The sequence below is a fragment of the Odontesthes bonariensis genome, chromosome 24, assembly GCF_027942865.1.
Source record: "Odontesthes bonariensis isolate fOdoBon6 chromosome 24, fOdoBon6.hap1, whole genome shotgun sequence".
Classification (NCBI taxonomy): domain Eukaryota; kingdom Metazoa; phylum Chordata; class Actinopteri; order Atheriniformes; family Atherinopsidae; genus Odontesthes; species Odontesthes bonariensis.
In genome coordinates this window covers 20,372,634-20,443,158 of record NC_134529.1, presented here as the reverse complement: position 1 = coordinate 20,443,158, position 70,525 = coordinate 20,372,634, and the positions used below count along the sequence as shown (strand labels likewise).

General features: G+C 43.9%; 4 protein-coding genes across 6 annotated transcripts; 1 reads left to right on the top strand and 3 right to left on the bottom strand.

Annotated features, from left to right (window-relative positions):
* Positions 1-11,823: 11,823 nt before the first annotated feature.
* On the bottom strand, positions 11,824-17,189 carry LOC142375391 (uncharacterized). The gene is made up of 7 exons (XM_075459397.1): positions 17,027-17,189; positions 16,607-16,740; positions 16,293-16,382; positions 16,040-16,134; positions 15,045-15,205; positions 14,788-14,904; positions 11,824-14,717 (listed from the first exon to the last, which is right to left on the bottom strand). The coding sequence occupies exons 2-7, from the start codon at positions 16,729-16,731 to the stop codon at positions 14,613-14,615; spliced, it is 693 nt and encodes a 230-aa protein (XP_075315512.1). The 5' UTR covers positions 16,732-16,740; positions 17,027-17,189; the 3' UTR covers positions 11,824-14,612.
* Positions 12,186-16,293, top strand: irak1bp1 (interleukin-1 receptor-associated kinase 1 binding protein 1). The gene is made up of 4 exons (XM_075459396.1): positions 12,186-12,476; positions 13,535-13,616; positions 13,704-13,834; positions 13,914-16,293. The coding sequence occupies exons 1-4, from the start codon at positions 12,202-12,204 to the stop codon at positions 14,173-14,175; spliced, it is 750 nt and encodes a 249-aa protein (XP_075315511.1). The 5' UTR covers positions 12,186-12,201; the 3' UTR covers positions 14,176-16,293.
* Positions 17,190-17,470: 281 nt separating the features above from the next.
* Positions 17,471-52,378, bottom strand: phip (PHIP subunit of CUL4-Ring ligase complex). Of its 2 annotated transcripts, none has more exons than XM_075459394.1 (40): positions 52,071-52,378; positions 51,899-51,957; positions 51,784-51,813; positions 51,573-51,632; positions 47,736-47,886; positions 47,533-47,631; positions 47,251-47,411; positions 43,844-44,065; positions 43,061-43,161; positions 42,782-42,852; positions 42,486-42,586; positions 42,032-42,072; positions 41,483-41,581; positions 39,547-39,703; positions 39,130-39,264; positions 35,864-35,992; positions 35,550-35,775; positions 34,876-35,022; positions 32,333-32,519; positions 32,101-32,203; positions 31,822-31,959; positions 30,831-30,928; positions 30,524-30,728; positions 30,288-30,398; positions 29,989-30,096; positions 28,650-28,774; positions 28,342-28,424; positions 28,058-28,169; positions 26,438-26,499; positions 26,201-26,356; positions 24,784-24,904; positions 24,568-24,693; positions 24,400-24,475; positions 23,585-23,644; positions 23,341-23,493; positions 22,183-22,335; positions 21,847-22,058; positions 21,519-21,751; positions 21,266-21,409; positions 17,471-21,142 (listed from the first exon to the last, which is right to left on the bottom strand). In XM_075459394.1, the coding sequence occupies exons 1-40, from the start codon at positions 52,108-52,110 to the stop codon at positions 20,433-20,435; spliced, it is 5,505 nt and encodes a 1,834-aa protein (XP_075315509.1). In that variant the 5' UTR covers positions 52,111-52,378; the 3' UTR covers positions 17,471-20,432. The 2 variants fall into 2 exon arrangements, with proteins under 2 accessions (XP_075315509.1, XP_075315510.1); XM_075459395.1 differs by having other exon boundaries at positions 32,333-32,516.
* A 5,056-nt stretch (positions 52,379-57,434) lies between these two features.
* Positions 57,435-69,769, bottom strand: hmgn3 (high mobility group nucleosomal binding domain 3). 2 transcript variants are annotated; one of them, XM_075459751.1, is made up of 6 exons: positions 69,577-69,768; positions 67,222-67,272; positions 66,914-66,943; positions 63,253-63,303; positions 62,829-62,927; positions 57,435-60,513 (listed from the first exon to the last, which is right to left on the bottom strand). In XM_075459751.1, the coding sequence occupies exons 1-6, from the start codon at positions 69,589-69,591 to the stop codon at positions 60,472-60,474; spliced, it is 288 nt and encodes a 95-aa protein (XP_075315866.1). In that variant the 5' UTR covers positions 69,592-69,768; the 3' UTR covers positions 57,435-60,471. The 2 variants fall into 2 exon arrangements, with proteins under 2 accessions (XP_075315866.1, XP_075315867.1); XM_075459752.1 differs by lacking the exon at positions 66,914-66,943 and having other exon boundaries at positions 69,577-69,769.
* Between the last annotated feature and the right edge of the window lie 756 nt (positions 69,770-70,525).

Genomic DNA, 70,525 nt, shown 5'->3' with positions numbered 1-70,525 from the left:
ACTTGGTCTTGTTTGTAAGTTTATGGTCATTTGCTGAAACATGTCAAAGAGCCATTTTGCCTCTGGCAATATTATGTCTTATATTTGGATTATCTTACATATTGTATATGAAAGTACATTACTTTGACTGCTTTACAATCTGGAGACTTTCCATGCTTACCACTGTAAAAAACATCCAGTCATATTTAAGTATGTTCTCTCGTAAAACAGGGATCAAGAAGCCACTTTCATTATTTGTGTGTTCCACAGAGATGCACTCTGTGGCTATTAAATGCACAGAAATGAGTCCAAACAAAAAAACACAGTACTTCTGCTTGCTTTATCCTCCTCTTCGTCTTCCTCTCTGGAATTCTACTCTGTCTCCCTATTCTAATAAATCTGAAGGGGCCTTTTTCACTTTTTACAGGAACAGCAACTCATTAAATGGTTGATTTCAGATGGCAGAGTGTGAATGTTTTGAGTTAACTTTATTGAACTGTGAGTGGGTCTGCGGCCCAAAGAGAAACGGACATCCCCCTGCAGCACATGGCCAGTGGATTTACACCTCTGCATTTAAAGACACCTCTAAACCCAGATGGCCACTGGCCTGCTCTCTCCCCTGGCTGGGACACTGTGATTGTCTCACATACATGCATAAAAACTGTATAAGAAAGACCTTATAAAAGGTTATTTTATTAACTCACTGTACCTGCATGAATATATCCTCCAGCTCTTGATGCCTATACAGCCTGTAAGTTCACGCCTGGTTTATTTCAACCTGCTTAGAACTTCAGCTGAACTTCTGGCTGTTCGTGGCACATAAAGAGGTTGCGTGGCGGTCATACAAAACAAAGTCAAATAAATAAAAGATTCAAACCTTGAATGATTATTTGAGGGGGAGTTTGGGGTTTATTAGACATTTTATTGACATGAAACCCAGTTCAACCACAAGAATCAAGCCAAATGACTTTATTTCTCTATTGTATGATATTGAAATATGGCATTGCTTTCTCTAAGCTCTCCGAGTATGAACTAACAACAATCTGGGGATTAGACAGGGCCTGAAAGACAACTCAGCTTAATTAAGAAGTGTTTAGCGTTTCCGATCCTGCAACTCATACTTGTCCTCCCTTCATCGTATCAGCCAGGGAGAGCTTGGTCCGTCTCCGACACATGACATCACTCCATGAGTATGAGCCATTTCCCATAAACCTCAATGGTCCCCAGGGTTTCCCACCCATGAGATCAGGGAATAGGCATGGCGATTACAACGAAGCAAGACTGCATTTTATCAGCTAAGTTCAGTTTTATCTTTTTTATTTCTGTCTAACCAACAAACAGGTTTCTGTGAGAGCCAACCACGAAGGGCGTCATTTATTTTGCAACCGTTTTGTGCTCATTTCGTGCAGTCTCCATCTCTGTGTATGATATTAATCTGTTTAGACTGTCTCTTCCCCCTCTCTCCGTCTTTGTCTCTCCGTCCCCCTCAGGGCTGAAAGCAGTGAGGCTGTAAGGTCCCTCTCTTCCCACAACTGCTCTCAATCACCCCTGTGACTGCTCGGCTGTCAATCACCCAAACGTCAGACCCACACTGAGCAGATCAAGCCTGCTGGCACACAAACACACTCAGAAAGAAAATGGGGTACGGAGGGGGGGGGGCTGGAGAGATGAAGAGGGGGGTCCTGTCAGCACCTGCTGGGCCTCATTGGAGAATATGTGGAGACACAGATACATCCACACACAGAGATATACACACCGCAGGCCACTGGTGTGTGTAGGTACCACTTTAATTTTGGTCATATTTACCCAGCCTCCCTGGATGTCGCCTCCAGCCATGCTGCCTCGTAGTGTCAGCATGAGCTGCTCTGCCCTTTAACTGAAGACAAACCGCTGGGCGGCTGAGAACCATGTTGCAAAACACACATGTAAGAAATTACATGGAGGCACAAACAAGCAAGCATGTTTGATGAGTAATGAGAAATCTGAGGTCACACGGTTTGACATGTCAGCATGCACCTAAAGTCAGGTATTTTCTATGAAAGACACAATCTCAGAAGTCAACTTAGTTTTTGAAGTCTCTTCATATGAATGCAAAGCCTTCCATTTTTTTTTTATCTGTCTTTCCAAAACCACACACACACACACACACACGCACACACACACACACACACACACACACACGCATACAACCACACACGTAACACATGCAGACATGACGCACGCACGCAAACATACACACAGAGTCCATTAGGATCATGTGTTGGGCCCAAACCACGACCCAGAGTTCTCTTTCATGGCTCCATCATTACATCAATAAGTCTTCACATTAATCTCAGCACAGCAAAGCACACAGGCTATTACCAGACCAGCCCCGCACCACAGAGGCTCACTCAGACGCAGAAGTGAGCAAAATGGTCGTCAGATATTTTCTGGATGCCTAAAAAACACACAAAGCGTGCTTGGTTCATCTCGATTTGCAAGAGATGCGCCCGGCTCTGAGGCCAGTCAAACTGCAGTGGATAAATTACGTATGTTTGAAGGCATGAAACCTTCAACTTTCAATTTTCAATTTTTTTATTTTTTCATGCAGATGCTGATTTAATACACCGCTCAAAATTATGTCTGAAGAGCTGTTTTCAATAATGACTAACTAGAATATTTTGCCAAATTCTTTTCACATCAGTGTAACACAAGATCATACCCTTTTAATGAAGCTCTTGAGAGCAGTTTGAATTAGAAAAAAATAAATAAATCAAGGGAAATTTTCAAGGATTAGCGTATTCCACATTGCTTGTTACTGAGTCAGCCTTTGGTCTGCCTTAAAGGGCACCTGTGAGGAAAAATGTTGGGTTAATAATCGCTAGGACGAGCCGGGGCAACTAAGTTGAGGCTGCCATCACAAACACATCTTCAATCACATTCAAAGCTTTGTTTTTATGCAGTCCAGAGAACGCCGAGCTCTGGCAGAGAGAGAAAGGAGGGGGGCGAGAAGGAGAGAACAAGAAAGAAACTGAGTGGAACTGAGTGGAGGGCTCGTCTGTCTGGACAGGAAACGGGGTACTTTAACCCCTGACCCGGGTCCACTGTTTATCCTCCTGCATATGCCTTAGAACAGGTCCTTTCAGACATGGGTCTGATGGACAGATGGTCTTCGTTGTCATGGCAGCCCATGCAGGTGCGTATGTGTGGGGTTTCCTGCCCCGAGGTGAAGGGTGTAGATGTGGTGGGGTGTTTATTATCCGCAGTGCCAACGGGCAGCAGATTCCTGTTGCTCCCCACGGTCAGGAGGAATGATAGAGGGGGAGGAAGAGAGGGGGAGACTGAGGGAATGTAGGACGAATGGAGAGAGGGAAGGAAAGAGAGTGGTAAGCTGTAAAACTTTAGAGGAGCGTCCACTTTTATCACCCTGGATCTGTTCTTGGACGAAAAAAGCTGTGAAGTATGTTTTTCACTCGTCTCTCGTTCTCTGCCATAATAAAAGAAGAAAAGAATATTGCCTCAGAAAACTCCACTGTTCCCAGAATGGCGGCGTCAGCGCAGATGACCTCAAATATTGTTCCACTGCATTGTTTTATTCTCCTTTCAACATTTCGGACCGCAAACGTGAGAGACGGGAGGAAGACCGGGGGGGTAGCAAAGAGGGGGGTTAAGCAGAAGGGTCAAGGGTCACCCCTGTCAAGTTTCCTCTGAAGGCAAGCTCGCTGCAGACGCGGGTAACAACAAACGTTTGCTCCAACACTCCGTCCGTCTGTCCCTGAAAATTCCGACTTTAGCTCCAGTACAAAGCAAACTCAGAGTAGAAAAACTGTTTTTCGAAACAACAGATTTGGGTCATAATAATATTTCTCAGCCACGGGTGGTATCAGTCTTTGTGTGCCAGAAAAGGCCTGGTGGTTGTTCTATCGTGCCACATAAAGTAAGTTTGCTTTTCAAGGAAATGATGTAAATAATTTACACCAAACCATAACCCCGTTATTCTAACCAGGTAGTTCTGCTGCCTAAACCACACAAAGACATTTCAGTGCCTAAACCTGACTCCAACAGTGAGTTTTCATGCAAAACTGTCTCACACTGCACTTCAAACCGTGGCGTTCAAGGCTAATCTTCAATTCATGTAATTTAACCCAAAATGGAACATCTTTAAACACTGGTTTGTCACTGGTTAAAAACGTCATGTTTATAATGACAACACACTGTATCCTGAAGGCTGTGTTGGAACTCACGAATTTCGGAAATACTAGTTTATTATCTGTGACTGGATCGCAAACATCAGCCCCAGACAGCAGGACTGACAGTGAGCTGCCAGTCGTCTTGCCCGTCAGGTAAAAATCGATCTCATCTTCATTTGTCCACAAGTTGTTCCTGTCAGGTTCAGAGCATCCAGCCCTCTCCAAACAAGCACTTGCTATCGCCACTACACTGTTCACAAAGCTTCTTTCAACAATATGTTTTAAGCTTCATATCAAGAAACATTTGGAACTCCATTTGGAGGCCGAATCTATAGCGAAATCTATATTTTTCAACTGATGCCGCTTTAAACCAAAGAATCACAAAGAATCTGCGGACTAGCTAAGAATGTACTTAAGATATGAGTCTCGTCAAATTTAGTTTTTATTTTATTTCAAATATAATTTTAGTACATATAGTATAAGGTGTTCAAAGAGAGCAAACCCCCACCTTAACAAGAATCCAAAATGAGAATGAAAATAAAACTGAAGGATAAAAATACACACATACTAGAAATATGTCAGTACCAGCCATCTGATCCCAGGCCTCGCCGTTTGGCTTGTTTGTTTTCGTGTTTACTCTGGAATGTCTGACATCCGAGGACACAGCAGAGAGGAAGGTCAAAACCGCAAAGCTCTGCAGGCTCAACAAACATTATTAAATTCTAATTTGTTGTAAAAGGTTTGTGGAAAGTACTGTAGCGAAACCATTAGCGATTTCTCTGGTTATTTGAGTATCCTTAGGGTCTTTATGCACTCTGGGAGCACGTCCTCTCTAAATCTAAAATACACATCCACTTGACAGCTTTATATGCTCAGAAAAACAACAGGTTTGCATATTACATAGGATCTCGAACCCATGGTATGGCGATGACTACAAAGCAGCTGAACTTGACACAAAGACGGGACTAAACCAGTATATTCTCATGACACCTTAGAATCATAATGAAAGAAGCTTAAAATTACGGAAGGTTATTCTACAAGCAATGTCGAGTCATAACTTAGGTGTTTTAGAATTTGCATATTTCAAAATAAATGTGTTTTCTAAAAAGGTGCATTGGTGGAATTACTCACGACACACTCGCTAATCTCTGCAAACAGACAATCTAACGAGAAAACCGAGCTCTGGCTTTTTGACTGAGAGATTTGATAAAGTAGAAATGCAGAAATCATAAGATCACACTTTCCAGTTTGTCCGTTAAATTGCAGCCTGAAGTATAATTTGGAAGACAACAGAGGGAGAGAAAAAAAAACACTGAGGTATCTTGGTGCTGATAGCTTTATTAAGTCAGTTAGGTTCCTGATAGATCATGTGGCTCTGAGAAAGACACAATCACTGTAATAATGTCGGATCAATGATGAGGGATATGCGGCCCTCCACGAGTGCAGCATGTGTTGTCTGATTCTAAATCTCCGTGTGTGTTTCGTCCTGCAAGTGTGCGTGTGGTGTACGCTGCTCACTCATTAGTGAAAAGCCTCGGCGCAGACTAGCTCCAGTTACAGTAGTAAACGCTGCCTTTGAACTTTTAATAGAGCCCTGAAACCCAACTAGGCCTTAAAAAACACAGATCTGCAGATGACAAAAATGGAGAGAAAAAGGGTCGAGATGGCAACCCGTAGAACTTTTTTTTTTTCAACAAAATGGAAGCAAGCAAACTGAAAGCCTGCGTGACGAGGTGAGTGATGAGAATATTCATCTTTACTGAAAAGTCTGTGACTGTCGTGCTGTTCAGTTCTGACACGGCGAACTAAGCTACCTGAACACACACCTGTTCACACAAAAGGGGGGGGGGGGGGGCTTTGATGTCGGCACATGTCTCTCCAAAATTCCATTTACACTTCTGCATCAATGGTACTGTCACATATATGCAAGTCATCCAGGCTGTGGATGGATGCACCCCCAATAGCATAGGGGAAGCTGTTTTTTGCAATTTTCTCCGACAGCCTGGATGGTAGAACCAGACATTTTTTTCTTCCACCAAAAGCAGCCGAAACGTGGATTCATTTGACCTTAGAGCTCTGCAGTGTTTCAATGCAGAGTTGAGATGCGGCCTCCACCTCGTGTAATACAGTTTCAGACAACATTTCCGGGTCATGATTAGGACAGTGGAGAGAGACAGGAAGCAGAGAGAGAGGGAACAACATGCAGCAAAGGGCCGTCCAATGCAGGACTCGAACCGGGGCCAGCGAGGACTATAGCCTCTTGTACTGTACATGAGGCACCTGCTCAACCCACTACGCCACTCCTGGACCACCCCTCCACCAACATTTCTCCAGACTTCCCGAGTCGTTTCACAATGTTAATCTAGATGCTGAAAGTCCAAAGTTCTTTGTGATCTTACTGATGATTTTCTGACTGAGTTTAGCTCAAAAGGGGTTAGCCACCACGACCCATCCTTGTTTTGAAAGTCTAAGACCTTTGTCAGATGCTCCTTTTATAGCCAATCCTGACACCCTTGCCCGTCCTGCTTAATCACATTATTCTAGAATCTTCCAGAATGCTGTTACTACACACAGTGAACTTGATCAGTGAATACTGAAAATAATTTCCTTAGACTTTTGTCTGTTCTATGAAAAATCAAAGGATTGAACAAATGACAAATTAAAGCACTTGTTGCATTTAAAACAAAACAAAAAAAAAATCTAAACTTTACTGAATGAGGTCTACTTAGCAAAATCCTCAGTTTCTTTAACACACATCATTCGGGGCACTATTTAGCTCCTGCACCTGTGTCTATCTATGCCTGGACACACTAATTAAAACATGCAGGCCTTTCTGTGGGGGTGTTTAAGTTGGTGGGTATTTACCACGCTGGGTGTTTCTGTTGCAAAATCTCCTGGCATGCATTGCAATAAACAGATGTTGAGTCTTTATGAGGTCTTTACAACAGGTTCAACATGTGTATGTGTGTGTGTGAGAGAGAGAGAGAGAGAGAGAGAGAGAGAGAGAGAGAGAGAGAGAGAGAGAGAGAGAGAGCATATATAGGTTTCCATGATAGGCCTAACATGGAAACCTCTCATCAGCGAGCCATAAAAGAGACCAAAAATGGAAATGAACAGGAAGTGTAAATGTGGAGAGAAATTCAGTCGTCGCAGTAATATTATGATGTTGCTGTAGTTACAAACAAGATCTTCTCATCGACCAACACAAGGAGAGTTTAAACCCATCACGGAAAATTCTCCGGCAGCCTTCTCAGGAGCAAAATCTACATTTACATTTAGCAAAGAGAGCGTCTTTTTTTTTTTTTTTTTCTAGAGTCACCCCAGTGAGTCAGCATGAGGAGAGCCACCGCATGGGCATCCATAAACAGAGTGTATTATTATTACAGTTATTAATGTATACAAATGAGTTGAGTGTGCGTTTTCCATGCTATCACGTGTCAAACTCTCCACTGACACGAGGGCCTCATCAGTGATGGGAGAGGAAAAGAGTTGAGAGCTAAAGTGTTTATGTGACTATGAGCTGTTTACAGAGATGGGCGCTGTGGAGCCGAGTGACAGCATGAGGAAATTCCTCTGATAATATACTGACATGCAGAGAACTCAGCAGTAAAACTGACTCCTTGCTCATCTCTCAGGACCTGCGGGCACCACTTAACCAACTTCTAAAGGGCCGTAATGTGCTTGGCAAAGTTCTGGGGTACAGCAAACTTTCGAATTTGAGTTTATTCACAGTATTTTCCGGCCCAAGGTGTTGCATTTTTCCCTGTTAAAACACGTTACTTAGAGTGAATCAGATTGAACTGGATCACAATTGGATTGAATGGGCCTATATTTAATTGGACTAGATTCTTTTTCTCCCTTTGAAGTTTCTTCGGATGACTTTTGTTATGGATCAGTGCTATATAAATAATATCTGTTCTGGTGTACTCATAGCTCCTTTAAATGAAGTACCATTTTGACTAAGCCAGCCACAGTGTTAAGACTTTCACCTAAGTTTTAAACATTTTTCTTCTTTTGGTATATTGATTAGTCAAAATAAGAGGGACAGAGCTGTGAAAATTGTACCCAAATGTGCAATAAATAACATTTTGACTTTATCAACCGACAAGAAATACAATATCATTGTAAGTTATAGTTATATGATAATGATATTTCATTCTTTTATTTCACAACATCGTGACACCCCGCATTTAGTCCTTTAAGGTGAGAGAGACTTCAGATTCTGAGGAGTACCCATAAATCTATCCATATGGGTATTTTCCATACATTTTCTATACCCACTTAGTCCAGTTCAGGGTTGTGGGGAGGCTGGAGCCCATTCTAGCTGACACGGGGCGAGAGGCAGGGTGTTCTCTGGATGGGTCAACAAACCATGCACACTCCTTTCTTGGACAATTTAGAGTAGCGTTCCAAATATATCTATGCAGTACCAGCCAAAAGTTTGAACGCACCTACCTTTCATTTTGAATACATAAGTTTGTTCAGACTTTAGAAACCTATCACCTACAAAATATTAGAAACATTTTCTGTTCCACAGCTCCTGGAACCTTTATGCAGTCCCACTCACTTCCTGGCCAAAGCGAGGGACAGACACAGTTTAGACGTCGTCTTTTTGTGCTCCTTTTGCTTTTTTTCCACACTCTATGATGGCGGTCACGCTGTATAAATTTTAAGAACCTCTCGATGCTATCATTACAAAGCTTTAAACCTCTCCCTTTCCTTCAAATTATGACATAACGACAGCGAAACAAAGAAACGGTTGAAATCGTTAATGTAATGAGCCTGTTTACAGTTGGGATTGACTATGAGCCTACAGGTACTGAGCACCTCCTGCTGATGAAGCAATGATCACCACCTGAACCTAATGTTCAACTGAGCTGAATGCTGCTGGCTTTACAACCAATAAAAGTGTTCATCGGAAGAGTCTGGAGAAGTAAACAATGAAAACCTCCATTTATTGTGTTTTCTCATTCTATCAGCATCTGTTTTTTAACAGGGAAGGAGATTTGTGAAGGGAAATAAAAAGTGAAATTTCACTTCTTTTTTTTTTTTCTTTCCCCCCTCTCACAATAAAGCCCTCGACAGATGACAGCTGTGGACACACAGAGTGCAAGCTGCATGTTTTATCGCCTTTACCCATAAAATTTGAAGAAAAAAAAAATAATAATAATAAATGCAGAAGAGAAGAAATACAGTCAAAATGTAGGATTTATGGCAACGGGCACAGAAGGGAGTCTGGAGGTTTTTTGGACAATATGAAAATAAAACTGCTATAAAACTGCACGGGCCTTGATTGTGGTCAATGGAGAGACGTGGAGGGACTCCAGCACGGCAAAAGTTTATTGCTTCATCTGAGAGAGCAGGAGAGAAGGAGACACACGTCAACAGATTCAGAGACCATTACAGTGAAATCCCTTTCCCCAAAATGGCCACAGTCTCCTACGGTCCTCAGCCCCTTTTCACCCTGCGAGCGGGGGGCACAGAGGAGGGCAAAGCCTCCGAGACTCAGTTCACCAAGCTCTTTATTTACATAAATCTTTACAACCCAATTTCATGCTAGGCATCACAGCAAGTACTATTAAAGTGATGGTCGTTTTCTGAACATGGGGAAAGAAAAATTTTATGCTTGATAGTAAAATGGTTTGTTGTTTATGTAAGCGACTGGCAATCTTATGATGGTGGCCAACTGAAGAAATCATTTGCCGCCTTTTCCGTTTACCAGCAACATCACAGTACCCACGTATGCCGCCTCAGGCATTTCAAAATCTCTTTTAAGTGAGTCATGGCTCTGCTCCGGGAGGTGGAGGCGGGGGAGGGAGTCCGTAAGGCGGTACATTTTTGAGGTGATTAGAGCCACAGATAACTGGGAGATATGTAAAAACAGCACAGGCCCCTGCGCTTCCACAGAGATTTGACAGCAAGGTTCTCCTTCTCTTCCTCGTTCTCTCCCACATGAAAATATCCATATCGTGCTGGGCTGCATCTCTTTTTTGGCCAGAGCTGTGAATCAGATGTGGGGTTTCACAGAGCATACCAGGGGGACCAGCGAAACCAGAGACAACAGCAACAAATACGGCCTTGTATTTTTAGGTTGTGATCATAATGCTCATTTCACAGTTTAATGGCCTAGGGAAACAAAATAAACGTTGTTGTATAAAGAAACCAGCATACAGAGATCACCACTGCTTCTACATGTCTTGAAAAATAGGGCACAGTGCATGCTGTACGTGGAAGATTTGCAGGACATGCACCAAAATAAAAGATCCTCAACTCATGCAAAGTAATAATTCCTGTGCATGTAATGATAAATGAAACACAAACACTAGAAGCATTTGTTCAACATCGTCATGTCACTTAACTGCTATCATAATTTGTTACTCCATAATTTCAGAAATTTAGCAATCGCTTTCAGATTATAAACAAATAGAAGTGCTGAATTGAATGTTTTACATACTCGTTTATGTTATTCGTGAGTAATACTATATCAGAATTTAGTAGGAAACTGGCAATGTTGCAACATTTCAACTGCGATAATCCTCTTTCATCTGCATAAATGTGTAAATCTTTGTTTTGGATAAAGGAAATGGTTTCAGAAAAATATTCATTTAATAATGATATCTAAAGGAAATGAAAAAGCGGCTTCAAAAGTAAGGAGGCTGGGATTGAGGGCCTCAGGTAAAAGCCAGTCCTCCAGTCTTTTTTTTCTTCTTGCCCCCAATAGATCACCGTTATACTATGCTGCCCCCTGTTGACCAAACTGAGGTACTGACTACTTTGGATTAATCTCGGCAATGCCCAATCTCTAGCACTTCGACCAGAGCGACAAAATTCTGTGTACAGAACACACAGCTAGAAATATGATTATTTCAACTGCTACCATGTAATAAACTATAAGATATCGGCTCATTATACACCTAAAAGGCAAAACATTGAAAAATGATAGCCCACCACATGAACGCCAATGTACAATTCCACCGTTTTAAACTTGTGTTAAATCTCTTACAACCCAAATGTATTCTCCCGAGCCACCAGCCTACGTGTTAGCTGGCAGCTAAGAAATGCAGTTGAAATTTAATTTAGTAACATTTCATTGTTATTTGAAAAAGATCTGAATAAACCTGAAACTAAAGAAGTTGGAGAGTTTTTATTTGTTTGTCAGCGTTTGACTTTATCATGAAAGCTCTCAACAAATTATCTTAACATGTCATATCCTAATAAAAAACCCCACCATCTTAAATTTATGGCCCCACTCAAAGCAACAAAAAAAAATAGCCTTTTAGGACCTTTTTTTTTTTTTTATCTAAAGCCACAACGTTAGATGAAATAAGAGACAGAATCCACACTGATGGTGATTAATGAGATGCTGATTAACTAACGCATTATTTGACATGCCAATGTTGCCAGTATTCTTTATCTGTTTGAACTGCTCGAGTTGAGTTGATTTAGAGCTCCAGAAGATATATAACCCCTATCCTATAAACGTTTTAAAAATGGGAAACAATCTTCTCGCTACGTCGCCGTTGTGTTGGTGATGCTTGACTCTAACCCTTAAAAAAAAAGCTCTGGACTGCTTTCATCTTTTTAAACCAACAATGGAGCAAGATATCTTAAAAACAATCAACAAAAGTCTTCTGTATATATCTTGTGGACACACAAAGTCCATCTGACCAAATCCTTTCAGACGTAAAGTTAATCTTTATTTTTTGAATATTTGCCCCATGATATACTATATTTACATAATTTTACACTTATGCTTGAGTTATTGTGCAGTTTAAAAAACCTTTGAGATGTAATTTAACTGAAAAACATAAATAAAAAGACAATGATTTACGTCTTATTCCCACGCTGTGCTTAACAGAACACAGTACAAAATATCAATAATGTTCTGTTCATCTATGCATTCCTCGTCTCGATTTTATTTTTTTTCCCAAAAGGCACTCCATTTTTAAAACACTCCATTTGTAGTTCATTGGCGGAAACTGCCTACAAATCCCGGGGAGCATATCGTCCATCGCTATAGCAGCGGGAAAGCTGATTTCTGCCAGCCTCCATTATGAACAACCCGAGTCGCGTCTTCGCCGCGATACCACCGGCTGTCGGACGGGAATTTTCCGGAAATGAAAAGGAGCAGGGAATGGAAGTGAGAACAGTTAATAGAGAAAGCTCCCGTAACCGTCTCAGGGAGGTCCAGGTCACCGGGGCAGCGGAGGTTTCTTGCCCGGCGGACCGAGTGTCGGTGCGGGTCGTTGTCGGCAACAGCAAGGAGTCCGTCAACGACGTGACCAACAGCGTCTCTCGGAGACTCGAATACATTTCACAGACTCTCAGGTGAGAACGGCGGAGTTTTAACTTCGTAGAAGAGCAGAGGTACAGTTACTGCGGTGACAGCAAGCTAAGCTACATGTGTTATCTGTTCATGAAGGCAGCGAGCAGCGATGCTGGTGTTACAGACCCCAAATCCAGCCTGTAGAGGAGGGATTTAGAACCTGCACTTGAGTAAAAAAGTAGTAATGGTGCCTCAGTGTAAATAGGTCCACTGTAGTCTGTCCAGCCTTCCATCTGTCATCCTAACTTTGCTTAAGTATCACAAAGAGTGTGCTTAGGATGATATATATATAAAAAAGTGTGGAAATATAATTCCCCCTGGAAACAGCCCGTTTAATGAATGTGGACAATATTTACTCTTGGGTGGTTGATGCACATCTTTACTTTTCATGACAACATTGTATGTAAAATCGGTAACTGCAAGTACCTCAGATTTATATGTTCTTAGTTGCTTTTTAAAGTTCTGATGCTGCTCTATAATTTATAGAGCAGCATCAGAACTTGATTAAAGCTCTAGGACCAAAATACATCAGTGACCTCCTGACCCAGTATGAACCTTCCAGACCCCTCAGGTCATCTGGATCCGGTCTTCTATCAGTTCCCAGAGTCAGAACCAGACATGGAGAAGCTGCATTCAGCTTCTGTGCTCCACATGTCTGGAACAAACTCCCAGAAAGCCTCAGATCAGCTGAAACACTCAGTGTATTTAAGTCCAGGTTGAAGACACACCTATTTTCAGCTGCGTTTGAATAACGCTCAAAATCTGAAGCTTGAGTCTCAAAACTTATACACATTTTAACTACTGATTTTATTTATTGTTCTTATTTCTTTTTTGTTTAAAATTTAAATCATGATTTTTATTTCTGTTTTAATGTATCTGTAAAGCACTTTGAATCACCTTGTTGTTGAATTGTGCTATACAAACAAACTTGCCTTGCAACTACTGGAGGCCTTTACTCTGCATTTGAATGCCTCTAATTTGCTGCTTTTGTTGAGGAAAGTCAAAGCAAAGTTTGTTCACAATATCAGTGTATGACGAACCCTCCTCTTATTCTGCTCAGACAACATGGCGTCGGGGATGAAGACACCTCAGTGAGGAGGTTCCTCCACCGGGACGCCGACATGTATCGCATGGACGCAGAGGTCGGGTATTCGGACCGTCGCCTGTGAGGACTGACGGCACGCCTGTGTCGAGCTGCTGGTGACGGTGTAACAAAAATGTCCCCGCAGGTCGTGGTGGCTTTCTCGGATTTTGAGAAGATGGAGCAAATGCGCAGCGTCCTGCTGGAGAAGCTGGACAAGAGCGTTGGCGTGGGGACGCCTCGGTTCTACCACAGTCCCGAATGCCTGAGTCGACTAAGGTGTGGAAAGACTCGACAGATGTCGTGCTCTCTTGTGTAAACGTAGCAGTTCTAACTGGTATGCGTTTTGGTTTTCTAGGCAGCGTGCCTGTGTGCTAGCCGTTGAAAACGCTCAACAGAAGGCCAGCAAAGTCAGCCAGCTTCTGGGGCAAAATCTGGGGTCTCCCCTGCTCGTTAGAGAGGAGGAAACCACGGAGAGGAGAGATGGTGAGGAGGAGGAGGAGGAGGGTGCGGGCAGAGAACAGGGTTCTGCACACTTTCCCCACATGCCTACAGTCACCGCCTCCTCGCAGGTGTCCGTGTCCTTCAGCTTCACAGACAGAAGCAGGAAAAAACTCTGAAGACACTGTGGATGGAAACGGCGTAAAAAACACTCGAATAGAAGTGCAATCTTCTTTTTTTTTTTTTTTTCCTCCCACTGAGTCCAACAGTCCTGCGAGCTTTTTTCTGCGAAACGATTTCAAGCGTTTATTAAAACATTCCAGTCAGCCCTTCAAGCTCGAGACAAACATTTAAATCAAAGTACTGTACATCTGCACACCCCACAAATAAAACGGGATTAGCTTAAATTACAACATTTCCTTCGTTTCATTCTTTTATTAGTGGGCCCCCGAATCCCCAAAGTCCCAGAAAGGGGGGATTCGGTGGGTACCCCCCGAACTACACAAACACTGGCACTTTTGAGGTCAACGACTGTGTCTTTGGCATCCGCTCGCTGCAACCTGAGACGATGAAGAGGATCAAACGGTCTCTCCGGTGGGTCGCTCAGATCCAGAAGTCAAGCGTCCTCGTCCTCCGGGAAGAGCTGTCTGAGCCAGGGCTGCATGACGAACCGCGTCCCATCAAAATGTGTGAAGTAGTTCTCCAGGGTGGGGATGTCCGGCTAGAAACAGCCAACCGTGAGTCCAAGATGTGGAGTGTGTGTGTGTGAGCTGGGATTTGTCAGTACTCACCCTCATCCCTGTGATGCGCTCCAGCTGTGTTTGAGGTAAGTATCCAACCATCAGAGAGGAGGGTCCAGGCCCGCTGAACAGCACCTTGTAATGAGGCGTTTTCTCCGCCTTCACGTCCTACATGCACACAACCACAGGGGGGGGGTTCATTTTTAATATATATCGGCTGCACTTACATTAAATATCATCCATGAGTTCTAAACAAAGGGGTTTGTGGAGCAGATTTTATCCTGAGGAGCGGAGAGGGAACTGCTGACCTCAGAGTTTGAATACATTCTGTCGGCCCACTCCGGAGGAGCTCGCAGTTCAGGGTCCCAGCCCACCACCACCCCGACCATGTGGCCCTTCCTCTCCATCACCACCTCTCCGACCCGCAGGAACACAAACGGGGGACGAGGGCTGCGCACGGCCTTGGAGGCTGGAGGGACAAGGACGAGCACGTTTGTACCATGCGCTGCAACGCGTGAAAGCTACAAGCTGTTCGCCGACTTGCAGGTGGGAGCTCTTTAAGTTTAAAAAAAAAAAAAAAAAAACTGCTGAAATAGGTATTTTTCTGTAAATTTAGGGTAAAAAAACAACGTACAAAGAGCACAACAAGTTTGCATTTAACTTTCTCACAATTAATAGATGAATACTCAAAACAACAACAGCACACAGTATTATGCAAAGGTCTCAATCAGTTCGCTTCAACAAGCTGGCAACAATCATTTGTTAGCATTTCTTTTGTTGAATTTCTGTTCGAGAGGGTTAGGGTTGGACCAAGGCGCTGTTGGCTGAAAACTTTGCATATCTCAGCATGGTGGTGTAGTGTTTCCTTGAAGAAAAAAAAAATAGAATGAGGAAACCAGAGAAGTTGGATAACAAACAAGGAAGCAGCCTAAAGGCCTAAACGGACGTCTGCAGCAGACTGACACTAAAGTGATGTCCTCAACATTACTGAAGCATTACTGTGGGATCAGCTTGGCAGAAAACGGAAACAAAAGGCAGGCAACGTCTATCAACAAACCCGGAGAACCATTCCTGAAGACCTAAAAAAAAGAAATATTTACCGTTTTTCTGGCAATATTCGAGGAAAGCAGACATTGGATTAAACTTTTGCACAGTACTTGCAGCAAGTTGTGAATCGAGCACCTTCAGGGTGCATTTGTTAGTGATAAGGGAGGATCCTTTCATTCCAACCTTAGGCTATGTGTGTTTGATAGCCTTTTGCAAAAACTTAGCAAATATATATTCAAAGTATACATCCACAAACCTGCAAAGAATCCCTGGTCATTGTCGTAAAGCATAGTCTCTATGGGAGGCGACATCTGTGCCGCTTGATCTTCATTTCCCAAACCGATCAAAGACCTGCAGGGGGGTCCATACACAGTTAAGTGGAGTAGTGGGTTTGTTGTCCTATTATTAGTGTTCTTTTTAATCATACCATTAGAACTCACTTTTTAAAGAGACGCGAGTGTTTAAAAGAATAATCTCTAGCTGTCCTTATTTGTGATTAATACACTCACTTGACGTTGGACAACCGCTGGTTTGTCCAGTCCATCCACAGAGTGCCATTGAGGTATGACGCTCTCCACTCGTTCCATATGCGAAGCAACCTGGAACACAAACTTTGCTCTACAGTTTCCCTTCAAATCAACATAACAACTTCTCCCTATATGTGTGTATATACAGTACTCTGAGCTGCGCTCACCACGCAGGCTGAAATCACGATCTCTCTCACCCTTTATTCCAAATTCCTCAAAGTGCGATATGATTTGAGAAGAAAAGTTTTGGGCTTTTTTTGTGTGTGCGTGTGTGTCGTTTTACGCACGGGTCCTACCGTGTGGCTGCGTGGTAGCGCTGCACCGCCGTGGAGCCGCTCCACCGGGAGATGAAGTACTGCGCGGGAACCGCGGAGAGCAGCAGCGCGAGCTGCAGCGCGGCGGCGGCACTGAGCTGAGGCATGACCGCCACCTGGAACACGGAAAGGCGCGTCAGGTGCATGTGGCATTCGTGGAATTAACCGAGTTACTCAGTCCGTAAATGTTTTTTTTTGTTTTGTTTTTCTATAAATAAAACGCAAGAAGGAGCCTCATAGTTTTGTGACAGTCGAATAAGTTAAAGGTACATGTGTTCACGGCCTATTATTTATTTGGTTTGGCATAAAGTAGTGCGCACTAAAAACCTACATAAACACCGAGGAGAGAATGCAAGTCACAGCACCTACTAATATAGTTACAAACCCGCGCAGGAGTCTTACCTGTTTCTGAAATCCAAAACCTCGACTTCAGCTATCTTCCAAACATGGTGCTCCAGAGAGTCGGCTGCGCCTGAAAACCAGAAGACCTGACGCGGTTTCACTTCTGTTTTATTTGCATAAACCAAACACCAACACATGCCGCCGCCGCCGCCACCACCTGTGTATTTACATTTTTCAGAAAAATTGCCAAGCGTGCAGTCTGTCCAATAGCCGCCGCCCACGGAGCAGCGGACGGACCTTTAGCGGCTCGCCACGTCAGGAGCAGCGGGCGCTCGTGAGGTCCAAGAGGGGGAAGCTGCGGTTCCGCTTTGACACCGCAAGGTGGCAGAGTTGTCCCAGCCGCCGCACATGTGACTGTAAACGGGTTTGACTTTAGAAACAAGGGCAGACAGCAAATCATTTTAAAACATTACAAGAAATAAATAAAAGACCAGGAAGTAAATGTAAATATGGAAACACAAATGTTTATTTACTTAAAATATTGGTTTGAACTAACAGGACAGCAGTACTCCCCTACACATACATTCTAGCTTTATGCGTCTTTTTTGCATTAATTCCTTTATATATAAAAAGTATCCAAACTAACAAAGACAACCTTGTCAATCAGTTCACATAAAACAGACCCGCCCCCTCCCCACCTCCCTTCCTCATCCTGCGCCTCCTTTAAACACCCGGCAGTGCTTCCTGGTGGTTCACGTGCGGCCGGGTCACTGTGACCTTTGAGCTCAGACCAAACACCGATGCTCGGGCAGAGGCCACAAACTCTGCCACACATTCAGAGGCTCGCACTGAACTGAACGCTCACAAACTCTTTAACGGCAGGAGAAGTGCTCCTCTGAACCGTTAAACCAGCTGTTTCCATCCGTCCATTTTCAATACGCACCTAATCCAAGTCAGGGAGGGGGGGTGGGGGGTGGAGCCTATCCCAGCTGCCACTGGGCGAGAGGCGGGATACGCCCTGAACGGGTCGCCAAGCCATCACAGGGCCACCGGCCACTTCTAAATAAAACTCGCGTATTTGTGGCTTGAACAGAATTTGAACAAATCCGAAATATGCAAGTGAAGAGTTCAGAGTTTCAAACAAACGATAAAACCAACGAGAGGGGGTGGGGGGGGGCAAAGCTTTCCTCCACAATAATAAAATGTACTTTCATTTCAGTTTGGAAATAAACTCTTCATGTACACATAAAACAAAAAAAAGTGTCGTGAATTATGTCCTCAAATATGTGCAGCAGAGCATAAAACACCACTCGGTCTCCATCATTCCTGTATGGCAGGGACATGGACAGGGAACACAAAATAAAAACACAGCCGACGCGTTATATGTGAAGGAACACCCACTGTGGAGACGAGAGGACTTCTTTTAAAAAATAAACACATTCAAAAAGCCGTGTTCTAAAACTTCAGTGCCCAAAGACAGAATTTGGCATTGACAAAATCCGTTACAAAGAGAAAGAAAAAAAAAACAAAACAACACCAACGCTGACAAACAGATGAGATATATGTTAGTAATATGTGACCTTCGAGATGAACCAGGTGTATATAGATGTCACCATCCAGTTCTCCCCAGTCAATCCCACAAAACATGATTAAACTTGCAGATTTTGGCATTCACTTGCTCCGTGTTTGGGGGGCACGACACTCAATCTTTATAAACTCAGTCCATTATATTGTGTGTACAAAGAGTGACATAATCCCCAGTTAGATTGTAGATGTATCAATCTCTCCTCGGTTAGCCCCAGAGTACACGCCTGTTAGGTCTGGTCCGGTCGCCCAAGTCCCGCTTTCTGAACCCAGCCAGGGATTCGGTATGCCAGAGTAGCAAAGGCACAGAATCAGAGAGGTGACTGTGAGACTCGTCTCTTCCTCCAGTCCAAATTCAGTCCGATCCGACTCCCGTCGCGTTTCTTTCAGGTATGAGAAAGTGCTAGAACATGCGAGACCGAATTGTATGTGGAATGCGTGCACACGCGTGGTCACCGTGGAAACATCTCAACATCTTTTTTTTTTTTTTTTAAAAAAAGCTCATTTGTTTAAAAAAAAAAAAAACACGCACTGGTTACTCCCTTATAGACTGCATCGACAACCGGTCTGTGTTAAGTGCATCTCAAAGCGAGTCGCCCCAAAGCTCCACTCACTGTACCTTAGGTATAAACTGACGATAGGTTGGTTATAGGACAATATATCCACAAGATTAGTGGTATGCTTTACAACAACAGGAAATCCTTTTCAGCTGCTATAAATACATTTCTTTGAGAGGTTTCACAACGACCGAACTGTATGCCACTGTTTGTACGCTCAAAGTGAATGACACACTCACCCGTGTTAGAAAAACACGCACGCAGCTCCCACAGTTAAACACGCTCGCTCGCTATAGTCACAACTTAAGTTCGTACACAAACAGGCACATGTAGAGGCCAAGCACGCATACACATACAGACACACACACGCACACGCCATAGACATAAAGGCACAAGGTATTGCTAATGTTGAGGACGCACTGAAACATGATCTATAGAGACATAAATGACTCGTTTCACCCATGCATCCTTGTTCTCCTCCTCACAGTAAAAACAGCTTCAGGGGAAAGAAAGAAAAAGAAATAAAGAAAAGAAGATGCTTTTGTTTTCTAATTAACATGCAAAAAAATAAAAAAGAAAGAAAAAAAAAAACTACAGAGATACAGTACCAACAAAGGTACGCCATTTGGTATTTTAGCGCAGACGGACTCACTCAGGTCAGCCGACGGGTAAGACTTTCAAAACGGAGAGCCGATCATCGCGTACAAATCTTAGAAAAAGCAGAGTGGGTTGTAAAAAAAACAACGACAGAGCGGGAACAATGAAGGCGGGGGGGGGATAAAGGACGTCGTTAGGCCATTGGTCTGTCGTGCATCTCTGATCAGACCGTTTCTGCTCCACAGGCGTCTCTGAGCCAGGCAGCGGAGACGCTTAAAAAGGTCCTCAAAAATAGCGAGATTGAGACCATTTCTGGTCTCCTTGAAATGTCCTTTTCCCAAGTTCTGCGAGTCTGTTCGACGACCTCTCGCCCAAATCTGACAGCAAGCTGTTGAAGGAGGGTCGCGTGGGACCGGAGTGAGGCACACCAACGTGATTCCAGGTGCTCCCGTGGGATCCAACATGGATCAATAACGTGGGAGGAGTTGGAACAAACGAACATGCTGTGCTTATTACCGGGCAGAGAGGAGGGTGGGGTCGGCGACAGGGAGTCAACGGCTTTCTCTCCACCGCCACAGCGTCAAATAGCAGCAGCTGGACCAGCGGCTCCCCGCAAACACGCACACACATATGCACACAAAACCGCTTACAACAAAGAGCCTGAACTCCTCGGAGGCATCAGCTCAGAAATCTCCCACCCAGATTTCCTCTCTCTGAACGCTGCTCTGTTACCAGCCTATCAGGTTGGCTTTGGCCTTTTCTGTCAGTTTGCGGACACGCCCCTTTGAGGAGGTGCCGAACGTTATGGAGGAGTCCTCGAACAGCAGCTGTCTCTGCTCCTCCTCAGAATCCTCCTCCATGTACCACGCTGACCGCCGCCCTTGGTTACGTGTGCGCATGGACCCCGCGGCCCCCTCGCCCGCCTCCTCTTTGGGAGACTCCCTCCGGCTGGGTTGTTGAGAGGCAGCCTGGGCAGGAGGCGTGACCTCCTCGGCGGCTCTCCTGCTGCTCCTCCTCAGCGGCGAGGGCTCAGGGGACTCTGCGGGGGGAGCCGCTTCCTCAGTCCTTACTGCTCGGGGCCGGCCTCGTCCTCGAGGCGTAGACGTCGTGCCAGAGTCCGACAGCACGGAAGTTTCCTGTGCGGACGACGCGCCGCCTTCGTCGCCCGTGGAGTGATCGAGCTCATCGTCAGGAGTGGAGCTCCGGCGGTTGCTGCTTCGCCTCATCTCATCTAGGTCCTGCTTGCTTTTTCTGCCCCTCTTCTTGCCCGGCGGGCGACCCCGGGGCCTGGAAGGGCTGGCTGGAGTCGTGACCTCTGGAGGACTCACCGGTGAGTCCATTCTGGACTTCCGCCCCCTTCTCCCCACACCCAGGGTCACATGGCTACCGTGGCCGTTCAGGTGGACCGTGCTCTGAGACGACGGGCTGGAAGGAGAGCCTGAGAGGGCAACAGGGCAAAAAGAGAGGGCAAAGGGAAGAAAGCAGAGAGGCGGGTGTCACTGAATGTTTGCTCCGCGACTTCAAGCATAAACCTGATCCGTTATTTTGTGTCACCACCGACCAGGTGTGTGTCGCACGGGCGTCCTGAGTTTCCGACGAGTGCTTCCACTGTTGCTCTCTGAGGGCTGGGAGGCTGTGACCTTTTCAGCGGCCGGTGGAGCGGCAGCCGGCACAGAATTATGAGCCCGCAACGAGCGAGAGGACTCTGAGGATGACAAAAAGGAACAGCTTAAGATTTTGGGAAATACAAAAAAAAAAAAAATGTATTTTCCACGTCAAAAGTCGAATGAGAGTCAGGGTGTCTGGGATCTGACCTGCTGTGCTCGGCGTGCTGTTCGTGACGTTATTTGACGAGGGGGAGGAGTGTGTATTGTGGCGCGCGGCGCTGCGCGTCCGCCCCGGGGCCGGCGCGTCTGCCTTTCCGTTGAGCAGCTGAGGCGGCTGCTTCAGCGGGGCGCTTTGTCTCAGAGAGGACAGCCGCGAAGGAGCTGGGGATGGCTCCCTCTTTCCAGTCACCCTGGATGATACGCGCCTCTTTCTCTCTGGGCTACAAGCGGACGAGAGGGATGTGGGGATAATATTTGTCTTTATTTCAGTTAGTTTAAAAATAACAAAACATGAAAAAGCTTTTTTTTTGTTAACCTGGATGCATTGCTGCTTGTGGGAGACTCGCTCCTCCTCCTCCTCCTCTTCATCGCATGCCGTGTCTGTCTGTCTGCAGTGTGCCGCGTCTGCCTGTCGGTGCCTTGTCTGGTCAGTTTGTTGGTCAGACCGTGGATGGCTTTATAGTCGGCCAGGATGGAGCTCACGTGCTCCTCAAACAGTGCGGAAAGCCTCAGACTCATGCTGTAAATCTGAAGACACGGGAGAGGACATCCTAACCTCAAATGCTGTGCAAAGATCACTCAAAACTTTTGCTTCATTTTAATCTACAGGAGCATGAAATAAATACTGGATGTTGGTGCATGCGGCTCTCACCCGGGACTTCTTACTGGGTGTGTACGCTTTGGAATTGCTAAAAATGAGCCGGACATCTTTGCTGAGCTCAATGGGAGACTGGTACTTTCCCTCAGTGAGCGTGTTGAGAACTGTGCCGAAATCCATTGGCGACTCAACTATTTGCAGGTAGTCCTTTAAGAAGAAGAAGAAGAGAGGGGGGGGCAGAACAAAAGTGAGAGATCTGCATGATGTCATTCTGGGTGGACAGGATGAACAAACCAAAAGGTCCAGTTTTGTGGAATATGCACGAGGAATGACTGCGCCCGAATGACACTGCATGCGCTGTGATATGGGGGCGCTTTCTAACTATTATAGATATTGTCTATTTACAACATTAACACTATGGAAACATACATTTGTCTTCAAAGTCCGGTATCAGGGACACACACTTCCATCTCATTTCCAAAAAAACTCAAACATTCACTCTAGAACAACTCGACAATCTAAGCTGCTTCATGTCCCACTCTGTTGTACCACTAGAGCACAGATTTCCATCAAATATAAAGGTGTAACTTTATGGAACAAGTATATTCACTTGACAAACAGCTCTCCCCTTCTATAAAAGGAAATTAAAAGATCACCTGTACTCTATGGGACTGTCTTAATACCTTTTCTTCTCTTTTTTGTTTATAGTTGCCATTGCAATTTAGTCTTTTGATTTATTGTAATTTATTTCTTGATTCATTGCTTGATTATTGATTTTTGTTTTTATTTATTTATTTTCTCTCTCTCATTAATCCATATGTTGTTTTATCCTGATAAGATACATTTAATTTTGTTTATTTATCTAAATGGTGAGGTTCTCGATAAGCCCTCCCAGGGTGTCTAACCTCTCCAGCACTGATTCATTGCAGCTTATCATTTATTATCTATTGTATATATTTATTTATTTATTTTATTCCATTTCTTTCTTTTATGTGATATACTCTTGTTTGTAGTGTTTTATTAAAGTGCAAATAAACAATAATAAACAAACTACAAAGCTTGATGAATACAACTGGGAGGTTTTCACTTGAACGTTCACAACTTCTCACTGTGCGCGCTCTCAACGTTTCAACGTACTGAAACGCACACCTATTGGAAATGCGCATGTAAACAACGCGGCTATGTGGATGTGAGTTTTCTTGCATGGGTTACCGGGTACTCTTGCAGGTCCACGGGCTCTCTGAAGGGCTCCGAGTCTTCACACTGAAAGAGGAGATCCAACAGCTCCTTACAGCGCCCCCTCCAGGCATGAGGATCGTATGAAGGAGGACGGGCTCGCAGTCGGCGCTGCATGGGTCGACGGCCCTGTTGACGCACACACACACACAAAGATCACTTGATATTATCCCCGCTCGTGAGCAGATAAATGAAAACACGCGAGCTGCTCGAACCGTACCGTACGGTTCCGCGTAGATGTTCCTGGAGTATTGATATCTTCATCTTCTTCCTCATCATCCTAAAAAAAAATCCATTAAAGACATTAAAGAATCCATTTCTCTTGCACCATCTTTTAGACCAGTGGTTCCCAAACTTTTTGTGCCCAAGGCACACCAAAGGACAAGTAAAAATCTCAAGGCACACCTATTGTGCAAAATAGCCCTTATAACACGTGTTATCACTCATATCATGTAAAATATCTGTAAATAGGCATAATTATTTACTAATGCCAAATAAAATATGACAAAGACAATCATATTACTGGGAGATATTGGGAGATGCTTGGTTACTACGATTTAGAAGAATTAGCTAACTAGCAGTTAAGTTAGCATTAGCTAACTTCTCCCGACAGGACGCACTCGGACTGAAACCATAAGACGGGTCATTTTCATGATACTGTCTGCTGACAGTTTTTTTCCTCTTTTCTTTCGGCGGTGGGTTGTCGGCAGTTTCTGCACTGGTGGTTGGTGGTTTGCTCCGCACAAGAAAGCGCTCCATTTTCCCATTTTGCCTGTCTCATAATTCCCACCTGCACAACTGCGCTAACAGCGAAATATGGGGTTCTCTGGGGATTTTTTTTTCAATAATTGTTTTTAGGTATAGAGTTTGCCTCTTTATCATGAAATGAGTGCCTACAAAGTACTGATATAGTAAATTAAAAAATAACGTATGGTTGTCACAGAGTCCCACGGCACACCTGAACTTGCCTCATGGCACACAGTTTGGGAACCACTGTTTTAGACAACATAATTACAGCTTTATGCACAAACACACCTCATCCTCCGAGTCTGAGAAGGTCGCCTTCTTCATAGTTTTGTAGAGAGGCATGGGGTCCGTTAGACTTTGGTCCCTGCAGAAAGAAAACGAGGCAGATGAGAAGGGATCGGGCAATAGTCACACACTGAGAGACTTCTCATAAAACCACATGTAGGACACACTCACTTAATGAACGCCAGCATGAGGTCGGAGACGAACTTGGCGGTGGTGACGATGAATGATCCCGGCTCGTTGAACGTCTGGGCGTTGTGTTCTATATATCGAACCTCCCACATCAGAGAGGACAGCCGCCTGAAAGAACAGCACAGCCGTGTCAGCGTCTCTCCCTCTCTTTCGCATCAGATGCTGCATCTACCACAACCTGAGAGGTGGGGGGGGTACCTGTAGAAGCGGTTCACCAGCCTTTGGCGTATAGTGCTGAGGTCGGTGACGTAGGCCACCACCGTGCAGTACGTCGGGTAAGCTTGTAGGTCCACCGGAAAGGCGAACGGTGCCGCCACATCTGAAGGGTTAGGGGTTTGGATGGCAAGACAGAAAGACGGATCAATGCGGAGGCATTTCAGGTGTAAGAAAGAGTAAAAACGACGCATGGGAACAGACATAAAGACAGCAGTACAAACTCACAGCTTTATACTTTTTCAGAACTACTCTCTTCATCCAATGTTGTCAGGACTAGTTTTTTCCAGTTACGTTTCCTGACCAAAGTTAAAATGTTTTTAAGTCGACATGACCTTGAGAAAGCCCTCCATGCCCTAATAAGTTCAAGGTTAGACTATTGCAATGCACTTTATGTCGGCGTCTCCCAGTCTTCTCTCAGTCGCCTTCAACCTGTGCAAAACGCTGCTGCCCGTATTTTAACCAACACTAACAGACGTGTGCACATCACTCCTGTTCTTACCTCCCTCCATTGGCTTCCTGTCCTTTATAGAATTGATTTTAAACTTTTAATATTTGTTTTTAAAGCTCTTAATGGCCTCGCCCCATCATATTTATCTGAGCTTTTAACATCCTGGTAGAGCTCTGAGGTCAACAGATCAGTTTTTGCTAGAAGTGCCCAGGTCAGAACACGAACCCTGGGGTTACAACTCGAGCTGCGTCTTATTTCTGACATGGGCCTCTTCAAATCTGGGTTAAAAACCTACTTATTTAGGATTGCTTTTAATACCCTTTTAGTATGATGTCACTTTTATCTTATTCGATTTTGTTGTATTTTATTGCTTTCACCGTTCTTTTATTGTTTTTATTTGTTCATTCTTCCCTTTATTTATTACCTGCTGTAAAGCACTTTGGTACATTGTAATGATTGTTTGTAAAGGGCTGTATAAATAAAATACATTTACATCCAAATTTAGGTGCTCGGAAGGAGCCAAAAAAAAGAAAAAGAAAGAGAGTTCATGTTAATCCTGCTCTGTGAGCTACCTGCAGCTTGAAGCTTTTCCATAAAAGGGAAAAGATTTAGAGGGATTAAATGAGCCGGACGTGTGCGTTTTATTCCCAAACCTCCACTAGGAGGAGCCCTAAGACCAGCTTTCTTTCACTGCAAGGTTTGCAGTCATGCAAAGTCTGTGCCTACAATGACATTACGTCACTTAATGGGAAACTAGTAGTAGCTCAATCTTTAGTTCAGTGCTTTAACGAGCTTATTTCTTTAATAAGCATCGGCGCTCATGCTGATGAGCTCGCTGTGGTGACTCATGTTATCTTTACGAGAACTCCACCTCAGTGGCTCAACTTCACATCCCCGCTTACGCACCGTTAATGGGAAAATGATATTCAAAGGGGCTTGATGACGTCATACCGAGTGTGCAGAGCTGGTCGATGGCTTTGATGATGCGCTCGCACTCCTCTGCGCGGATGCGGCAGCCCCATTCTCCGTCCAGAGGGACGTACAGCAGGTCCTTCTGCTCCTCCTCCGTCAGCGGGACGCTCAGGCCCAACTCGTCGGGGAACGTGGCTGCAGCGAGTAGAGGAGAGCAGTCTTTGAAAGGGAGGAAGAGCGGCGTGCATGTGCATGTGGTGCATTTCAGATGCCTACCGTCATCGGGGATGGGCTCCATGTCCCAAGGACTCATCTTCTCCGTGTCTCCGTTATCCCAGCTGGATGGAAAACAAGGCTGACATGAATCCTCTGCATCGTCAAAGTTGATCATTTCTTTTGCATTCTGCTGCCGTGCTGTATAGCGAGCGTCTCACTGCTTATCAGGCTTTTTCAAATAATCCGTGAACGTGAAGCATTCTCTTTTTTTAAGTTTGAAAAAAATAAAAAACGCTTCAAATGTCACTCACAGCGAAAGTCCAGCTATTAGAAATAAAGGGCAGTGTTGGTTGGCGATGGCCGTCACCCAGGATAAATCTGTTAGTTTCCTTGAATAGTTCAAGTCTTTTCTGTGGTTAACGAGAGGAGATGCCAGCACCATGATGACAAGAAGCTTGTGTGTGTTTCCTTGAAATGTATCCAGAAAGAGTGGATGTAAAACCCTTCAATTTAAACTGTCTGCAGTTTCTGTTTCAGTTAGTCTGGAGCGGAAATGTCAGATCGCCGTATCATTAAATTAAACAAGCAGCACATAGAGTGGATACTGATTTCAGGTTTTCACACTTTTTCTACCTACCAGGCATCGTCTACTACAGTGATTATTGGGGGGGGGGATATAGAAAATGCAAATCGATCAATAAACAATCATCAATCAACCTGACATGCATGTACCAGAGAGCTCCCACGCATTCATGGGGAGGAGATGCAAACAAAAATAGTCACCGGTAGGGAAATTCAAACCAGAACAAATGAAGTCCAAAAGTCAAATGAAAAGAAACGGATCCCTATGTTGACTTTTGACAGTTTGAATCGAACATATTTGTCAACACGCATCCATTTTTGCATTTCAGGCCTACAACACGTGCCAAAAAAAAAAAGTCGATGCGGAGGAAACTGAGCTAGTAATGAGGTAAGAGCAGAATAAAGACGTGAAATAAACACTGTGCACCAGACCAATGACGAAAAGGGACCGTCCTGATCGTTCTGAGCGACAACGCCAAAAGCCAAAAGGCCAAAATCCAGGCTCTGCTTTGGGGTTGCGTCTGTGCTCTCATTTGCACTTCTATGAAGGCCGCGTTAAGGCTGAAAGGTTCAAACGTGTGATTATTAACGAATGAAATCGCGTCGATGCGAATCAATGTGGTTCAAACAGTATTAATCAGCTGTTTGTTTTTTTTCCCCCCCTTTCTCCTCATTTTCCACACCGCGCCGATTTCTTTCCGATTTGTACGATGAGATAAAACGGACTTTCTGCTGCTGATCGGAACATTTTTAACGTTTCCGTGTCCCTCTCTCAGATCTGAGACCTCACACCTTTGCTTTCCTCTCCAGCGTCAGTCCGATTCAGTCGGTTATTGTCCGCGTCCTTCCTCCAAGGCATTTTCTTTGCCTCTATATATAAAACACACCGTGCTTCTTGTCATTTCTGCCTCTTCTACCTGCGCTCAGGTGGCCATGAGGGTCATTCAGAGCTTTCAATGGTTACAACTCAGCAAACACTTGGCTTGTTGCAACTCTCCTTGTTAGTGCAAATACAAGAGAATTATCGTGTTAAAAAAATAAAAAAAATAGGGATCGTGGGAGCAACTGTAAGAAACTAAATCCAAGCTGTGTTCATACCAGACATTGTAGCACTGGAACAAGCTGTCAGAATACTGGAGCTGGAAGGGCTCCTGGCTCTCAATGGTCCCAAACCACCAGGCATCATCAATCACAGACCGAAACCTGTCACCTATGCACACACCGTAGAAATATTTAGATCTTTACTCAAAATGGGGGGAGAAAAAAAGTTAGGGACTTAGACTTTATGTATGTGATACATGCAATATTTTATGTTCGTTTACAGTCATTTGCATGTTTTCTTAAAAAAAAAAGTCACACTGCGAAAGTAAAAATGACCTGACCTATGCTCCACTGCCTCTTCCTGGCGTTGTCAAACTGCTGCCGCAACACCAGGAAGTCGATTACATCAGGCATGTCGTGGTACCTGCACGAAGACACAATCAAAAAAAAAAAGCAACCTATCAGGCACAACATTTCTCATACTGTAGAGTTGTGCCCACACCACATCCTCAGGAGAGAGGCGATATAACACACACACAAACACAGAAAAGTCACTGTCATTTATTCCTAAAAAGCTGAGAAGTTGTTGCCACAGTGTGCATTTCTGTCCATCTACAACATTTCTTGTTGCATGCAGACAGACGCTTACTTCATAGAGAAGGATCCCCCGGTCAGTTTGCCGGTGTCGGGGTCCAGAAAGGCGAGCTTCAGGCAGCAGAGCGTGGGCAAGCCAACCTCGTACTTTATGCCAACTATCTTCATCAACTCCTGCTCCTAAATGCCACAAAAGTACAGAAGACGAAGTTGCATTTGAACACAGCACACTTCCTCTGAAGGCTCATCATTCACGTGACGTACGATCCATTTCTTCTAAACAGAGCTCAATGACTGGGTATAAATACATCAGAGGGGCAGAGGGATCAGCCCTCTACAAACTCGAAAAATAATGTTTTGAGACATCTGATCATCTTCTCTACATTCTCTTGTGAACAAAACATCAGTTAATAAGATTTATAAACCATCGCATTGTCTTTTGGAATTTGGGTATCTTATTATTCTAAAAGGGAAGCGCCTAGACGAGTGGGTTTTTAGTTGTTGTGTGCCAATTCACAAAGTGATTAAGAAGTCGTCGTCCGTCCGTCCCCCCCAAATGAAATGAGCAATGTCTTCATGCTGCATTTCTACAACCAGCGAAATTAGAAGTACAGCATGCCTTCTATACATTATAGTCATTATAGTTATATGGCTATTCTGCCCTCTTACATGGAATAAAATTCAACATATGCATAGTTATAGTGAAACCCTATGAGAGGTTCCTCTCCGGTGTAAAGATGGGGGTGACGCGTACTCAGTGGACATGTTTATTTTAGGGGAGAGACATTTTTAGGACGGGAAAAAAAATAAAAAAATAATTAAGCTTCACTTCAAAGTGAAACGAGAGCAGCGCCCGCAATGAAGGAGACATTATGGTCAGAGGTTTCCAGGAAGAAGAACAGCTCCGTTGTATTTTTTTTTTATAGCAGTGGAACAACAGTGAGTGATTGCACACTTGTCAGCTGCAGCTGTACACAAATTCCTAGAAACTGCAACAACACCCCCCCCCCCCCCCCCCTCTCTCTCTCTCTCATTCCTTGTGGGCTTGCCTTTTAAGTCATTATTGTGGAAAGTCAGCAGTCTTACCAGAGAAATGGGAGAAAAATATGACATCCCAAAATGTTAGATTTCGTTACAAGTTGTTCAATCTCGAATCGGCTGACGCTCGCTGCACATTTCACTCAGAGGCTGTTCTTTATCGTCTTCTCCTGCTAAGCGGTCACAACTGTCCAAATGTAGTTTCTTTATGTGAACCCTGCCCTGACTTCTGTCGAGGCTCCTTCCTCAGCGCCCCGCAAATAAAGAGGTGGTATAAATCTCCACACACGGGGCATCTGAAGAGCGGCGTCCCTCTTCGGGGAGATTCCATCCATCTGTGTCAAACTGTTTCTTACCCGCAGCTCCATCTTGTGCCAGGGCTGTTTCTTAGCATTGATGCTGAAAATCTTTTTTTGCCTGGCCATCTCCACATAAGCTTCGTGACCCTGCCGGAAGTAGTAAACCTGCACACAGACATGCAACAGATCATTTGTGGCTTTCGCGCTGCGCTTCGACCACAAGGCTGCTCAGAAATATACAAACGCGTTTGTCACGTGCATCAAACGAATTAAAAGCCTCGTTTGGGACTTTCAGACCTTTTAGCCGTTTGAAATGTGTGCCCGGGTTCCGGAAAGGACATGTGGTGCACGTGTACCTCATCTCCCATCTGCGGTATGTACGGACATCTCCGAGGGACCGTGTCTGTGATCCAGGCGGCGGGAAGCCACTCCTCCAGAGTTAGCCCTTGCTCCTGAAACTCGGCCCTCTGAAAGATGAACGTCAGGATGAAATTATCTGAACTTTGGGCAATCACTCGTGATGAGTCACAGATGGAAACTGAATCAGAAAATCACTTTGCAAAAGCTGAATCCCTTATTGCTAATAACAAACCTTTTTCTCCTTTGGCTTCTTCTTCTTTGGTAAAGCACCGTCTTTGTCTGCTTTGTCCTTCTTCTTCTCCTTCTTCCCCTCTCTCTTCTTCTCTCCGTCCTCCTCAGAGCCGCTGCTTTTTTTTTTCACTTTCACGCTCTTCTTGGGCGGTTCGAGGTTGATCCCCGCATCTGCTGTCCAGTCAGAATAGTCGCTGGAGTAGTCGCTGCGACGGACCAAAGGGGGAAAAAATGACGCCGATTCAGAGTACCTGCCTGCAATGTGTTTTGGTTTGATCAAATTCAAAGATACGCTGTATGCTTCTTACCTCGAACTACTGTGGTCATCTGGCCAGGGCTCCTTTTGTTCCTCTTCCTTCTCTTCCTCTGAAGAGTGTCCGTTGATCTGCCGTACCTCCACTTCGACCTGAAAACACAACATTAAAAGGAATGGATGACTGCCACGTCGAAAAAATAAATAAATAAAAATCTATCTTAAAGTTTTGGCGGGCGTTTTTGTGGTTCTATCATGAGCAAAATTAGCCATCAGTGCTATTGCTGAAAAATCTTTGCTTTGAATCTGCAGAGCGCCACTGAATAGGCACCAACCGATCCAGACTGCCTGCGAGGTGGGGCTTTACATCTACTTTGCATGCTCTGAGAGGAACAACAGGAAATGAAACAAAAAACTAGCAAGCCGAGGAGAAGTTGGTACAGACTAGATGAAGAGTGAGGAGCTGTGGCCCTCGGTGAGCAGTGTGAGGAAGAGAGAAGCTAGCGTCGAGCTAGAGAGCTAACGAGGTGAAACTCTGGAGCACACAGCAGATGCAGGGCCAAGCAAGAAGCCGCAGCCCTCCGCAAGCCGCCAGGAAGTTCTTTTCTAGTGGAAGCTGCTAGGCTGGGAGCAGAGGGCTTGAGGAGCCTGAAAAGAGGGATAGCTCGTGGAGCAAGCGGCAAGTGAGCTTTCCGGCGGCTTCTCAGCTGGCCTAACTTCTGCTGTGTGCCACTAACACTGGAAACTGGGCAACCTCTGGGAGCAGCAGACTAGCTAGCAGCTCTGAGTTAGCTCGGCTCCTGGGCCGAGCAGCACTTGAATTACTAAAAGAATAGGAAATGAATACATCACCATTGTGCATGTCACTGACACATTGGACATATAAACGTATGGCTGAATTACACGAGTATCACAGTTTAAGTTTAAGACTTTTTTGAGGATTTATAACCGCCAGAGTGGGACTTTAAAAATGCATTACAGCTACGTTACATTTCAAAGAGAAAACTCTAAACATGAAACTGAATTGGAAGCGATGCGGTAATCACCTCTGAGGTGCTATCATCGTCGTCGGCAGCCTCGGCGCTCTGACGGCTCGTCTCCTCCATGGCAGCTCGGGTCTGATAGCCGTGATTCCCCAGGCTCCTCCTCCCCTCGTCCGCCGCACTCTCTGATGTCGGATGCACCTGCAAAGGCACGGAACGTTGGGCTGGGTGTCACAAATGCCACAGCATTTAACAGATCCAAGGTAAAAAAAAAAAAAAAAAAAAAAAAAAAAAAAGGTTAGGATGAACAACAACTTCTGTGAAGTGTTGTATTTAACGCACCCTGCTCTCTTTGGGTAGAGAGTGGATTGTACGTCTCCTCCTTTCTGACTGATAAATATTGATTTCCTCTTCCCCTTTAGCCTCACGCCAGTTCACCTGTCTCCTGCACACATGCACGGATCGTAATATGAATTAAGCAATCCCTTCCAAAGACTGTGAAGTCATCTCTGTGCTCAATAGTCTGATGTTGTGCATACTGCAAGCATCTGTGGTTGGAGGGCAGAGGGGTTACCTGACGGAGGCGTCCTCCAGCTCGGGCACCAGCACCCTGCGGCTCCAGGCCACCAGGTCTCCCTCTGTTGCCATCTGGCTGCGAGGGGCGTTGCTGTGCATCTGGCGGACACCCTCAATCTGCCCGCTACGCCGGAGACCAACGTTGGGCGGGGAGTGTACCTCTGTGGGCGAACCCACCGATCCTGCTGGAGAGAGACGCGCCGTAAAGGGAAAGACTTTTCTACAATCTCCTTACAAGCAACATTAAAGCGGCACGCCTGTTTCAAGGGACACCGCTGCAGCCACTCTCTTAACTGGTTTATATGCAAATACTCAAGTAAGAAAAAAAAACAGCGAGGACAATAACAAATGCTGAGAAACACATTTCTAAAGCCAAAAGTTTTCAGTTCGCTTGTTCTTTTTGCCCAAACCGCAGCTCGGAACCCAAAATGTAGATTTTTCCAGTTTCCAATTTTCTGAATGATCGATTAATCAGACAGAGGGTAAAACTAGAGGGGATAAAATGATTTGATTAAGTAGGGAGTAAGGTTTTTGAATTAATGACAAAAAAAAAAAAAAAAACTTAATGGAAACCCCAACCCATCGCCCTCTCTTTCCCTTTGATTGTCGGACCTTCTCCGTGTTCGTATGGAGCAGCGCAGCACACGACTTTGATCTTCGGCATTCATCTCTTATTGGATTAACACTCTGCACCCACCATCTGATAGAGGGCAATCATTACACGTAGATATCCAACACAAGTGTCGTAGTGTTACGGGGAAAGTGGATTTGCAGACCCCATACTTAGAGGGGCTTTTATGAGACTAAGGGGCAGATTCACGACTGCTTTGACAGCGGCGCAAACTCTGTTTTGACGTCGGAAGAACGAGCGTTGATGTTTGGCCGAGGCACGGCGGCAGGTTAGGGCTGGAGGATCTGATCCATTTATGTGGCTTTGTTGCGTATGTATTTATGTTTTCCTTTCAGGGCACAAGAATTCAAGGACGTTATTCAAATGAATTGGTCCGACAGATTTACTCCGCTGATTGGCGTCATTATTCACAGTGGCATAAAAGCACGTCTTAAATTTTGTGCCCGACACGGCTGCGTTTGTAACCACGCGGAGGATACGCAGGTGTTCCTGTTCCAGCAGTAGCAGGAGGAGAGAGTGTGTGTGTGTGTGTGCGTGTGGGAAGGAATTCATCAAGAATCCCAGAGGAAGGGACCACCGAGCCCCGTTATTCTGAGCGCAGGGAATCTAACACACCCGGAATCTCTGACTTGAAGAAGTCATGCTGCCATCTAAACTTTCTGCAGCTGTCCATGTTTTATTCATTTCTTTATGTCAGCTGAGTAGGTCATCTCGTACAGGACTGTACGGCCTTGTGTTGCACCAACAAACAAGCTGCACAGCTCTGCCTGCATTCGTCTCCACGGTCGACTTCATCGGTCATTACTGAAATGAGCTGGTTGTGACTGTTAGATCGGGACGTTCGCAGGCTCTCATCTGCAGAACCGAGCACTCCCGTCGACGTCGCTCCTGATTTGCAATGCTAATTTGCTAGGGATTGTAAATCCGGGCCCGAGTGACTTATAAAAAGAAAAAAGGCTGAGCACAGCGGGAAAAAAAACAAAACAAACCATAAAACTAAACCAAACTAACTAAAGCAGGATACAAAAAGGCACACTTTCTGACATAACATTTCAAAAGAGCTGAAACGCAAGCTTCCCCAAACGTGAGGCGTCCCGTTGGGGTTCTGATACCGACAGAAACGACCCGCACGCAAAAAGAAACGACACTGATCAGTTTCACCCGCAGTGTGAAAGCGCTGTGTGGACATGATGACCACAATCCACCCCAAAAAAAACATTTTTAAGCCTTTCTTGGATTAAAAAACAAACAAACAAAAAAAAAAAAAAAAACAGAAAAAAATCATTTGTTTTGTCCTTGTTTAGTGACTCATGTACATGTACGAGCAGGAGCTTTACAGCCCACTCTCAAAGAGGCCCATCCCCCCTCCTCTCCGGGAGTTAGTGGTAGTTTCTGGACTGATTATGAATACACTGTAGCACCCAGAGCACTGAGGGTACACCTGCTACCACTGACAATGTCAATGGGTCTAATCGGCTTGGTCTTGGTGTTAAAAAAAACCTGCTACTTTTGGTGCTGATTTAGCACGCTCTTTAAGTCTGGCCTTGTAAAATTGTTAAGTTTTATACCGACTGTACAGAAGTTATAACTGTTTGTCTGTCTGATAACCACCCTGTACCCAGACTAAGCTTTAAGCTGCACACATCCCTAAAAAAACTCTCCCCGTAAAAATAAGCAATAATCAGTTACTTTTACTGTCGCTATAATAAATATGGAAGTACAAATGTCATCGTATCAGGATTGAAATAATACCTGCAAGCATAATTCACCTTCAGTTTAAACCTGCATTAATAAACCAATGGCACAATGTACAGAAGTCAGCCTTAGCCACGGGCAGATGTAACTAATCAAAACTAATCTGAACAGCACGTGAACCTCGGCGATGGCTTGGTGTCACGCGGAGCTCCTACCTCTGCTGGACCTGTTTGCTGCAGCTGCAGAAGCGGAGGCGTCGTTGGTTCCCCGCCTTTGGTCCTGTTCCTGCTGCAGCCTCTGAATCATGGTGTCCAGAGGACTGGAACCATCCACCGCCTGCTCACTCACCACCTGGTTCAAGCCTGAACACACCGCAGAGAGAGTTAACAAAAAAAAATAAATAAAATTAAAAAAAAATAAAGGGTTTTTCCCAAAACAAAGTGGGAAACGGTTGAGAGAGAGCGTGAAAAGTCCTACTTCTTTGCTACCACCTTCCCTCTTTTAAAAAAGTCACCACTGTGCTCCACTGATGCATTTCCTAAACTTCTGATTATTTCTGTTTATAGCTCTACCAAAATATGAAAACGGCTTTATTAATCCTTAATTTTAATAGCCAATGCTCGTATGGGTTCAACAAAAGCCCCTCATTAGGCACATGAGAGCAGGAATCATGTTGTTATGAGGCCGTGAGAGCAGAATGATCAGTTTTTGATTAGCTGACAGATGGGCTCTGATGAAACAGAAAATGATGGCGAACACCTGCAGGCAGAAGGTCTGATCTGAAGAGTGCAAGCAGACGCGGGGGGGGGCTGACTTCTCGACCCTGTTTTTTGTGCCCTGAGGCCACGAAGAAGACGTGCACACTGAGGTCTGATCTCAGCCTCTGTACCTGAGGAAGTGACCCCCATCTGAGGAATCAGCTGCTCGTCCCTGCACCCCTCCCTGCCTGGCACCAGCCGCTGGTATCTCAGTGGGTGAGGGTTCCCGTCCACGTCCACCAGGAAGGGCGGGGGCATCAGGTGTGGCGCCTGCTGCGTCTGCTCATCCAGCACGTAATTGTTGGCATCTCGAATAAGTGGCCGGTAGTCGGTATGGAAGAACATCTGGTCGGCGATCTGGAGCAGGCAGAGATTGTTGTTGTTAGCACTCAGTTACATTATCTTACTGATAAAGATCATGATAGAGATGGACCTGAATGCATACCTTGTCATACTTGCTGCTGGAGCCAAAGCCAAAGATGAGCAGGTGACCGTGGGAGTCGGTGGCTGCAAAGTGCTGCCCATCGGGACTACATTTACAGTCAAACAATGCTCCGTGCCCCTGGCCCTCAATCTATCCACAAAAAGGGAGAGGGAGACAAAAAAAAATAAAAAAATAAATTTACACCAGATAAAACTGCTGAGAACTGTAGCTGATGCATTGTATGACAATTAGATGTGCAGCTAGAAGAATGGGCGCTTCGGAAAACGTGCCATTTTGTCCATTTTTCTTAGTCATCTATCAGATCTTTTAAGTGTCCCAACAAGTCATGATAATGAGCGAGGTTGCACGATATGAGCCAGAACACGAGCCTTCTTCGTCTTAAAGCATCCCTCAATTCTTTATATACTGTGAGAAAAAGAGTGGAAAAAGGTGGAGCTTCTTCGTTGAACGCGTGCAAATATGAATGGAAATAGGGTATTTAAGGGGGGAAAAATGAGTTTGTACAACTTGAAAGTCTAAAAAGTCAAAAATATTTGGTATGAGTGGCTTTCTTCTTCAAAACAGCCTGAACCCTCTTGGAGAAGCTTTAAAGTCATTTCTTTAAGCAGTCTTCAGGAATAGTTCTCCAGGCTTCTTGAAGGACATCCCAAAGCTCTTCTTTGGATGTTGGCTGCCTTTTGTTCCGTTCTTAGTCAAGATAATCCCGCACTGCTTCAATAATGTTGATGCCCGGGCTCTGGGGAGGATTCATCCCTCCATAAGATCTGTTGTCACTGATTTTCAGGACCGTTGGAGACCGTTTCTGATGGGGCCTCAGTGAACAGCGGATGGGTCAAATGAAGGTCCAGAAGCATCTCTCAGGTCCTGCATCGGGTCTTTGCTGGGATTTTTCCCATTTCTCAAAGACACCACTTTCAGATACTGTTCATCTGCTACAGACCGTTTTTTCAGGCCTGCCACTTCTTCTTCTTTCGCCCCACACTTGTTTAGTTTCCTCCATTATCATAAGGGCACACTGGAGCAATTGATGCAGCTTTACAACAGGCTGCTAGCAACAAAGCGCATAAAAATAAAATTTAACAGTGGCTCTTTGCCAAGTCGCCCGTTATGTGCGGACAAAACACTGGTTTATCCATTCGGTCAGATGTCCAACATCCCTTTACAAATATAAAGGAAGGAGGGGTGGCTTAAGACTTTTCCACTGCACCGCATCATAATTTTTTACAGTCCTTTTCCTGCATAAACAAGCCTAAATGTCTGCTGTGAAAAACTAAAGCCCAACAGGTCTGCACCTGCAGAAATGGAAGCTTCGTAAGCAGAAATGTGAAAAGGACACCAACTGTCTTGAGTTTTCGGTTTGATTCGAGAGGGGGGGGGGGGGGGTTCCTTTGCTCGCACAGTAGCTCCATTCTATCAAATGTTTTGCCTCTCTGTCCTTTGCTCACGGAAAAGTAACATGAAAGCTAATGAAAAGTAAGTGAAGCTAAAACATTGTGGGGGGGGGGGTCATTTACACAATGTTCGGCTTCACTTTAGTGAAACAGGAGGAAGTGGCGATGCTTTGTCTACTTCCATCCAGTCTCGGTGGGTTTTTGTGCGAAAGCCGCTCGAGCCACTTGCAGAGCTCGACTCCATCAAAGTGACGCCAGGTCATAAAGAAAAAGAAAATGTTTTCTCATTGCAAATGAAAAGTTATATTGACAGTCAAAGCATTCATCCTCCCTCAGATTTATACACTCCGGCGTTTACTGCTCTAATCTAACTTGCTCTGGTATGTCCAGCGGCTTATGCAGGCTGATGTTAGCCAGCATGGCTCACAGCCAGGCGGTTTAGAAACAGCCAAGTCACACGGACAAAAGTTCCGCTCCTGCTCGGAGCATGGCATAATAATGTTAGCAACAGTTAGATGACTCATGCTGGGTAAGTAAGGTCCTCTCCACGTGTGGGTTCTCTCTTTTCTTAACCATTCACCATTATCCTGTGCATGTGTTTCCTCTCCCAAAAAGACCAGGAGAAACTCATCCATGCATTCATCTCCAGTAGACTCCATTACTGTAATGCTCTTTTAACTGGACTTCCCAAAAAGAGCATTAAACATCTGCAGCTCATCCAGAACGCTGCTGCTAGAGTTTTAACCCGGACTAAGAGATCTGAACACATCACACCAGTTTTAAAATCTTTACACTGGCTTCCAGTCAGTCACAGAATAGATTTTAAAAGCCTGCTGATGGTTTACAAATCCCAGAACGGTTTAGGCCCAAAATACATCTGTGATATGTTCAGAGAATATAAAGCCAGCAGAGCTCTTAGATCCAAGGACTCAGGTCAGCTGGTCCAGTCCAGAGTCCAGACTAAACATGGAGAAGCAGCATTTAGCTGTTATGCTGCAAACAAGTGGAACAAACTGCCAGTGGAGATTAAACTTTCACCAAATGTAGACATTTTTAAATCCAGGTTAAAGACATTTCTTTTCTCATGTGTCTATGCATGAAATCTGCACGATATCTTTTATTTATCTGGACTGTTGCTTGTTTTTAAATTCATTTAAATTATTTTATTTGTTTCTCTTTATATTCTGTTATGTATTTTTAATGCTTCTTCCACTCCCCGCTGCAATGCTTTTATTTTATGTAAAGCACTTTGAATTGTTTTGTACATGAAATGTGCTATACAAATAAATTTGAATTGATTTGATAAAGAAGAACTGCTACTTAGCTAAACTCCCAGAATCTCCCGGTAAGTTTCAGAGTAAAATCTGGGCCTTTCCACGGGCTCACACACACGGTGTTGTTAAACAACACCGTGATTTGGCTAAATAACCAGCTCACTTAGTGACTCATGCTCCCGAGACTGTGATTAACGCTGCCCTTGGTTACCATGGAGACAAAGGCAGGGAATACAACAGGGATTAACACACTAGATTAATATCTACAACGGCACATGCAGTGAAGTCTTATCATTTCACCATATGTGGGGCTCGTGCGCACATCCTTATGACAACGAGTCAGTGACGGAGAAATTTGAGAATACAGAGAGAGAGAGTGAAACCTAGGAGGGGGAGGGGGAGGGGGAGCGGTAGTGGGTGAGAGGGGAAGAATGTCTGACAAATTATAATTCTCTAAGTGGACATGACATCTGTCTTACATGAAAGGGTTGCAAATATCGGCATCGGGGCGGCCGTCACTTTAGTGTGGATGAAACAAAAAAAGAAAAAGAGAGAACACACGAGGACACGATACACAGAGGTGACGGACAAGACCCCTCACCATGTTGAAGTAGGAGCGGATCTTGACTCCCCGGGCCAGGTCCCACACAATGCAATTCCCATCATGCCCCGCTGAGAAAAGGATTCTCGGATCGAAAGGATGCGGCTCCAGGACGAACACCTCATCCTCGTGACCCTGTCAACGGACAACGGGGGCGTCGAAAATAAGACCATACAGCTAAAGCAGTAGTTTCACAGGCATGTGGTCAAAAAGCGTCCCAAACATTGGACCGACCGAAATTTTGTCCTGATTGTTGCAGAAGACAGCAGGGCCAATCATATCAGGAACGTAAACATCTGTACCAACAGCCTGGACTCAAATTGCTGGACCAATCAGCAGTGCTTTAAGACTTTAGAGAGTAAAGCATGAGCCAACACAACTTAAACTTCTGTGACCCCTTAATACGTCATTACGTACCATCAGGACGTGGAGCAAGTTTCCGGTGATGGAGTTCCACACCTTCAGCGTCAGATTATTGGCCGCAGTGATCACTGTGCCGTCGTGGCGATCCCACGCTACCATGGTAACCTTCAGCTTAGTGACCTTGTCTTCGAGTGGAGGAGGGTTGTACTTCCTGGGGCGCAGATGAAGACGTTATTTAGACCTGCTGCGGGCATTTCGGTTCATTTTCTGCACAAAACCTTTACAACTTTGCAAAATGGCAAAAAGTTGCACATCTGTCGGCACAGGAGAGAACGTCCATTCTTATCTATTGGACTTATTCCGTTTCCACCAGCCCTTTTGTTTTTACACCAGTTAATGAGGAGCCAGACTAATCTGACGGATTTCAGAGGATCCATTTCAACTGCAGCAACCTTCCAGAAACGCCAGATTTTTGGAGGGCTGTTTCCTCAGCCTCATCCATTTCCATCACACTATAATCAAGAGCCAAGTAAAGCTCAGAGAGGGAGGGGGGGCTCAGACAAATTTTTTATTGGTCGAGTGCTCCCACCTTCATATTTCTGCCTGAGTCAACTAAAGTTTCATTTCCCCCATAGCCCGTGAAATCTATTATAAACCTGGGACACTTGTTGCCGTTTGTAAACACAGCGTTCATACTCATTATGAAACTTCCTCAATTCACGCTCCCGTGTCTGTTCAGCACGGTAAACTCGACACAAAGAGAGCCATTGTCTCTCCACATTTGGGCTGACTTGATTTGCCATACGCCGCAACTACCGAAACGCACCGGCGGCAAGAAGATGGCCTTCTACTGGGTGTCCTCCCCCTGAACAAACAAGCAACTCTCAAACGCACAGCTGAGATCACATCCGACTGACAGCTGGAAAAAGTAGCATCTATGCCTGCGAATGAGGACGTAACTCTCCAGTGAGGAAGGGGGGGGCGACAGCCAGCACGGTTTCATGTGCAGTTGAGTCGAGATACAGTTGACACATTCCTCACACATAAACACGTCATGGGAATCGAATCTCTATCCGCGAGCCAAGTGAGTCCATTTGAGCCTATACATGCAGAATGATTGGACTAATACCACCCAGATGATGCGGCTTGGGTTCCAGTTTTTGAGAGCTTTCAGGGGGACAATTCAATTCAATTCAAAAATACTTTATTTATCCCAGAGGGAAATTAAATGTTGATGTAACTCAATTAAATCAAGGAGTTAAATCAAACACGTTTACGTGTATTTTTAAAGTCCAATTTGGGTGGGAGTGGCTGAGATTCTCTGGCTACGCCGAACAACCAGTCCGAATGATCTCTCTCACTGTCAGACCTTAAGTCAATTCAACACGTTAAATCGGCTCGAAAAAAATAAATAAAGAGGCCACAAGGGCCTGTAGACCTCAGTGGAAAAAACAGATGACCCAGTGCTGAAAGATTCTTTTAGCTCCTCGAATAAAGCCTCCGGGCCTTTAATAGCCCATCTTTATACAAAACTATCAGTTTCGTCAACGCAATAATCTGGTCATTTCTCTTAATATCTGAAGAGTTACATCTGGGCTTGAAAACTCAAGCTTTTATAAAAGAAAAAAAAAGAAATCAATACAGGAGTAGAGTTGTGCTTTTTAGATCATTTCTCTGAGGCTTGTTGGGTTCATTCAGGCAGTAAAGACATAAACAGCCTGTAAGTATCATCTTTATTCACCCACCGTCTGATGCCATAGTAAATCTATACTGTGCCTAGAAGCAGTTAATCAGTCACAGTGACACAAAGTGTTCTTTTTGCCCTTCTTTTTAAGTGTCACTATTTTCTGAATAAGCGCGGATGTTAAGTTGCAAACTTTTTTTTTTTTTGGTCAAGAGTTTCAACTGAAATCATGGACCCAAAGATCTCACACACACACACACACACACACACACACACACACACACACACACACACAGAGACACATACCCAGGCAATTTGGTCTGCATATCCAGCAGAAGGCTCCTCCAACCCTGAGGCTGCAGTTGCCAGATCCGAGCCGTACCATCCCTGCTGCCGCTCACGAACCTACAAACACACACGCAAAGATTTATGACACACAAGATTCATGCCACTGAAAACATACACTTAGCTTTAGCTCATCTTTCTTCATCGGCATGCATTAATTAGTGCCTGTGTATCCCTGTGCGTTCGCCTCCAACTCCCCTGCTTTGTGCACAGACATTCTGTCTTTCTCGCTGCTTGGATTGTCAGAACTCGGGGGAATTACAGCCGAGCTTGGTTTTCCAGCTAACCCTATCGAAGCTTGGCACGAGCGCGTTTACGTGTGCGCTACAGCACTTTTCAGACGTCAAGTGAAGGCTCCGTTTTTTCTGCTGACACAATCTAGTCACTTTACAGCGCCCCGAGGTTCCATTAAAACAGGCAGTGGAACAGTGGTGCACGGAGAAAAATCAACTGCACTCACTTTGTTGCTCTCTCCCAAACACACACACAAGCCAACCTGTGCCAACTCACCTGTCACTGCAATGTGAAAATTGGATGCTGTCAACTTTGTCCTGTAGGGGAAAAAAAAAAAAAAAGGAAGAAAAATCAACACCAGCCTGTTTCCTCTGCCTGTTCAGTCATGACAATACAACATAATTACTGTTCCTCACCTAAAAGCAAATGCTTTCAGCTCAAGATCCACCTCACAGTTTTTTTCTTTTTAAAAAAAGAGCTTTTAAAATAGCTTTTGCAGTTATCACGGGGAGAGGACTGCAACTCTCTCCATGACAACCAACTTTAACGCGAAAAATATTCAAATTTAAAAAAAAGCCCGCCGCGGTGTGAACATGGACGACAGGATGTGTGTTTGCAACAGTTTTAAAACATGCAAATGCTTTTTCTAGCCGCTTTGTGTCGACTCAAAGGCACAGCTGCAGGAATAAAAGATAAATAAGTGAATAAAGAAGCCGCCGCGTCGACTCACAGTGTGGGACTCCAGTTCAGAGATCTTTTCCGGTTGACCTGACCCGAAGTAGTACACCCTGATGATGTGGTCAGTGCTGCCCGTGGCGAGGAACATACCACCTGGACACGCATGGGAAGAATGACAGGAATGCTTGCAAACAGTACTATTTATCAAGATAAATCATTTCCACACACTGTAGAGTTTAATTTCTTCTTTGCATGCTTGCGACACAACAAAATCTGGTTCCTTATATTGTGCTGGTGTGCAAATGCTCAGCTGGTTCTCCTCTGGTGGTGAAAATGAGGCTCGTTTACCTGCACTGAAGGAGGAGCAGATCATCTGCACGCCGGGTCTGGAGCGCTCTGTGAATTTGCTGGGCCTCTGGCTGGACGCACGCAGAAAAGCAAACCAAAGCACAGTTAAAACCTGCGTACAGCGAGGATCAGTAACGAGGAGATGTCTGCGTATGATAATGCTGCAGATCCCCATCCTGTGAGATTTTCACCTCTTAACGAACACAGAAATAGACGAAAAACGATGACGAAACGCACGTTTCATAAAGTGTGAGAGGAACGGCGTGCGTTTTTCCTCACCCGAACTTGAGCGTGCGAGCGTCCCACTGCCAGAAGCAGATGGTGCCGTCGGCTCCGGTGGAGGACAGGTAACGCTTGGAGCCGCAACAGAGAGGTGAAAACTGCAAAACGCAACCGTGAACATGTTCATTGGAATCAAATGAGATGTAAACAATACTGTAGTAAACATAAAGGGCAATATCCATAAGAGTTTGTAAAATCTCCATTATAATATGCGCAGGCTTGTAATATACAGGTTGATAACACTACTACTTTATTTATAAAGCACTTTAAAACAACAGTAGCTGCGACAAAGTGCTATACAGACGAAAATCAATAAACGTACAAAATATGGAAAAGACAACAGAAAAAATAAAACACAATAACAGAAAGTAAGAGCAAAAGTCTCAACATGTGTTAAAAGCCAAAGAATAAAAATGTGTCTTAAGATGAGTTTTAAAAGTGGACAATAAAGGGGCACTTTTCTAATATGTAACGGCAAATCGTTCCATAGTTTGGTAGCGGCAACAAGAAAAGCTCTGTCTCCTCCAAGCTTTAGTTTAGACCTCGGTACCTCCAGGAGCAGCTGATCAGCTGACCTGAGGCAACGAGCGGGAGAATATGGGTGAAGCAGCTCAGAGAGGTAAGATGGGGCAAGGCCATGTAACCTTTTACAAATAAAAGAATCTTAAACACGGAGGCCAAAATACTGCAATGATCAAAATAAGATGGAATCCACCAGGCAGATTGCTAATTTCTGCTGATATAGCATATATACAACATCAAAACCCACAAACAGCGCACCTGCAGCGAGGTGATGGAGGCCGCATGTCCCTCCAGGACAGCCAAAGGAGCGCAGGTCTGCAAGCACCACACTCGGATGGTCTTGTCGCAGGACCCGGCGGCGATCATGGTGTTCTCGTAGCTGACGGCCATGTCGGAAATCTCGGCGGCGTGGCCGCGCAGGGTGGCCAGCAGACGCCCGTCGTCCGTTCCCCAGATCTTCACGAGGCAGTCATCCGAGCCCTGGGAGCGACAAGAGAGCCCGGGGAAACATGGCGATCACTACGTGGGAGGAGACCCTCGTTTAAGATGCAAAACAAATCCAACGCGTCAACTTCGAAAGGACTTCAAGCTTATCTGGGACACGCTGCAGCACCAGACCATCAACACACTTACAGTAGAGGGAATGAGATTAATGACCAATTTGCTTTTTTGTCAACAAGATACATTCCAAAGCCCTAGACTGACATCGTCACGAGACTGCATTCACATGCATGCCATTAGGGTGATTATTCCTATTAGGGATGTCGAAATTTTAAAAAAGTCTTGACCGACCACTGAGCCTCATAAGTCGATTAAAGTCGGTCACCGAAAATTCTATAAGTGCCATTTATGATATCTGTGTCCTGTCGCGCGTCTTTCTCTGCCTCGTGGAACAAGTTATGCCCCCATTTTAGAATGGTTAGGCTCCCATCACATAATCAATGTTAGTTCGTGCCCTTGGTATTATACATTTTCCCCAATCATTGACAACTAGTTCTTAGAGTACTTGTGGAGGAATAAGGGTTTTGGGTAGAAAAATAATTGCTGTGCCTGCACAGACACGCACAGCCACACATTACGCGCAACGGCGCCCTTCCAGTCACGGTACTTTTTAAACTGCTTCGTCCAAAATCCCAAGTTGGGAACAGGCCCATATAGTTGTTTTTGCTTTTTTATTAAAAACAACTATATGGGCCTGTTCCCAACTTGGGATTTTGGACGAACTGTTGTCATAATTCCTAATTTTTTATTTTATTTTTTTGTTACAAGAGATTCCTTGGCACACATGTCTTTGTGTTCATTAGCTTTCTTGTTGTAAGTGCATCATGAAGGTCATCTTCTTCTTTTTATTATTATTCCTATGCTCCCCCTGGCTATCTTCTTTTTGGCGTTATGCTCACATTTGTAAACTGTTATTTTGTTGAATTACTAATAAAGTTTGAAAAAAAAAAAAAAAAAAAACTTGCATGCATAACTAGTAATTCGTAACTCGTAATTCTTGATGTCAAAACTTTTGGACTCATTTATGCATGCATTTCTATATTATGCACACGAACATCAAAACATATGCATGCATTTCTAGTTTATGCACACGAACATTTTTGACAGCTATTTTACTCCATACATGTACGGCGTACAAGTTGCAACCGGTGTAAGAGAGGACCTCTGAGGAGGGCTCTACGTGAGCTCTGCTGCGGTTGTTCTTCCATCGTGGGATGGCTCATGCTCACATAACATTTCTAAAGATATAGTGAGTTTTTTTTTTTTTTTTTTTTTTTTTTTTAAACCGACGGCAGAAAAATTCTAACCGGACGAGGTTGATTCGATCAACCATCGGTCATCGGTTAACATCCCTAATTCCTAATTCCTATCACAGAGACAAATTATACAACTGGCATGAAAAGATATTTGCTGGCTGGTCTCGTAGAAACAAAATAACAGCAAACACTGACTGATTAACAGGCAAATTATTATTCTGGAGGGAGTATAAACTAGGAAGTGAAACTGGATGAACTAGAGTGAACTGTACTGCATTCCACTATGAGACGGCTCAGTTGCCCGTTGACTGGATTGCCCTCCCACGGATGAAGGAAAACAGAAGTGAACTAAGGACAAATAGGAGTAATCCAAGACTGCGGAGATGCCAGAAGCCTCATTCGGACAACAACAACAACAACAACACCACCAAAAAATAAATAAAAATAAATACGTTCTGGTATTTATAGCTAAGGTGTGACATGAGAGAGGGAACTTTCCGAGTAGCATGCAGCAGCTAAAGCAAAGAGCAGGAAAGATGTGCATCAAAGTAGCTCAAAGAAAAATTAATCGCATTTAAAAGAGGGAATGAAAAAAATGCGGTCGCCTACAGCCAGCAACATTCTTTAGCCTGTACTCAAGATCGAGAGCTGAATCAGCACATGAAAGCCGCCTTCAGGGACTCAGCTGAGAATTCCTGGCTGCGATTCAGATTGTTTTTTTTTTTTTGGGGGGGGGGTCGTCAAAATGTTTTGGGATTCAACATGGTGCTATTTACACATCTGTGCCTTGATTAAGACCTCAAAATAATTCTCAAACCCAACAGGTAACCATAGAGACGTCAGGAGACGTCTTAACTTAAGAATGATCGGCGTTAGAACAACGATCTGTGGGGAAAAAAAAAAGTTGTGGCAGGCGGTGCTGTTGACGATGATTCGAACTGCATCCTCTTAACTTTTATTTATACATTTCCCTTATTTTTGGATCCCTCTTTAGGCGGAAAAAAAGAAAAGGAAAACATAGAAATAAAAGTTATCAGAGACAAAAAAAAAAAAAAAAGGAGGGGGGAGAGAGAGACAGAGACCAAGAATGAATTGTAATTCTGGCACTTAGCCAGGGCCTCAGAGGATACATTATGATGAGAAATAGAAAGGGGGGAGGGGAAGGAGGGGCAGCACAGGATGAGGACGGAGGGAGAAAAAAAAGAGAGAGAGAGATAACAGAAAGAGAGTCATTCAGAGCCCCCCTCCCACTCGCTCGCAGCAGCCAGCCATTTTTAGAGATTTAAGGAGTGAAAGCTGAAAATGGTGTAGAGCAGCAGGCACTGTTTGACTCAAGGATCCAAACAGAAGGGAGGCGACATTAAACCAACATTTTCTATCGTTTGTTCCATACTCACAACACACACACACACACAAAAAGGGCTGCATCCCTATCACAGCTGCACAGCTACTTTGCACATGTACACCAAAGGGCACGAAGAGGACAAAGTTCAGCTTCCTTCTTTCAAGACCAAGAAACTTCGCTGCTCCTCTTTCAGACATGATTGTTACAACAAAGCGGCGCAATCTTTTCTTTTTTTCCCCCCTTTCTCCTTCCTTCTCCATCTCATAGCTGTGAGTCACTTGAGAACAAGCGTCCCACCTCTGTCAGGAAAACAGTAATTACCTCCCACAAAGAACCGTTTCGACGTGGACCGTGAATGTTTACATGCCTGGTACGGCAGAACGCACCTTTTAACAGTCAAACGCGAGAGGTGACCTCGAAGCGAACACAACCGCGCCGCTGGGACTCGGGGCCGAACAGACTCCTTCAATGCGAGTACAAGCAGAGACGCATCGCAGGCAGGGGGGGGGGGGGTGTCAATCAAACAGCACAAACAAACAAAAACACGCACACGGAAGCCTTACAGTGAAGATGCGGCGTCCTGTCCGGTCGAAGGTAACGCAGTACACAGACGACAGGTGTCCCAGGATCCTCTTGTGCATCTTCATGTGCTGGTACACGGCGGTGGGCACCAGCTGCCGCAGGCGGTAGGAGCCGTTCAGCCGGCGGCTGAAGCTGGTCTCCACTGGATGTAGAGCAAACAAACACGCCAATCAGGGAGGACGTCATCTCTCAGTATTTACAGAAAACTGCTCCAAAATGCTGGAAGCTCATAAACCTTTTAGTTGTTTTGTTTTGTTTTTTACCGATATTAGGCGGGCTCCCATAAATAATCGGCGGCTCCGGTGGTCTTCCGCAATGTAGCGCAGCCAGCGCTGAACCCTTCCACACGACATGTTTGCAACCTTGAAGAGGACAAAAAAGTAGAGAGATCAAACAGATTCAAGTGTGGCGCAGACATTTAAAAGTATCGGCCTAGGAGCCCCGAATTCATCTGCGTCCAACTCACTCTTGCTGGAGCGGAGGAGATTCTGCCGGCCAGCCCCCAGCAGGCTGGAGAGCCCGGGTACGCTGGCGGGGACTTCCCTCTCCAGCAGCGGGCAAACTCTGGAGCACACCCGCAGCAGGTGGTCTGGACTGATGTGTCTGTAGAGTTTCACCTGAACACACACACACACACACACACACACACCTGGATAAGTCGGCTGTCGGGCTGGTAGCGAGCAGGGCGGTTGGTAAAAAAAAGAAAACTAAAACAAAAAGTTTTTCCAGCTTTGCTAGAACATCATCGCACCAAAGCTGCAGGTAAAAATGGATTTAGAAAGGATCAGATAACGCTGGCCTTCCACAGAGCTGCTTCAGAACAGTCATTCTGGTCAATATGAAGATGGTTATGACATAAGATGGTTATTCATTAACTTTGTAAGCATTTATTGAACTTGGGAGTGAAGAAGAAAAAAAAACCTTGGATGTTGTATTTTTTCTGCTTCCCCGTTAGACTCATTAAAACCAAAGTGTTTCCATCTAGGATTTTGTGTCATCCCCTCGGCTTGATCTGAAGTTACCGGGTGAAAAATGACTTGAACACAACAACAAGTGTGCTTTGGGACTACTCCCTCTAACATGCACCGTGGACCCGCCATGACGTCACTGTATTCAAACACAGTTATACCCTCCGATCAGCTCAGGCTAAAGTAAAAGGATAAATGTGTTATGATGGATTTTATTCTATTTTATCTTCGATCCGGTCATCATACAGAGGCTTGTGGTGCCGGTTCAAATGATAAAACTTGTGTTGTGGCAACAACTGAAGGGCACCGCCGACTCTGAGCTTGTTTTAGCTAAATATCAACCTCTCTGTAACCTATATCATCCCAAATAGTAGATTATGCGTTCTTCTCGCATGCAGCCTAAACGACACACACACACAGTGATCTTTGGACAGATCGTTGGAGTTAGTGGATTGTGTTCTATTATCAGACTCTCTCATTAGATGGAGTGCGCCGCCCTCGCCTGCAGACAGAGAAAGAGATCGGTCTCGGGGTCCTTTTAGATGCAAATTCTCACGCAGGCAGATGGAAAAAAGGCTCAACTTCCGAAAAAAATGACAGGAAACGTCCCTTCCAGGAATGCACATTTGTTCAAAGAGAGTGAAGATGCCCTTCTAAAATCTGCGCCGATAGCTGTCCTCTGAGGGTTTCGGCACAAATAAACTGAGCAAGGCCAATCAAGGCGACGAATTAATGACCTTATTTCTAATGATTCACACCCAGTCAGACAAAAACAAACGATACTTTCAAGCACGCCGGCTAAAATGTCAGTCGTTACCCATTTAGATCGCATAATTTAAAATGATTCATCTGCCCCCAAATGACTGCTGGGGTTATCAAAAAAAAAAAAAAAAAGTCATAGAGACTCAGTTGGCATGAGGCAAAAAGAAACTCACACTGGTATAAACACAGTGTGTCACTGATTCCAATGACACGTGGGGGGGAGACAGCACACACACACACACACACACACACACACACACACACACACACACACACACACACACACACACACACACACACACACTCCTGCTTGGCCTACTTTGGAAGAAACGCACACGCCTGAATGACTGGAAGGGCACGCCATACACCGGGGGGTGAAAAGCAGAAGAATGGAGAGGTGCGTTTATGTCAGGAAGCGGAACTGCTTAAGAAAAAAAATCATTTTTAAAAAATAAAAATAAAAAAAACAACAAGCAGCAGTAGCTTTGCATCTGTCGCACAAAACCCATTCATTTTCTCCATTTCTTTATCTGAGCTGCAACAATGTCAATGTCTCCCTTTCTCTCTTCTACACACACACACCCAATTAATGACCCCTTAATTGCTTTCAACATCCTTGCTGGCTCCCAGACGTGATCGGTGTTTCTAAGCACATATCCGAGCACACGCAGCTCTCAGGTACATGCAGATCCAAGACCAACACACACACACACACACACACACACACACACACACACACACACCTGCATAAGTGAGATATGTGAATAATAATTTGCTCCTTTTTTTTTTTTTTCCCACGTCCTCTAAAACACAACGGATCACACTCCAGCAGCCACAACTGCACCACAGAGGAGCACATGGCCCTAAACACCACTGCAAACACAGCACACAGCCTGTGTTTTCATCGCCTCCCCTAAAAATGTATTTCACCCGAAAAGCTAACGGCCACTCGCTCTAAAGTTGTGTTAACGCCATGTGGACATCTGTCTCTCAATAATAACAAAAACAAATAAATTAAAAAAAGAAGAAGAAGAATGGGATGGAAATACGTTCTTTTTGGCTTAATTTTCTCTCAAAAACGCTCCAATATCTAATTTTGGATTGTGCTCCTGTTCAATTTTATATGCTTTTTTTTTAAATAAATAACTAATCGAATTAATCCACTTAAATTAATTAGCCGCCATTAATATTGTTAATTACAACAATATAATTGAAGTCGGCGTTTATTCTTCAAATTGCTGCCCAACCCCCCCTCCTCTCCACTGCTTCTTCAGCGGCGCAAACATCCAACTACAGCCGCCAACAGACGGTCAAAACCCGGCGCTTCTGCTCCGTGAAACGCCCCCCCCCCCCCCCCCCCGCCGGTTCCATTTCGTCTAATAATTAAAACCTCCCCATCCAAAGAAGGATTTCGTTCTTTAGTCTTTTCCTTTTTTTTTTTTTTTTAATACGGGGACTTATGCACAATAGACAGGGGGCAGGCTGAACGGCTGGGGTATGGGAGGAGGAGGAACGCAGAGCCCAGCGAGCCGAGCAGGAAGAGAGAAAGAAACGCAGCAGGGGCAGACGGCCGCCGTCAATAATTCCTTAAACGTTTAGATTAACGTGCTGCTAGGGCTCGCGCTTGTCCTGTCTTTTGAGCGATCGCGAGTTTGCGGACACGAGCACGAAATTCTGCTAAATAAATAAATGTTTTAAAAATATATATACATGGGCTTTCTCCGTCAAATAGGCCACGTGTCAACATTCGTCTTAATAGTGTTCAAATAAAACTTAAAAAAAAAAAAACAGGCTTTGAGGGGTTTAATCAGAGTAGCTTAAAGAAAAAAAGCTAAATGTGGAAGAGCTGACGGATTCTATCCACGCCCCCATGCGTAAAAACGTCACTTTCCGCCGAGCCCCGTTTGTTTACATGACAATTAGCAGCTAAATTAATAGCGCGATTCTATGTCAGCTCAAAGTTACCTCTCATCGCCGCGTGAACTGATCTTCTTCTTCTCTTCCACCCGAGTTGGCAACACTCCCCCCCTCTCCCTCCCCTAACTGCTCTCCAGAAATCACTCCACCAACAACCGGGAAGCAGCCGAGCCTCAAATGGGTGCTACAACTCCAGTTTTACTGAATCTACTGTTTATATTCCCCTCTAAAAAAAGTCCCGTTTTCTGACTCTTGCCCCCCCCCACCCCTTGTGTGTTTTCAGCCCATGCACACAAATTATGGTTCTTGCAGGACAAGAGCGCCTCCATCTCTCAGGCTCGTGGCGCAGGGAGTCCCTCCTCCGGATCCTGGCGCTCCTACACCACAACACTCATGACGTATCAACATTTCACACACAATTTTCCAGCAACTATTAAACCCTTTTGCACTTGCATGGCACCAAACTCGCTCAACGTGCCGCCAAGGAGGTCGGGACCGGACCCACCTGGTGCTGCGAAACAGCCCCAAAACCTGCAGCCAACTCGCCCTTTGGAGGTTTTTTTTTCCTTCTTTACCACCTGATTTAAAAATTGCGGGAAATTCAATTTTTATTTTGCTCTCTAAAAACTTTTTCCTCAGTTATAGAGCACCCTTACCAAATTTTCGTACGTCCCGGGGTGCTCCTGCCCTGTCCAGTCCAGCCTTTCGGGGAGAAGCTGAGGTGGAAAAATAGTGTCGGCTGTGATCATCCAGTTCATTAATGTATCCAGTGATGTTTTAAAACAGTAAATGACAAATCAGAGGAAAAGCAACATCACAAAGTACAGTGCGGAGAGAAGCATCTCTCTCGAAGTGCTGACTGCTTACCTCCTTCTCCTCCACCTCCCTTATCAGGGTCTGAAAATAGGATAAAAATACAAAATTACACCTCGTGACAATTTCGGACATATTCTAAATTACCCTAAAATACGAAAACACCAACCTCGGCGGCTTTTTGACACGGTCCAGCTTCTAGAAATCGGGCTATTAGGAAGTACAGTTCTGGTATGGTTGGAGGGGGAGAAGAGGACGGGAGCTGCGTTAGAAGAGGGCACCGAGGAAATTGGGGGGGTATTAAAACAACCATGACACATTTTCCGTTCTCCTTTACTCACCAGAAGTCAACTGCGCGATGTGTGTACTGTCTGAAGCCATTTTGGTGTTGTTTGCCAGGGCAGCGCCAGAGCCTGCGTGCTGGGTCTAGGTGGCTGCCCTGTAGCTGTCACTGTTTATCCGCCAGGAAGAGGCTACCTCCATTCAGCTTCGCTCACACATAGTCCCGGCTGCGTCTACTATTCCTCCGCGAGGCGGCAATTAGTGCGCGCCGTACGGTTTATCCCGCAGACCGCCGTCTTCTGATGGCAGAGAACGAAACAAATAAAACACTACTGTACCGAATGCTAATCGGGGCTCATTCCAGTCGTGGTTGATATGCTGTGGGGGTATGTTTGTTTAAATCCCCCTCCCCCTCAAAGGGAAAAAAAAACGCAAGCCCTTTGCGGAAGCATACAGCGCTATGTCTCTCGCCCGCCCCTTTCGATGGGAGGAAGAAATGGCAGCCTGCTAAAGGAGAGGACACATTGCGGCAGCATGGCTGTTACCTTGTAGCTAGATGGCATTTCGCACACTTTGCAAACTGTAATGTTACGCTTTCTTAGATTAAAGCTTGTTGTGGACAGACGTCCCGTAATTCCAGCTGCATTTTGTCTAAATGTCTTTCTTCGGATTTAAGAATATGGCTCCCGTGTTTCAGAGGGGTTTACAACCGACCCAACCGTTTCAGCTAGGCTTTGTGGAATAACACGGTCGGCTGTGTGAATTCTGCGTGTTCGCGTTGGCCTCGCTTGTTGTTACGGTTCTTGTGTAACACGACATGTAGCTAACACACCCACTCTCCGCGTGAGCCGTTTGGTGGGGAAGTCGTCCATTTCTCTTCCAAATATTGCTCGGCAGTAAAATGGGGGAAGGGTTGGAGAAGAAGGGGAATGCAGCCTTAATGAATGAAACCCCGTGGGTTACAGCAATTAAATGGCAATGGAGACACTAATGCAAGATAGGCCATCCAGGAAGATTATCAAGGAAATGCACAACAGCCCAACTACTCCCATCACCTGATAAGAATATTATTGTAGAACACAGTTTTGACCGTAAATTCACAGTATTTGTGTCGGAGATGAATATCATAATTTCCATCAAACAGCAGGTTTTAAAAAAAGAAAAGGAAAAAAAAGGCCTCTATTTAGATGCCTTGTTACATGTCTGCTGTTTTATTAAAGTCAGACTTCCTTTTCTCATTTCTTAGGAACTTGTCTGATATTTCACTGTTAACTGTGACGAAAACAACCTGTCCTATAAATAAAGCTAACGTTGACTTGGATTCCAGCAACCTTAGGAAGTTGCAGCCTAAAATAGAAAGTGTGCCATAATGTACACACCTACGAGGTACCAGAGTGTGTCTGAAAAGCACCTCAAACTGAAAATTCAATTGGTTTTCACACATTTTGTGCACAGGTGCTTATGTGGAGAAATGTACCTAAATGACTTCAAATTAGATCATGTATGTTGGAACAATCCCTTATGTGCCGTATTTAATTGCATTATTTAAAAGATTATAAACATTCGTACTGGTCTTGTGTGATCCCCAGCAGTCTTCCTTAATTACATGCGTTTGTAGCTGAGAGGATGACAATCAGATGAATATACAGATTTAACACTTTTTTTTGTTTTGTCTTAACCTTTTTTGTTTTTCCTTTGGTGACTTGTAGTCACAGGGACATGCGGATTTCCAACTAAATTCATTCCAGTGCACTGTGTAAAGATCATTTGATGTGGACACCTCCCTTCCAGAGAAGTAGAGACATTTTGATGCGTCATTTGTTTGCAGCTCAGACATCGGTCCAAATTTTTTTTTAAAAATTGTCATCTTCGTTGACCCACTTCAATGTATTTATTTATTTATTTTTATATTCTTATTTTCTGGGCTTTTATGCCTTTAATGGACAGGAAAGTGAAGAGAGACAGGAAGCAGTGGCAGAGAGAGGGGGAATGATATGCAGCAAAGGGCTGTCCTATGCGGGACTCGAACGGGGGCCTGCTGCAACGAGGACTATAGCCTCTTCTACATGGGGTGCCTACTCAACCCACCACGCCATTGACCACCCCCACTTCAATGTATTTAAATGTTTAAATTACATTTTTGATTCAATGTAACTGAATTTAAAGGGAGGTTATTGTCGGCCGTGATCTGTTTCTCCTCATAATGTGCCATATATACAGATCTGGACTGCAGGCAGGCCAGTCGGGCGCATCTTTTGTGTCAATGAAGCCCCACTGGTGTAAGTTGTGCAGAATGAGGCCTGGTAAGTGCCGGTGAAATAACCACTCAATCACTTGCCTCTCCAAAATTACTATGTACACCTCTGCGTCAATGATACCTTCATACATATGCAAATCTTTCGTGTCACGGAGACCGATGCGCCTCCATGCTGTCACAATTGTTCCCTTTTTACAGCTTTCGCTGGATGGTCTTTCTTGTCTTTGGCACCGAATTCAGCTGCGTTTCTTCAGACTTCCTTGAGTAATATAGTTTGATATTAAAGTTCTGTATGCAGCAGACTGTGATGAATGTAAAATGGGGTTTCCAAGCTACCCATTTCCAAGGCCTCTCATGGAGCGCCACCCGAGGGCTTGAAGGTCAAACTTGTCCAATCGTGGTTTCCGTCCTTTCCAGAGACTCCTGAAATCTTTTCACAATATTGCTCACCGTAGATGTTGAAAGAACAAAGTCATCCTGAATTGCAAAATTCTTTTCTGAAATGTACTGACGACTGTCTGAGCCAAAAGAGATCCAGTGCTGGACATATTGTGTTTTTCTTTGTATCTTCTTGAGATTTTTTCTTCTGAACTTTTTTCTGTGAAAAGGAAACATTTGTAACGCTGGTTTGGATGCTTTGCTGTTGTGATCTGTTATCCGTGTATCTGTTATGATGCTTACCATAGCAACGGAAAAATTGTTGGAGAAGTTGATTGAAGTAATGTACTCCGAAGTAATGCCTGGAGTAAGGCTCCAAAACCAGCCTGGCTGAAGAGGAGATGTTGTGGATGCACAAGAGGAAAAACATGGAGAGAAACAAGGATGAAGTTTAGCCTTTAGCAGCCTGTAATATGAATGTCCCTTATTGCTAAATCTGCTTATGATAACCTTTTAAGGCACTTCATATAACCTGTTGCGCATCAAAATGAAGTCGGTGCATGCCAACTTTATGGTCCGATAATAAGCGCGTTAAATCTCGGAACCCACCAGACAGATGTCTTTTATAAAAAATGTAAATTGATGTAAAAATTCCTTCTGTGCATTAGATTAGATTAGATTAGATTAGATTGTACTTTATTTATCCCACAACGAGGAAATTCACTTGTCACAGCAGCAACAACAGACATGAAACAAGAAATTAAAAAAAGAAAAGAAAAAATCTGTAAAAAGAGAAAAAGCAAGTACTAAAAAGTAAAGTGACCAAAAAGTAAAGTGACCTAGTATAAATAATATTGCACATTGTGAAGTTGAAATGAATAAAATATAAATAATACGGATAAAGAAAAATCTCTATATGATTATCATGGGAAAGGCAACAACATGATCAGTGTGTGCATGTGTTGAAAAGTCTGACAGCTGCCGGGATGATTCAATTGCTAAGAAAAAACAATAAAACTAGTGTTGCCCGCAGACTCCTAAGGGTTAAGTCATTCCTTCCCTTGATCATCATGGGAAGTGTGAGCTCTCATTGACACATAAGATGGATGAGTTTGAAGCACTGACAAGGACACAGTAAGAATATCAGAAAGGCAATATTTGTTTCACCAAGACAAGGTTACAGGAACATCTTTAACACCTCTCTTCTCAGGTTTAAGACTAAATGGGAAGAAAAAGACAACGTCAGAAAGTTAGCAACGGACGAGGAGGACCAGTGCTTAGTATCAGTGGGTTTCTGTCCATGTTGTCTGCTGAGAGAGTTCACCTGTGTCGCCTGCCGACACTGTCTGACAGTATCAGCTCAGTCGTTGCCAACCTACAGCAACACCCAATGTACTTTCTATATGTTAGGCAGCTGACTTTTATTCTAATTTATTTTGATAAAATAATTTATATTCAGGGCAAATTGAATTTTCCTTTGAGGATTGATAAAGCGTTATTGAACTGAATTGAATTTGTCCTGGTTCGAATCTCATCCGGGGCCTTTCTGTGTGGAGTTTGCACGTTCTCCCTGTGTATGCGTGGGTTCTCGTTGCGTTTTAGAACATTTCTTTGCAACTCATTTGCAAATAAGGGTTGGACATTGTTTGGTTTATCTTGGCAGAATTTAGACAGTATAGCAGATGGACACAAACTCAGCTGGAGGTGGGATTGTCACTTGTGGCTTCACGATCTATTTTTGTCCGTGTCAGAAGTGCAGATATGTGGGTGTAGTTGTTTATTCTGGGAGAATTAAGTCATGTTTTTGCTTTTCTGCATCCGCTTTTGCACACCAACCGCCAGTGGTGAAGTAAACCTAATAAAACTATGAGCTTTAGTATATTATTGCTAACCTGTTGGCAGTCCGCTTACATTCACATCTGAAAAAGTCATTCAGTTACTTTACTGATATGTTATCTGCAGTTTCTATCTTGCAAAACTGCAAAAGGTTGAAGTTGAAAGTTGAAGAAGGGACCCTGAAAGAAATATTTCTGTTTTAACAAACTCCACAGAACGCGCTTAAACTGTCTCGACTGGGTTATATTTCTTTCACCGTGGCCGCCATGAGGACATTCCCAGGCAGTTAATTTGTCACGCAGCCACCACCACACATTGACTTGACCTTTGCTTAGAGCACGTGCAAAAAAGTGACCGACGCTCAGTGCTCAGACAGCGACAGTCATTGCGGACTGGCCTCCCAAATCTCTGCCTGAGGGAGAGTCAACACACTTGAGCAAAGGCATGAAAATGATTAGTTTCATCAATAAAACCTACATGTACTTTGAGCAACGCTGGCAAGCTAGAGACAGAGTATACTTTGTACTGCACGGAAATGAGTTTATTTACTTATTTTTGGCATTTACATCATTCATTAGATTTTCCCAGTGGGTTTAATCAACCAAACAGGGTATTTTTCTGGAAAAGGTTTGCCATAGTTTAGTTTTGAACGTCTTCCAGTTGAAAGGAATTGATTTTTCATGTAAATCGTGCATTCATTAACAGGCAGGCACTGTTCCTAAAGGAGCTACATTGATGAGAGTTTTAGGTCATTTTTGCCAAATCAAATAAGAATAAATGTCTCTTACTTCCTTGAACTTGGCTGGTTTCAGTTTAATCACAAGCGCGGCTGACCAACGATCACTTGACATCGCTGAAATGGAATGAAATGAATTAATTTATATTACATATCAGGTCATAACGAAACACACTGGTCCTTTGCAGGTCTTAAAATGAGGTAAATACAACAACACAATTGTGACACATTACACTGTGTCATTTATTTAAGAAAAACTAAGACAAAATCACAGAAGCAGTAAGTGAAAAACTAGGTACACTCCATGATTCGTTAGCTTGTGGAACCACCTTTAGCAGCGATAACTTAGGTCTCTCTGGGTCTCGCCAAAGCATTTTAATTGCCGTTATGTCTGCAGTATGACTGGGTCATTGCGACGTCTTGATTCTTTTCTTTCTCAGACATTCTGCTGCAGATTTGCTGCTGTGTTTGTGATCATTGTCCTGTTCCATGACCCAGTTTCAGCAAAGTTTTAGCTGTCAGAGAGATGGCTTCACATTTGACTGTAGAATACATTGGTATGCAGAGGAGTTCGTGGTTGCAAAATAAGCTCAAATCATCACCCTTCTGCCAGTGTGCCAGACAGTTGGTATGAGACGATTGTGCTGATATGCTGTGGTTTATGCTTTGGTTTTCATCAAACATAGTGTCAGGCATTATGACCAAACATCTCGACGTTGTTGTCTTTTGGAGACTCTCTCCTCCAACTCTTCCAAACCAGCCATGCTTGTTCAGTCTTTTTCTAATTGTACTGTCATTAACTTTAACATTTAACATGCCAGCTGAGGCCTGTAGAGTCTCAGATGGAGTTTGGGGGCTTTTTCTCATAGTCCACTCCCGGGAGGAGTGGACTGTGTCTTGAATGTTTTCTTAAATGTTTTCCACTTGTGAATAATCTATCTCTCTGTAGAATGATTGACTCGTGGGATATCACCCTTCCCAGGTTGATGAGCGGAAACAATTGCTTCTTTAAGATCATTGCTGATGTCTTTCCTGCTTTTATGGAAGGGCTCACACTTGCTGATGATCAATGAATCCATTCAGTTGGATTAGCAGTTCCTGGACACTATTTACCCTCTTTATTCCTATGGAAGCCGTAAGAACTCTTTCACACATTGCTTCAACATTTTGGTTTAGTTTTTGCTAAATAAATGAGGACATGTTAAAATATGTTATGTGTTGTTCATCTGAGGCCATATTTACCTCGTTTTAAGACCTTTCAGGACCACAGTTTTGTTTTTTTTTAATCCTCTTTCAGTATTATTTTGTCCTGACGGGTCAAACCATTGGACCGAAAGAGGATGTACTTTCTTTTTCACACGACTGTGTGTGCGTTGAGTGTTCAAGCGTAAACGTAATTGTATAGGCTGACACGGCCACAAGGAGGCAACCTCACTCTATGCCTCGAGGCAGATTGGACAGAAGTCAAAGGTTAATGACACAGAGCATAGAAACTCAATAATTCACACAATTGATTTGACCATTTAAGAGGGTTTTTAAAGACCACACTCTACACCCAGTCCACCAGCAGATCTTTTAACCATAGCTACTTGTTTCAGATGTGCCACTGGGAATCATTTTATGTGGACACCAACTCAGCTTTATTCTAATCAAACAAATATATCTTCCCTCTATAAAAAGAAATCACAATCACACCCTGTTCCCGCTACCACTCACTTAGAATAGAATGCATGATATGGTTGTGTTTATTTAGATTTAACAGTCCTTTCCTCTCTGATCATTCGCATTCCGTCTTTATATATTTGTTACAGTGTGAATTAATACGTGTGTCAAAAGTGCTTGTACAGCAAGAGCAGCCCTGCAGCGTTTCCAAGAGACTTGATATTCCTGGTGTATCAACACTTGAATTTTATCGTCTCTGGATTATCACAGTAAGTACTGGTTTGCGCAGTGACAGAGGATTCTGATGTGGTATTCAGACATTATCCCTCCGCACCTTTACATGCTAATGGTCCATGAGTTTGAGTGACAGATCGTCCCTCAATGAAGAGACCAAATGGCTCCAAAGGTCCCACCACTTTGGCAAATGCTGACATTTCACTTCCTGACACAGCAGTTGTATTTAATACAGCCACGTGCCCCTGGCGACCTCCCACACACACACACACACACACACACACACACACAAAGATGTACGCAGACACACAGCAGTGGCTTTGTGTTGGTTCAAAAAGTACTTGTGAACCTGAACACATTGAAAAGGAGCTCTCGAGCACAATACTCCATGCACACGCGGGTGCATACGTTCCGCTTGTGTATGCGCTACAAGAACCAGCATGAGATCAGATATACATGCCGTGTTTTCCACACAGCTGATTTATTCTCAGGTATGCGAAGAGACACTGAAAAACTCACTCCCACGTGACATCAACTTTTTCTTTTATTTCAAAATATTCCCCAAACAGGATGAAACTCAGAGAAGCCCAGAGGGGTCCAAAGCCAATAGAGTCGTCTAGAACAGAAGCACCACTCATTATTGCTATGTCACTCTGCTGCAGGACAAGGCGTTCGAGGGGGATGGGGGTGGTTCGGGTGGGGTGTGTGTGTGTGTGGGGGGGGGGGACAAAGTCAAACACAGAGACACACCAACACTTTCACTCCAGCACACACATACAAAACGAGCTATGTGGAAAAACAGTGGTGGTGAATCTAAAAACTAGGAATTTTTAAGGAGCTGCAGATGTTCCCCATGACGACCATGGAACTGGGCTTTTCGTTTTCTGTGCGTTAGAACTGCTGATACATGCCCACAAACCCTCACCTTAACCATCTGGAGTGGGGGGCATCTCCCTTTTAGAGGCCTATAACGATGATCATCTTTTTTTACAGAGAAGAATAATTCCAAACAAAGGCAGAACTGGTGTTAAGATCATAACAGTCACGTTTATGGCCCCCTTCAGGCAAAAACAAAGAACATCTGCAGCTGTCTGATAAAAACCATTTCAGTCGGCCTTACTGCTTCTAAGAGGCAAACTGCACTCTGTGCTTACACGGGATGGAGGAGGAGGAAGGAGAATCGAGCGTAAAACACAGGTCAAAGGAGCGTGATGATAATGGGGTGGGGCTGCTGGTTGTCCGTCTCTACTATCACAAATCTAAAAAAAATTCAGCATGGTACAAAAATCGTCAGTAAAAAAAGATGCTTTGCTGCCATGGAGTCGGAGGGGACGAGTCGGTGGACGCGCCCGTTTCTTTACGCCTTCTCTTCGGTCGCCTCCTCTGCTCCTTCAGTTACCTGCAGAGGGGGGAGAAGTGAGAAATTAGACAAAGACGCAAGTGCAATCGTCATCCTCTCCGGGCTCCTCTTCGTAACTTAACTCAGTCTGAGCAGATAAAACCCAAATTCATTCCGCACTTCAGAGTTTGGTTTAGCTTAATAAGTGTTAGAACTTTGTTAGAGGGGTTAGAGTTTTACAAAGCAAATAAACGAGCACCAGGCCTGTAAATGGATTTCTCTTTCTTACTTACATTAGAGCGGCGAGAGCGCTTTCGGTTTGGAGAATCAGAAAATCAATGTTGACAGGCCAAGCCAAGCTAAAGCTACGCAGAAGGGGGTCAAGAGAAAAGCAATGTGTCCGCCATCTAAAACAACTCATTTCTAAAGTTGTCCTGTTGGTGTGAGTGAGAGCTACGCTGTGGTCGTCATCCCCCGGCTCCTCCGTCATCTTGCCTGGCTGTTCAGTAAGCAGCTTGCTCGCCTACGTTGCATTTTTTTTCAAAACGACCGAGCCCTCAGACCTGTGAGACGACAGTCCCAAAATGAATGAAGAGGAGAAGGTGTGGAATCAGTTCACAATGTCAAAACATCGCAAAAAGAAAGAAGCAGCGTGCATTTCATGCGCCGCTTTTAGGACGACAACTGCCAGGAGTGCCAGTCTGCAGCGGGTCCATCTGTAGCACTTCAAAGGCAGGATTCCACTAATCAGTCTATAGAGGAGATAGAAGTAATAAGGAAATTCTGTCTACCTGCCGTTCACAACATATAAGTCACATTTAATTATAGAAACAAGCGGAGCTTAACACATGAAGCAACGTGTGGGTGCAGCTGAGTAGATGTGACACTGACGTGTCAACCAAATAACTTGCATTAATACTCATTCCATCATTAATGATGATGTGGTCATAAGGGATATCAAGGGGTTATTAGGGGATTATATGCACTGGCAAAGTGAAATAAAGGAAAAGTGCCTCGTTCCAAAAGTGAGCAGTCCTACCACACACTGCATACATGACATTAGTTTGGCATGAAGCGCAGACACATTAAAATCCCCACAAAAGTCCAGCGAGCAAGGCCGCCAACTTCATTTTAGAGGGCCAAAATGTATGCATGTGACACACATGAAAAGTACCAAATAACTTTCCAGTGAGGTCAACATTTCTGATTAAAAATCAGGCGGTTTTTTTTTTTTCATTTTTCATCAGAAGGACCAGTGTTAAACTGAGATTAAGGTGATAAACTCTTACATTTCTATACGGTCGATTAATAACGGAGACATACCAGCGTTTAGCGATGGGGAAAAGCCTAAAATATGACACCAAGACATGTGAAGACGAATATTATCATGATGAATATGCAAAGAGTTAACAAGCAAACATGCACTTTCCCAACAGCTAAGCTATTTCTCAATTTCCTTTCTGGATAAAACCTCACGTTTACACACTCACTGCTCAGAGTGGATGATGCTTATACGAAAACTGTCTAGTGAGAGTTACGTAATTCAACCCAGTCTTTAAGTCAAGATCTACAAAGCCCGGGTGAGGACGCGCGCCAGCTCACGATGAAACAACGTGATCTCAAAAAACGAGGGAATTAAATCCGGCTTTGAACGTCGACTGAACGTCTCCCCGTCGGCTCCCTCTGCCTGACTTTAGCCAGCTGTCTATGAGCACAGCAAGCCAATCACACACCACGTCACAGCTCTGTGAGCAGCAGCAGAGCTTCCTGCTCATGTAAAAAGCTGTCCTTGGCCTACTTCACTGCACAGCAAACAAAAAAAAAGAAGAAGAAGAAACTTCACCCCTTCATCCACCCACTGCAGAGTCTTCACTCTGCATTACTCCTTCAAAAAACACTAACACACACAGCACGCCGTAACACACTCGGGTCAAGATTTACACTCCGTCAATATAAATGAGCTGTTAAGTGTTGAATCACACACACACAAACCAGAGATGAATTAGAAACAATCAATCATACCCTTCACTCTGACTGTCTCACTCTGCCCTCTCACTGACATCAAGGAGGGAGCCATGCTTCTGATGGATGACACACTGACAGACGGACGAGACACGTAGATCTGTGTGTGTGTGTGTGTGTGTGTGTTTTAGCATGCGTACATGAGAAAGATGTATTGTAAGATGTATAGGGTATTAACGGTGAAAAGCGGATGTAATTGTGCAGAGGGGTGAATACAGGTGTCGTTAATGGACGTGAATGTTCAGATTTACACACAAATAGACACAATAGGATAATGAACATCATTACTTTCTGGTCCGTTTCATACATAATATAGGTTTTTCTTTATTTTTCACGTTTTCCTCTTCTCATACCTCATTGGTCTTGGTATCTCCGTTCTGGGCGGGACCGTCATCCTTCCTCCCCTTGGGGCCACCTTTCTTTGCCTTTGGCCCCTTATCGTCTGCCACCTTCTGCACAGAACAGAAGAGCACTGTTACATACACTGCACGTACATTCAAAAAGATCGCCCAATAAGTTCCCCGCATGATTACGCCCAAATTTTTCCATGTGAATAATATAGGAAAACATTCAAATTTTACTTATAGTATGTTATGGAGACATTTAATCAAAATAAATGCAAGTGAATTCCCTCATATTTTGGATGTAACAAAAAAAATATGATTTGAATTATTTTTCCACATCATGGTCACAAACTAGTTAAAGACAACCAAGAACTTCAGACTGGAAATGCACGTGGGTGTACATGATTGTTTAAGGACTGCTTGTGTTCTTTACCTTGACGATGGCCTTCTTGGGTTTGGCCTCAGGCTTGGGTGGAGAGGGTTTCTACAAATGACACAAAACACGTTAGATATGAGTGTTCTCAAAGTTCATAGCTGTTGGAGAAATAATACTTTATATTCAGTTCCCCCTCCTCTCCACACTTAGCCACAAGAGCAGCTTAGCAAATTCATTCCGATGAACACAGAGCTCATGGAGGATGGGAATGTCTGCCCGGGATCGCACTGTAAATATTAATAGGGATGAAGAGCTTGGACTTTATTTCCTAAGCAACTGGCTCTGAATATAATCCAGTCTGTGATATGTTGTAAATATCTGCACCATTTAAAAGTGAACTGACCTCAGATCATACTGCAATGACTATATCAGATGGAAGTATGAAACCTATCCACTCAGTTCGAGCAAGTTTGCTGCAGAAATTTTCCAGGCTGCTGAGCGTGGACCACATTAGCCCGAAGCCACGAGCTACAGTAACATTGCCGTCACTAAATTAAAGCATGTGATTTTTCTCCCCCCCCTCCCTCAGACTAACTCTGACACTGAACATGAGATCTGAACTGAAAGGCAACAGATATAGCAAGATAAGAAACGGTGGGGCTTGACGCTTATGGTCTCATAAAAAAAATATTAGCTCCAGTTTATCAGAACTGGGAAAACACTTATAAGATAACTTTTTGTCCAAAAATCCAAATGCAATCGTAGCCTACAAACAATATATCAATGCTGGTTATCTGCTAAAAGAGGCAAAATGTTGAAAGCATTTGAAGAAAGACAATATCAAATCAGGAAACATGCCGAAAATGACCGAATGACACATTCAAAGTAGAATACTTGGACATCTTGGGAAACAATCTTTCTTTCAACCAAACAGTCTTTCATTTTTCAAATTCGAAGCTAAAGTTAGATTTCAAACAGCCCTAAAGTTGTTTAAGTGTTATGGAGGAGCTGCATGTGTCAACCCAAATTAGAGGATCAGTGGAGCTAATATTGTCCAGACTTAACCATGCCATCTCAAAGTACTGCAAATGTACAAAGGACCTTATGTGTGAATAGCCCAGAGACTGTGGGTTTGATAAAGGCTCCTGCTTCGTACTCTTTTCTGCTAGCCTATGCTATCTAACCTCTTGTTGATATATGAAAACATGTAATATTGATATCAACCCAAAAAACGGACATTGTTATATATATGTATAAACTAGGATTGAGGCTTGTCTACCATACTCTACTAACTTCCTCTACTAAGTTAGCTGAGACTAGCTAAGAAAGCATCCTGTTTTAAATGACTTGTTAAACCACAATTTGTTGTGTTAATATTAAAAAACAGCAAATAAGTTAATTAAGAATCTCTAGATGTGCTAAAAAGCCCTTTTAACCTTCCATAGAACCTGGCCAGTTGCTTCTTCTGTTTGCTGTCTTTTTAGCTACACTAAGCTAACCACATTTCAGTGATACCAACAATTTGTGAGAGTAGCTAAGCCTGCTAAAAAGTAGCTAAATGTTGACGTCATCCCATTGCATTCTTTGTGCCAGCCCTTTACATCTGTTTGCTTCTCTTTTACTTAATGCGCTTACCTACAGTGCAAGCAATGAAGTTGCTATCATTCACACATTTTTCTGTTTCTGTTGTGAGTCTGGGAAACTAATTTGAAAATTGTGACTGAAGTTGTTAGCTAATAACATCCACATTTCATTGATACAGCATTATCGGACACATCTACCCCCGCACATAAGATATATTTACATGTACAATGATCTTCCAGAGATTAAATTAGAAGCATCAGAGTGTTTCAAACATTTCCTCACATGGTCAAAGACATCCTAAGACTCTGGAAAGTTTCTGAAAAGGTCTGGAAAGTTGCTAAATTTAGCAACAAAATTGCCATCACTGAAGCCAACTGACAGGTATCTAATGACTGGTAACTAACGGTACTTTCAAACTTTTTCACGGTTCTTACAGCTGTTGGAAGAAATAAGTTTTGTCTGGACTATAGGGACCAAGAACAGCCATAGTTCCCCTCATAGTAATATGAAGGGAACTGTCTGTTACAAAACTGTGCAGTGAGTACTCCAGCTGGGTGATTGGTTGAACCAAACGCCAGAACCGGCCATCACAAAACAGCTTAATAAAAATGGCAAAACATTGCCACACACACACACACAACTATTCCAACTATTAGCCTTAAGAAATTTACAAAATACTGAGAAATGGACTAAACAGTGAAGTCTAGTGTTGATTAAGCCTCGATGCAATGGTTGAATCACAACAGGATTTTGACTCTCATGCTGGCTGTTGTGGACCATGACCTTAGAAAATGTTTAGTCCAAAACACCTAAAACGCCAAAAACACTAGCGACGCCATATCCAGTATAGATACATAAAAGAGGAGAATGATGCCTGGAGCATTATATTGGAGAGACCTGCTACTTTAACAATCCTGACCAAAAATCTAAGAGATAATTCGATTACCAAAGGCAGCAGCTTTACAAAGCATGGCCAGTCCCTCCCACAAGACAGCAAAATCCTCTGTCAAGCCGGAAGATGCAACCAGCTCCTCATGCTTTTGCACTGACACAAGGGCAAAGCTGAAGATGAAGGCAGTTTCTACTGGTGGTGGCAGAATGTCGTCCCTTTGCGGACGTAAGAAAGTGACTAAGGATGAGCTTTTCACCTTAATCACACAAACAGCACCATGAATTAAGCCCTAATGAAGTAATGTTAAACTTTAAGGATGCTTCATATAAGTGTAACTGTAGGGGGAAAACATGCTTTTTTTAGGATTTTTTTTTTTCAAGGCCCAAAACCTTTTAATGCGCCTTTTTTTCCATTTAATCTGATTAGACTGGTGATTTCACACGTGTATTTTTTACATTCTAGAGACCACTGGACTTCTATGGTTCTCTCCGCATGCATTTAAATCAGAACCTGGTCTTGTTGACCTGAAATTAAATCTTGCGGGTTGTTTCCAACATGGCTGCCTCTGTAAGAACTTTGCCAGTAATGACCTGCGAATCAAAACTGGCAATAAAGAGACGATGAGGTTTTCCCAAAATGTCACACTATTCTTTGAAAAGCAGACATGCAAAATGCACACACACATGCAAAGACAGATTAAACATGCAAAGTGAGACGCACAGACGAACACGTGGCCTGCATGGCCGAGCTGCATGGTCCAATGAAAATGATGCGCACCCACCAACGGGCTGAGTTTCCATTTGCTGGTGAGCACTCTCATGGTTAAAAACAATAAACGTTGAGTCTCTTCTAAGTTGAGGATATTTCAAGTGTATCTCATCTTTCAATACAAAATGACTTTTTAATCAAAGATATTAAAGATAGATACTAGTTGGTGCCAGATCATTAATAGGCTAAATGCACATTTTCACGACATGCAGCCCAGCACATCAACAGAGTGTTGCAACAAGCCACAGCGAGGACAGACAAAGACAACAGAGAAAAGACACACATACCAAGCCAGATCCAATCCTCGGGGAGCATGTTTATGGAATTTATAAATGCTAATTGCCTTAATCAAATCCATAAACTGGGTGAGGACTTTACTCTGAGCCATGGTGATAGGACACTAGAATGGGACTGAGAGAGGGAAAGAGAGGACAGCGACAGAGGTGAAGACAGGGAGGGGAGAACAAAACTTACCGCTGACAATCTCTCTGACCTTCTGGTGGGCTACCGGAGCAAAGGATGATCAACAAGACAGAGAGGTAGAAAGATGGTGACAGAGAGAGAGGGAGAATCAGTTGTACCTCTGTGGGCTGATCTTGAGCTGATCTACCTCGTGACCGCTACAAATGATTAATCTCTTATGTGCCTATTATCCAACTCATATACACTCTTGTCAGTAGAGAAAAACGACAACAACAAAATAAAAAATAAAAAAATGCACTGCAAGTTAACACACAGCTGCACATGTACACACGGCACACAAACACACGTGAAACAGTTACCTCCTGTTTTGTGACTTTGGGGGCTTCCTTGCCCTCGGGACCCTCTGGAGACTACAGGAAATTAAACAACATCAAAGTTGAAAATATACGCCTCGTATTCAGTTTGTACTTCATGTGTTTTCTCATTGTTTGAACCAATGATCACCAATAAAAGAGAGCCCAACCGACATATTGGTCGGCCAGCTGCGTTATTAAAATCTGTCTATCACAGATAAATTGGCATCATTTTGACGATATTCTCCCCAACGGATATGCAGCAATAAACAGAAAAAAAATTCAAAACTCTTTGTATTGAAGAGGTTAAAGGACAAAGCCATTAAAAAGTGTCTTAATTAAGTGTTTGGCCACTCATTGCTACCAAAGCGAGCACCATTTTTCCGAAAGATGTTCCCTCGTTTGGTGTTTTGATGATGGCGACGGAAATCGCCGGCTGTATACGTTAAGACAAAAGGTCTCTAATAATCCTTTCAGTCGGTTTAGGTTCTGTCGACAGCATGCCATTCACATTGTTTCCGTAGTCACCGCAGAGTGGCACTGCCATCCATTTTTAAATATATATCTATATATAGATACATATCTGTGGCAATGGAATATGTTTAACTTCATAACTTATCTAACTTTATAATGACGAACGATGCATTTGTAGCAACACTTGAAGCAATGAGTTGATGAATCCTAATGATCTACCAACTGGCAAATTGGCTGGCACCTATGTCCTTTGCTTTTTTTTTTTTCTATGTAAATATTAGTGACCAGTCATCTAATCCGGATGTGACTGATTGTGAAGCGGTTGATAAAGAGTAAAAGAAACTGTTGGTCACATCCATATGCCTGCATTTAAAGTCATTCAAATCAATGGACTGATTACAGTCCTTTGGATGTGCTGAAATAATACAAGTCAAGAAACAAATAGGACATTAGAGACAGCAAAAGTACTTCTGCTCGCATCCTCTGTGACTTACTGCCAGTCTATGAAAGATTGTTACATTATCATGCAAATGTGCAAGCAATGAGGATGTCATAAAACAGTGACAAGTCCCAGAACTCTTGACAGGTCTTGGAATTAGACCTAATCGTTGCATATTGGTTATGAATCCAACGGTTTTCCTATGAATTTTTATTGATTTAAGCATCTTTTTTTCGAAAAAAAACTCGCTAAAGAGGGATCTAATGAATCAAATCAAGCACGAGCTTCACCTGTAAATTTCAAATAAGGCGAAGATGACACGCGGCGTGATGTTGCCGGGAGCCCTCTGGTGATTTCCATTTTAATAACGGAGGCATCTTGCTTACAGACCAACAAATGAGCTCCCTGAAGAAGGGTGGACTATAAATATTGAGTCAGACGCGGTTATTAGCTGGAGACGCGGGCGGGAACATAATGTGTGACGGACAGGGTATATTCTGCCTGCAGGTGGGGAAGGACGGCGCATAGGAGAGACCACCCCCATCGCGGTGAGAGAGGAGGGGAAAAAAAATATGTTGGTTTAGCCTGCAGGTTGGCAATCGCATCATTTGCATGTGGGCGACCTCCGCCCCTAGAGGCCCCCCATTCTCTGTCCTCAAAGGAGAATCTGCGCAGACAATGGCAGATTTTTAGGTGGCAGAAAAGCCAGTTTCCATGTATGCACTGATACAATGCGCTGGTGCTCGACGTGTAATGCTGTTTAGACAGTGTCAGGGCCTCTTTCAACACGGCGGCAATTGTCTCTGATTCTCTTTCTTTCTTCCTTTCTCTCTGGTTGGATGTGGATGTTTGTTCATACGGCTTAACGCCGAGCGTCCATCACCGCTGGACCAAAAATCAGACGGGGAGCGTGCTCATCTTTTAAAATAAATAAATATATATATTTTTTTTTTTTTAAAGATCATCTCTCTTTTTTTTCAATAATAAATAAAATTAAAAAAAAAAAAAATCAGACCCGACAAGTCTGCTATGTTCCTAAAAACGCGCCCACCTTTTGATTTGCGCGTCCGTCCACCCGGCGAAGCCTGTCTGACATTCACCAGCGCGCACCGTACACGGGGAAGTGGCACATTAAAACGACCACAGGAACGGCCATTGAGATGAAACTCAAGAGGAATTATAGTGCAAAAAAAAAAAAAAAAAGAAAAAAAAAAAAGGAGAAAAAGGCTCGTCCGGTTCGTCTGTCCTGTGCGCAAAAACGGCGCGTTTAAAGCAGCTTGAAGGGTTGCGGGGATTCAAAAATATACATCTATACGCTTCCTCAAACTTTGGCATCACCTCACCTGCCTCAGCGTCGCCACAGAAAATCGCGCACCGCTATTTTCCTCGAATGCGAGAGCTGGAAAAACTACGGTGAAGTGCGCCGGATGGCAGCGACCAAAACTCACCTTTCTCTTCGGCATTTTACTCGTGAATTTCTCTCCGCCAAGCTCGGGGAAAATTAAGGTCAAACCCTCAGGGCCAAGAGAGGTGAATTTGAACTACCTCGAAATACTGGATCAATATCTAAGCACCTTCGATAATATGTTGATTATATGCACTCCCCAAAACTCTGTGCCTCCCACAGCCATTGGGTGGAGGGGTCAAAACCCTGCGCGGTGCTGACTCCCGATTGGCTCCACCGATCTCTATGTAAATCAGATCTTTGCGGACATTGGCTGGGATTTGCCAGGGTCTCCCTGTGATTGGCTGCGCGCTCTTTGTGCGCAGATCCCACTAGATGGCCGAGGCTGAGAGGGAAAGTGTAGACAGGCCAATAGAAGCGGGGCCTGCTCTCGGTGGATCTGGGTAATGTAGGATGAGAGAACACTGTAAATAAATATATAAAAGGACCAGAAAAAGAAAAAAACGGGCACAAAGGCACAATGTCGGCCTTTGTCGAGCTCCAGAAAAGGTGGCCGGCATTGTTTCTTGTAAGGTTTTCAATGCTGTAAAGAACCAGAGGAATCTTACACCATATTTTAAAAAAAGGAAAAGAAAAAAAACTGTGTGGGAAAATGATACCAAATACAACAGTGCAATACACAAGATCACAAAACAGACACAGGTTTTAATATGAGAGAGTCATTTCCCTCATGGTAACCACACATCCTTTAAATAAAATAAAAAAAGGGCATGTGAGTCAGTAAGTTGTGTAAGGTTGTTTTGTGTGAAATACTTTTTCTTTTTTTGCATTGTTACATATTGACTGTCCAATACTTCTTCCTCAAAGTAAAAAAAAAACACATCCTAAATTCACTTATTTGCAGCCTTGTGTGCAAATAGGTCTGATTCCCTGTTCTAAGATGAAAACTGAGCGGGATAAAGTCCCCACAAACAGCAAAGGCACTAACATTC

Excerpts from the sequence above, each read along its gene's own strand:
- irak1bp1 (XM_075459396.1), top strand. The coding sequence starts at position 12,202 with ATGAACAACCCGAGTCGCGTCTTCGCCGCGATACCACCGGCTGTCGGA. Across the intron at positions 13,617-13,703 it reads TGTATCGCATGGACGCAGAG|GTCGTGGTGGCTTTCTCGGA; the intron begins GTCGGGTATTCG and ends ATGTCCCCGCAG. Across the intron at positions 13,835-13,913 it reads GAATGCCTGAGTCGACTAAG|GCAGCGTGCCTGTGTGCTAG; the intron begins GTGTGGAAAGAC and ends TTGGTTTTCTAG.
- LOC142375391 (XM_075459397.1), bottom strand. The coding sequence starts at position 16,731 with ATGCCTCAGCTCAGTGCCGCCGCCGCGCTGCAGCTCGCGCTGCTGCTC. Across the intron at positions 16,383-16,606 it reads CGCTACCACGCAGCCACACG|GTTGCTTCGCATATGGAACG; the intron begins GTAGGACCCGTG and ends TTTGTGTTCCAG. Across the intron at positions 14,718-14,787 it reads AGCGCATCACAGGGATGAGG|CCGGACATCCCCACCCTGGA; the intron begins GTGAGTACTGAC and ends GGCTGTTTCTAG.
- phip (XM_075459394.1), bottom strand. The coding sequence starts at position 52,110 with ATGGCTTCAGACAGTACACACATCGCGCAGTTGACTTCTG. Across the intron at positions 43,162-43,843 it reads CCTCCATCACCTCGCTGCAG|TTTTCACCTCTCTGTTGCGG; the intron begins GTGCGCTGTTTG and ends TGCGTTTTGCAG. Across the intron at positions 39,265-39,546 it reads ACTTGCTCCACGTCCTGATG|GGTCACGAGGATGAGGTGTT; the intron begins GTACGTAATGAC and ends GTCCGTTGACAG.
- hmgn3 (XM_075459751.1), bottom strand. Across the intron at positions 66,944-67,221 it reads CCAAAGTCACAAAACAGGAG|CCCACCAGAAGGTCAGAGAG; the intron begins GTAACTGTTTCA and ends TTGCTCCGGTAG. Across the intron at positions 62,928-63,252 it reads CCAAGAAGGCCATCGTCAAG|AAGGTGGCAGACGATAAGGG; the intron begins GTAAAGAACACA and ends TGTTCTGTGCAG.